The following is a 72089-nucleotide window of genomic DNA, read 5'->3' on the forward strand; positions in this document are numbered from 1 at the left end:
CTGTTAATATTTTAAACCCACTTAATTTTAAAAATTCTTGTCCAAAGTTACAAACCATACCAGAAAAATTAGGTAAATTCATCTATATTCAACTTAAGAACTTCTGTTCACCAAGGCAAAGATTTTTGTTTTGTTTTGTTTTTTAGACAGAGCAAGACTCTGTTGCCAGGCTGGAGTGCAGTGGAGTGATCTCGGCTCACTGCCACCTCTGTCTCGCGGGTTCAAGCGATTCTCCTGCCTCAGCCTCCCGAGTAGCTGGGACTACAGGCACGTGCCACCACACCCAGCTAATTTTTGTATTTTTAGTAGAGACGGGGTTTCACCATGTTGGCCAGGATGGTCTCGATCTCTTGACCTCATGATCCACCCGCCTCGGCCTCCCACAGTTCTGGGATTACAGGCGTGAGCCACCGTGCCCGGCCCAAGCCAGAGATTTTAAAACTGTTATCTACATGTTGAAATTGAGAAGTGGCTTAATATAGGGCCAAAATCAAGGCAAGAAAACCGAAAATAAACCAAGACGTACATCTTAAATCATGCTTTTTTCCAGAGATGTTTATTATTTTTGATGTGGGTGTGATTTTAAAATTATAAAATAACTTCATCACTCTCTTTTTATTCTTATGCCGTATCCTTCTTCTCCAGTGCAATGTTTGGCCCAAGTATGCTACAAAATAAATCAATGTGGACAAAAAAAAAGAAGAAGAAGAAAATAAATAAATAAATGCTATTTCTCAGTGTTCATTTTTTTTTAAAGGACGCTGTATTTTTCCATGGAAGAACTACATGCTGCAATGTGTTCATCTTGCTCTTCTTGTGAAAGAGTCAGTTAAAATGGGAATGCTTGTTATTTAAATGGACTTGTATCAATGTTCTCTATGAAGTAAAAATGTCAGTATCCTGCACTGACACATCTTATCCTAGTAAAAATTCTTTCTTGTTTTAAAAATTTTGGCTTCTCCCAAAAGCAGATTTGATTTGTGAATACTTCTTAACTTGGATCCAACAGAGACTACTGAGCATATACATTCATTCTAAAGAAATTTCCATTGGACTTTGGTGCTATCACATGAAATACCAAATGGTTTGTAATCTACACACTGCTGGCCACCATTGCTCTCAAATAGATGTTTTTAATGTCATGTGACTTTGCTGCCCTCCTGTGGCTGCTTCTTGGGGTGCCTGGGTCTTGGTTTATGTCTATGGGTTCCAGTGACCCTTTAACTAGGTCACCCCACACTCTATACTGAGTTCTCCTGGCCACGCATGCATGATCCACCTCTTATCTTACACCAACCAATGAACTGCTTGCAGTCTGTCTCATGACTACTCACCCCTGCCATTGTAGCAGGACAGCAGCCATCGATAATATATAAATGAATGAGTATAGCTGTATTCCAATAAAACTTTATTTATAAACTTTCGTTTGCAAAAACAGGTGGGGAAGTGTAGGCACTGGGTTTGCTCCATGAGTTGTCATTTACCAACATCCATTCTATAGTTATTTCCTATTGTATCAATGTTGAACAAATTTTCTTGATAAATACATTTGAATGAATTGTCTATTTTAAATCACAAAATATTTCAAACTATTCCATTCATAATTGAATTTATGCAAATATTGACACTGTCCAGTCCAAACTTTATACTCCATCATTATGATATTTAAGTTGCAATATGACTTTTCCAAGTGACTTCTCCAAATAGCTAGCAAGCTATCCATTGCAATTTATCTATATATATATCGATTTCAGGAAAATGGTTCTCTGCAGAGCAGCATGTCTGTACTTACAAAAGAGTACCATGTACACTGTGTTTTTCCTTAAAATTACCAGTGTCCCACATTCAATAACCAGCTAAGTCCTGCTGATTTGTTTTCTACGTATCTTTCCAATCTGTCAGTCTTTAGTTCAGACTCTTAGAAAAGTTTCATCGTATTAAAAATATCTTCAAGTGTATTTTTCTGTTCCACCTCTAGTCTTACATTTCTACACCCTCATTCACATCATTGCTCAAAGGACCTTTCTAAACTGTAGCTCTCCCTTTATCTCTCCCCTGGTCCAGCAGCTTCTTGATCATCAAGTCCAAGCTCCTTAGCATGGCACAAAAAACCTCTCATGAACAGCTGCCTTCTGCTCTCATAAGCTTCACCTCTCAGGATCCTGTTAAGTCTCTTTCCATGGCACCTTGCTCTTATCACGCTTTCCAACTTTAACATGCCCTTTCATTAAGCTTTTCTTCAAACTGGTTTTCCTAGACTGCCTGTGCTCACTTTCCTGTCAGCTCGTTGTTCTCTTCATCCATTCATTCATCCATCCACTGGCCATTTACCAATATTCATTCAACAAATATTAATATTTGGTAAATGCATTCCCAGTACCACAAAAAGAAAGTCTCTCCCAACTCCCTTCCCTCTATCCCCAATGTGCTTTGTACATACCTCTATTAATCTTTATCATATTCTACGCAATTTTTTTTCCTGTTTCTGTGTTTCATCCATTAGACTCTAAACTCCTAAAAGGCAGAAGCAGTGTTTTAGTAATCTTCACATTCCTAGCACCACGCATTTTATGTAGTAGGCAATCAAGAAAGATTGAATGAATAAATGAGCAAATTAGTGAGTGAGTGAATAGACTAATGAATGGCTTCCACGCTCACTGATGAACAGAATGTGTTATACTCCATTTAATGTTATCCAAATAACAAGTTCTATGGCTGGCATTAGCTGAACATCAGAAGAGAGGCATGTAAAAATGTTACTGCTCCTCAGACTCTACTTCCCTTAACTGACTTGCAAGAACTACCTTCTCAGCTTGTCAAGTATTTTTTTAAAAAAGAGACACATTTGATGCTTTAGACTTCAATTAAGTAACAGCTCCCCCTGCTGATGGTGGGATAAGTAGGGACCTCAAAATCAACCACGATGCTGCATATCTGTAAGCCAACTTGGCAAGGTGTAAAGCAAGGTGATCCAAAGATCAGGCAGCCTGCTAGACTTAACGTGTCCAAGTGAGAGGTCAGGGGCAGGGTGCTGGCTACAATAACAAAGCAGCCCCATCCTCATCCAAGGACAAATGCAGCTGTAATTTTACAGCTCAGAAGCATTTGCAGCTCCCCCTTCCAACAAGTCTTTAAAAATGCTGATCTGGAAGACCGAAGCAACCCACTTGAGACTCGTTCTCAGTATGGCAAAAGTTCTGAAACCCAGACTGCAAAATCTCAGGAAGCAGCTGGGTTCCTAATTAAAACAAATCGTTAATAGATTTAGCAGTCCAAATTTATGCTTTTCAATTAAAAATGCTGTTGCAGTTGGTGTATCTGCGCAAGAGTATATGTGTTTGGGTGTGCGTGTGAATGTGTGTGAGTGCGTGAGTACATGTGCAAACAAACATGCCTACACTCCGGACTTGGGGTATTCCAGAGTTTAAGAGGCTATTATAAAGGCTGGGTCAATACTAAGATACAACGGTTAATTAAATCAATTCTTAGTTGTTTTGGTGACTTCCTTGAGTCACTGCACATGTTTTGGAAATAGTGGTATTTGAACAAATCAGGCTTTCCTACCACAACTCCTTTAAGGAAATATTTTTAGCTGTTTTGTAAATGTTAGCTACCTTTTGAGAAGGTATTATTTTCAATTTAAACAAAGAAGACAATTTAAGGTGCATAGCATTCTCTCAAGGCCATCCAGTAAGTCAGCAGGAAACACCCTAACCCCAGTGCCCAGTTATATATACATATAAACAAGATGGCATGTCTCTGGGTGAACAAGCCAAATTTTATCAATGAGATGGACACCCTTTCCTTGGCCACAGGTTTTTAGAAATTGTACTGAGTAAAAATTTATGGTGCCCATAAGCAGAGCAATTAACTCCCTCCTCACCCGGAGGATGAGTTCATTTGTCTTCATCCCATTCAACAATTGCTCTACTTACATTACTGGGGTGTTCTCAGAGTACCAAGTGCTCAGGATAGGAAATAAGTCCTGAAAACCGGCTTACACTGAAACACATTTCCCGTCCTGCTTTAAGACGGAGTTTCACTCTTTGTTGCCCAGGCTGGAGTGCAGTGGTGCAATCTCGGCTCACTGCAACCTCTGCCTCCTGGGTCCAGGCGATTCTTCTGCCCTAGCCCCCCGAATAGCTGGTGTTACAGGTGTGTGCCACCAAACCTGGCTAATTTTTGTATTTTTAGTAGAGATAGGGTTTCACTATGTTGGTCAGGCTGGTCTCGAACTCCTGACCTCAGGTGATCTGCTTGCCTTGGCCTCTCAAAGCACTGGGATTACAGGCGTGAGCCACTGCCCCTGGCCTACAATAACTTTTGTAAGTACCTGGTCAAATGCTAGCATCATGTATTGCCCATGGTAACGGGATGATAATTAGGTGTTATAAAAATACCTCGGTAAAGTAATTTTGGAGTAATTCTTAGTTTATATTTTCTTTCTCTTTCCTCTGACCCCAAGCCTTTTTTAGCCCGCATCTTCTGATGGCATTTCCATTATTTTGGTTTGTTTTTCAAGTTCTATCAATAAGCTTCTGCTTCAGATTCCATACTAATGCTAGCTGGATAAAACAGACTTTCTCCTATACAAAGAGTCCACAAAACTGGCCTCCAGGTGTATATAAATCTCCTGAAGTTATATGCAAAGTTCTTTCTGTGTATATGTATAACTGGAGATCCAGAGCCTTATTCTGCTTCTCAATGGTTCCATGACCCAGTTATGTTCTGCTGCACTATGGAATTTGTATATAACATTCTAGAAAAATATGTTTAAAAATAAAGCCAGGCCAAATGGTACTATGGTAAGATACTGACACTGTATATGAAGTAGCATAATGTGCTTCAAATGTAGTCCATAATTTATAGCTAATTATTATGATTGCTAGAACAAATACTAAAAAGAGAAAAATAGCTAAAAAGTAAACATAGACGCTAAAATAGAGTATTAAAAATTATAGGACCTACACAAAGAAGGTAGGAAGGGGCAAACCAAAGAACGAATACCAAATGGAATAAAAGAAAACAAAGAAGGGTGAGATAAAAAAACTATATTAGTTACTATAATGAATGCAAATGGATAAATTATTCCACTTAAAGGGCAAAGATTGTCAGAATGAATTTTTTTTTAGCAAGATCACCTATGGGGGTTCTCCTTACAAGAAACATACTTGAAATATATCAATACAGGCTGGTGGAAACTGAAAGTGCAAATAAAAGATATTCTATTCCATCAGCAGTTTCAAGAAACATAATGCAGCTATTAATATACCAATATCAGAAAAAAAAAAAGCTTCAAGACAAAGAGTAAAACTGGAGACAGAGAAATTTCATAGTGGTAAATGAATCAATTCATCAAGAAAACTTAATAATCCTAAATGCATATCTGACTAATAACAGCTTCATAATATGTGAAACAAAAATGAATACATCCTAAAGAAAAAAAAATAGATACACACCTGGAGATTTTAACATAATTATTAAATTAAATCCTTGCTACATAATTGACAGAACAAATTTTTAAAAAGACATGCTATCGTCTCATTTCCTGGTTGTATAATTTTCCATCATTTTTGTGTCTATGAGAGAAAGTTCACTTTTATAAATGAGTTATATTAAATAATTGCTCCTTCTTTATATGTTGTTTTAAGAAGATATTTTTAGAAGAGAGGAAAGGTACCTCTGTGTGAAACTGAGAAAAGGATGTGTGTAGGAGGGAGGGGGAAAGTTCTTATTTGAAGAGTTATTTATTTATTTATTTATTCATTTATTTTTATACAACATCAGTTTGTGCCTTTTTCTCTTCCCTGCTTATGACTCCTCTGTCCCTACTCTATGTTCTTCAGACTTGTGGGGTTTATTTTATTTTCTTGCCTCAGGAAAAACAATTATCAGTGTGTAAAACAATAGATCAGCAAGAAGAAAGCAGCCAGATCAGGTAGAACTTACGTGCTGCGGTTTCCCAGAGACCCATGGCCCATGCTTTGCTTTCTGGAACCTTTCCTTCCAAAGTGGTGTCTGGGGTCCCAATCCATCACGGCGGCTACTTCACGCAGCTGCTTCTGGCCACAGGCTTGAGACTCTATACAAGAGGCTGGTCAGCGTTTCGGGGGATCCTGATGGCAAAACAAAAGTACAAGACGAATAAAACTGTCGGCTGGATGAAAACCACCACCACCCAGGGAGGAATTAAAATAAATAATTTGAGAAGAGTCATATAATGTTGTTTTGGGGAATCATTGAATCTCAGATCTGCCAGTGGTCTTGAAGCTCAGTTAAATCAGCTCCTTCAGTTTACAGCTGAGGAAATACAATTCAAGATGGGGAGTGATGTGTTACAATTCTTGCTATGGGTTTAAACACGATCCCAGTGTAGAACCCAGGTAGGGTGATGCCAAGGCAGGGTTCTTGCAGTTGGGCCTCCATAGGTGGAACAGTGAACTGTGCTTCCTCTATGAGAACGGGGGTGGTAGGTTGGCGGGGTACAGAACATCTGAACTAGAAGTGTAGGTGATAGTCTAGGTCCTGAAGGACTGGATTTTCCTTGCCCAAGGTTTTCATCACATACCACAGCCCACCCTTCCCAAAAACAGTGCCAGCACACATCTTGCTCCTGTTTCCTATTCCCCAGACCAGAAAGCCAGCATAAATACAATAACCCTCCCAACAAGAGTGCTACATGGTCCTACCAACTGCTTCAATACTCCCTGTCACTTTTCTCTCAGAATCTCAAAATGCTGACCCATTTCTCTGGAAATCGTAATTAACAAAAGAATAAAACAGCAACAATAGCAGATCTTTGGGACATGAATTAATTATTATATGACCATTAATTTTAATATGAATTTAAGTTTCCACTATGGACACTACACAATATTTCACAGGAATTTTTGCTTACAATAGATTGATGGGATGTTTATATATGAACTGGCATGCTATTTCTAAGCAGTATGCCAGGATTATGCATTTTCATAACCAGAGAGAAAACCAAGCCACAGAGGCTTTTACTTGCCCAGGTTAGAATTTAGATTTCCTGGCTCTCTGCCTTGTACTCAGAATGGAGTTGTCAGAATTCATGAACTACTGTTCAGAGACACCTGGCACTATCTTGCTAAAGTCTAGGTGCTTGTGATGCACGTATTTAGGAGCTAATAAGGTCGCTTGCCCACCCACCCCCACCCCAGTCTCATTAAATCACCTTTAGTGCGGGCACAGGACAGAGATGATGTTGCCCTTTGTTTCCATAAGAAAGATGGCTTTCTGTTCATAAGAAAAATGGCTCTCTGCATGTGTGTGTGTGTGTGTGTGTGTGTATGTGGGGGGCTATTACAAATATTTGGGGGAGCTGCATTAAATAGATACAAATATTCCAATGCATAATATATTTTTGCCTATGTCTCAATAAAATGGATGGGAGCATGATCTAGCAGGAATGGACTCCAGAGTCAAACCTAGGTTCAAATCCTGGATCAACCACTTGAGAGCTCTGTCACTTTGGGAAATCTATACAGCCTCTTTCATCTATTTCTTCAGCAGTAAAGTGGAAATTTAAAAAGGTGTCCCTACCTTGAAGTTTGTTTTCTGTGGATTAGAGATAATAAATGTGGAGTGCTAAGTGTTTCACGGTATGTGTGCTCAACAAATAGAATCACACAGCATTACTCACAGCTCAAATTGTGGTGGAGAAATTGCTGAGCGTGCAAGACTACTGACCGTTCTTGCAAAGCTACTTGGCATAAGGTATATTTAACTTATTGCTCCAGAGGGATGTTGAGGATCATCTGCTTGAAATAAACAAATTCAATTATTCTGCAATGTAGTGGTCTAGAGCAATTCACTTGCTACCCAGAGGTGTGTAATGAACCCATTAGAACATTTTGCATATTCGGGGCAACTGTTGGGGTGTGGGATAAAGCATGCATAACTAATTCCATAGGGCTCTATCTAGAAATTCTGAGAACACCTTCAGACTGAGAGCAAACCACAGAACTGGCCTAGAAGTGAGGAGGGAGACTGGAGGGAGAGCCCTGAGATTCTTCTGCTGACTCTAGAGGTCACCTGACCCTGACACATAACTTTTACTGAGTTGACTATATCTCACTTCCTGTAAGTGCCTGTCCCTCATACTCACTTTCAAGGACTTGGCCAATCTCCTTTTGTAAATAGAACAATGCTTTATATTTCTCTATTACTCTAGAGTGACTATATCAATAATGCAGGAAACGCATCTGTCCAGCACAATGAGATTATTTTTCTGATTTCGGTTGACAGTTATGGTAATAGTTTGGCAAACAATCTACTCCACCATCAATGACCACAGATTACAGCTGTTTTTAAAAATCTCAGCTGCTTCTGGAAACTTGGAAGATGGATTGCACACTGAGAGAGAGATGGAAAGACATGCCATAAGCCGTAACGGTAGAAAAATCCTTAACTCTTTCTGTACATAAAAGGCTAAGAAAATATTAAGAAAAGCACAATGTGCTATCTCTGGGTACACTGTAATGAGAACAAGGTGAGGAATGACAGTACTGAGACACCGTTAGGACAGTCTAACATTGCCACGGGGGCCATAGTGCAACAGAGAGAGTCTGCAATATTTCAGAGCACTGCATTTTATGTTGATAAATTTTCCAAGTCACCCAGGAGTTATTGCAAATATTTACAGGAGAGAAAATTGAGAAAGAATATTATCTTCCCTATTGGTCTTGATGAATAGGGCCACTAGCTAGTCAATAATAATGACCCAAGCCCAAGATTGTCATACGTTTGTTGAAAAAATAAACAATAAAACATGGTTTACCTTTACTTCTGCAAAAGTGATGAATAAAAGTTGATTTTTAAAAATTGGAACTTCTTAAGTCTTAATAACATGAGCTTTTCTTAAAAGTTCATAACAACTCTTAGAAAGGTTTGATTTTTGACATTTATTTTCCCCCTGTGGAATTTTTCCCTTTACTTTCGTTTCATCAGAAGCAGAATGCTGATCTTGCTACTGGCCTGCAACCTTGGCATTTGGCCAGCCATTGTTATCCAGGGACCAGGAGACAGAATGCTGGCTGTGCAAGTCTCCCAAGGTGCGAGCTTTCTTTCTGTCTGAGTTAGGAGGCGAAACCATTTGGAAGAGCCATTGTAAAGGGGAGGGCTTTGGGCTATGCATACTCCTCATATCCAGGTGAGTTCATTTTTCTTGTGAACTTTTCACCTAGGCCCCAATTAGTATCCTATTAACCTCCTTAAATATGGAATTGCTAAGATCTTAGAATACTCCAAAATGGACTATTAGCCAGCCCATTTCCTGGCTCCATCAGATGAAAATGCCAAAGTAGGTCATACAACAGAATTATCTTGATTAATGTCAGCTCTCTTGCATGGGCCATGATGTCATGCAAGTTAAAGGAGATTCAAATTTAATGCATCATTTCGATGACTGATTAAACATGGGATTTTCTGAAAAACATTTACAATTCCAGGTTTATAAGGATTCTCCTTTTTTAATATGACAAACATTTCAAATATGCTAAATTGATCAATTATACAAATGATAAATTCCCTTGAATATAATTTTTCATGTTCATGTTCTCCAAGGCCTAATATGTAAAAAGGTTTATTATCCCCAGTAACTACTATGTTAGACAAAAAAGCTGTCAGCATTGTGCCCCTTTCCTATCCATGGATGCAGGCTATTGAAAAAAAACAAAAAAAAAAAACAAACAAAAAAAACTATGAAGATGCCACATCTACTCCAGAGCCTACTCAGAATGGCATTTCCAAATATAAATGGCTTTGCTAAGGCTAAAAAAAGCAACAAACTTTACATCCTTTATCATGCATTCCTAAAGGACTCCCTTGAAAAAAGTACTTAAAAACATTGTATCTTGGAACATCTCATATATTGGTGCAATTTATTTGCAATAGTTAGATTTAATTTGTTTTCACGTATAAAGCAGCTTTAGGGACTTATTAGCAATTTCAAATGTTACAGGAAAATATGTTGAATCTAAAGTTCATTATCACAAGTAAACTTATTTAAGTGAGATTATTTGTTTCTTAAAATGTATAACTAGTTCTTTAAAAGGCTTCTTGTCTTCTGTTGCATAATTTTACTTAGAAATAAAGCTTTTGGATGCAGCAGTTATGCTCTAAAGTCAGGATTGTGTCTCTTTTGTGTTTATAAGTAACATGGACACAGCCTGCTACTATAAACACTGAACCCAGCTTAACATGCCCTGTGTTTTCCAGATGAAAATGCAACTTACTTTCGTGATTTAGGTTATGAAATTTTAAAATGATGTCATACTTTAATATGCAGGGGTTCCTTCCTGTAATAACCTGCAATGTATATTCATGTTTGCAATTTCTAGCAAGAAGTAAAATAACAGATAGCTTTTATGAAGCATCTGTGAACTTTGAAAGTTCCACTTGTCTGAATCAGAGCTTCATAGACACCCACTTAGCACAGACTGGGTTGTGCCAGGGCTAGAGTAATTGCCTGCCAAAGGGATCCTGACCAACCCTCCTCTTCTTTCTGATCAGGCCACTGATCACTAAGAAACCAGTGGTGAGCTACTACCTTTTAGAACATGAATAAATAAAGGAGCTTGCCACGATCAAAGATAAACATCCAACTTCAGATGGATGTTTATGCTACTGAGCCAAATGTAATGTTCCTAAAAATTAGGGAGCTTCAGGACCCCATATCTCTACTCTCTGAAATTCAACTTTTCTCAGATTCAAAACAGGGATTCAGCTTTTCTAGAATCTATGTGTCAAGGTGCACGTATCTGTCATCAGAGGAATTCCATCCTCATATTCTAACATCAGATTATTCCAATACATGTTCTATTCATTGGTTGCCTTAGTTAGAAAATTAGGCAAAATTCTAAGGCATGTTTATGTGGTGACATAAAGAAATAATGTATTTTAGTAATAGTGGTTAGAAAAATATCATACTCAAGGACTTCAGTCATTTTTTTCTCCATCTGAGAATTTATATGAGTCCCTTTAACTCATTTATGTATATTCTAAGCATCTTTATCTATTCATGCACTTTTCAAGCAATGTGACTTATGTGTTGTATGATTAAAATGTAGAAATTAAAACTCAGGCCTGGCACAGTGGTTCATGCCTGTAATCTCAGCATTTTGGGAGGCCGAGGCAGGTGGATCACCTGAGGTCAGGAGTTTTGAGAGCAGCCTGGCCAAGATAGTGAAACCCCTTCTCTACTAAAAATACAAAAAAAAAAAAAAAAAAATTGCTGGGCGTACCTGTAATCCCAGCTACTCCAGAGGCTGAGGCAGGAGAATCACTTGAACTCGGGATGCGGAGCTTGCAGTGAGCTGACATAGGCCACTGCATTCCAGCCTGGGCGACAGAGCAAGACATTGTCGAAAGAGAGAGAGAGAGAGAGAGAGATAGAAAGAAACTTAAACTCAGAGATTTAAAAATCACACTGGGCCTTTCTGCCCACTCCTTTACTTTTGAATTTTATTTCATTTATTATTATTATTATTATTATTATTATTATTATTATTATTATCATTATTTGAGTCTTGCTCTGTCGCCCAGGCTGGAGTGCAGTGGCGTGATCTCAGCTCACTGCAAGCTCCGCCTCCCGGGTTCAAGTGATTCTCCTGCCTCAGCCTCCCGAGTAGCTGGGACCACAGGTGCCCGCCACCACACCTGGCTAATTTTTTGTAGTTTTAGTAGAGATGGGGTTTCACCATGTTAGCCAGGATGGTCTGGATCTCCTGACCTTATGATCTGCCTGCCTCGCCCTCCCCAAGTGCTGGGATTACAGGCTACTTTTTATTTTTATAAATTGTAAATAAAGTATAGTTTATTTGTTTATAAAGTACAAAATAAATATATGTTAGTTTTTAAAGAAATTAAAATTAAATAAAGTTGGAAACTCAGTTCCTCAGTCTTACTAGCCGCTTTTCGAATGACCTTTAGATTCAACAGATTCTTATTCTTCACTCCAACACCTTCCCTCTCGCAAGTTGCTAGCACACCGATGTCCCAAGGGAGTACCTAAAATACCAGTCCGCCCAGGTAAGTATGGACGCACTCCTTCAGCCTGGCACACAAAGTTTCAGGAGCTTCAGCATCAATTGGCACAGCCTCCTTCCCCATGCTATGCCTATTCCCTTGTGACTGCCTGACAGCAGCACTTACTCAGGCTGTTCCCTCTGCCTGAGCAAGCGGTGCTTAGAGGCTTGTGTCTTCAACCCATACCTAAGCATCATTATATGTCGCTTTCCACTTTCTCCTTCCCAAACCCTACTCTGCACAAAATCTAACACTATACTCAATTACAATATTTGGACATTGACTTCAATTCCCTTCCCTACTGGTCAGTAAACCCAAGAGTAGATTTTACAATGGATTTCTTGGCTTAATTCAGTGATTGCTACAAGGTAGATGTGACATGAATGGCTGCTAAATCAAATAAAAGAATGTCCTCTGCTCCCTGTTGACCATACAAGAAGTGGGCAGGTGTGAATGTCTGCATCCCTGGCAGCGCACAGTGTGAACTGTCTCTGTCTCACTATCACAGCTTCTTTCTTGTCTTTGGTGAATATGACAAGTAACTGAAAAAGTTGACTCCTCTGAGCCTAGTGGAGATCTTACACTGTTTGACTCAGTTACTTCCCTAAGTCTGCTCATGCATTTTTTCCTGGTTTACTCTAAGCGCCTCCTTTACAAAGTATCAGACATAGGTTAGGGCTGCCTCACCTTATTTTAACAACATTAAGAGAGATGAATTTTCAAAAATGAGACTAGCCAGTGAACTGTGATGGCAGAGTAATCCCATTACTTTCAGAGGACTTGAGTCTGTTAGAATCACTCAAGTGTTGCAGGGTTGTAGTTTAAAAGGGAAGGGATATGATAGTCGCTTGGGGAGGTTGTTTTCCTCAAAATAGAATTCCCAATCTTGGAAGGGTTGTGTATCAATAGAGGCAGGGTCTTTAGGGAGTTCACTAAGATCATTAAAACAATCCAAAAGTGTTTGCTAAAATGGGTCAAAGAAGTTGATACCAATTATGTCCAGTTGTCTTCTGTCTGGGATAAGTGGGCTTCTGTTTCTAAACAAATGAATTCTCTCGTTTTGATTCTTTCTAGAGTATCTCTGATGTGTTGGTATTCAGCCTTTTTAGAGTTAGGATTCATGGGGAAGGTTAAAGGGAAAATTAACAAATGTGAGAAAGAATGGCCCACTGAAAGAACCTTTCAGAAAAAAGGAGTAAGAAGAACCCTTAAATATTATTGATGCATCACTGGAATCCTTGTAACTATATTTCAGTGTTGATCTTAAATGTGGGTTACATAGAAATAGAGAGTAACACATATTTTGTTGGAATGATTAGGCTCTAAAGAAGTGTTTCTCACAGTTAAGTTTTCGGCCTTTTGGTGGGGCTGTAAAGGTCTTCTAGAAGGGCCAAGAACTTACCCCAAGTTTGATCTCCTTCTGTAAATGACATGAAATTCCACTGGAAGTTGGTAGCTATTAAAAGAGTTATGAAGAGTCACTAACATGTGATATTGATAAACTAAAATTAGCATGCTGAGGGAGTTTACTCTAGACCTTAATCTACTATGGTGCCAGGAAGTCTGGCTGCTACAAAAAGCTTAGCATTGCTGTGAAACTCCTACCATTTAGGGAGGCAAGCTGATTGTTGGAATTCCCATAGTTTCCAGAAAGCTTTGTTATCAGAGCATCATTAGTGCCTTATTGAGTTGTTCTTGATTTTCAATTGCTACTAAGTTTGTAATAACATTTTACTTTTGTTAGTTGTTAGGGTCTTTTGTACTTGCTCTACCTCACCTTTTGGGTTGCTATTAGTTGGGTGCTCTTTGCTCAAATGTCTTAGGAACCCCTCAGTGGCCTGGCAAAGCACATGACACACAGGTGTGGTATGGAAGTGCAAGCTAACATTTATCGAGGCTCACTAGTGCCTGAACATTTTCGAAGTCTGTTAGTTGTATGATTAATGTAATTGTCAATGCAACCTAAACTCCAGTTTCCTCAAACCCTTCTAACCTTCTAGATCAAGTCTCTGTTTAAAAACATCTCACTGTTTGAAAGAATTTACTTTTTCTCTCAATATTTATTTGTATGTGTGTGTGCATATGTGGTTTTTGTTTGATTGATTGATTGATTGATTGATTGAGGCAGGGTCTTACTTGCCCAGGATGGAGCACAGTGCCCAGGATGGAGCACAGCCCTCTTGTCACATTTCACTTTTTTGCTTTTTCCTGAATCATTTAAAAGCAAGAGATTTTAAAGAAGAGACTAACACTTCACTACTGAATAATTTCATATACATCTCCGACAAATAAGGGTATTCTCCTATAAAACCACAATGCTTTTATGACATCTAAGCATATACAAAATTGTACTATATTTAATTTCTAGTCTATATTCAAATTATCAAATTACCCAAAAATATCTTCCATAAATTAATTTTTCAGCTAAGGTCCAATTAATGTTGACAAATTACATTTGATGAGTTCTACCCTACCTTTTTATTTAAGACATGGACATTTTGAAAACTCCAGGCCAGTTGATTGTAGAATATGCCTCATTTTTTATTTATCTAATTAACTTTCTCAAAGTGTTGTTCATTTTTCTCTCCTATCCCTTGTATTCCCCATATAAACTCGAAATTAGATAGAAAGCGTTGATTAGATTTGTGCTCACTATTTTGGTGAAGTTAATCCATTGATAACGTGTACTTCATGTTGAATCACGTGAGAAACTACATAATGTCAAGCACTCTTTTTATTGATTAGGATGTTTGACTTGTTTATTTTGTTAATACAATAACTGTTGGATCTATCCATTATAACAGTAGATTTTTCCTTTTGTAATTTATAATTACTGTGTGGGGTGATTGTATTTGTTTTTCCATTCTTGCTGTAACAAATGACTTCAAATACAGCAGCATAAAACAAAACAAATTATCATTTTGCAGTTCTGTAGATTAGAAGTCCAAAACGGATCTCAGGAGGCTAAAGTCAATGTGTTGGCAGGACTACATTACCTTCTAAATGCTATAGGGGAGAATCAGTTTCTTTGGATTTTCCAGCCTCTAGAGGCCACTCACATTACTTCGCTCTTTCCTCTGTCTTCACAGCCAGTGGTGGTCAAGTCCTTTTCAAATCACATCACTCTAACCATCTCTCTGTCTCCTTCTTCCAATTTTAAGAACCCTTGTGGTTCAACTGGATCTATTTAAATAATCCAGTGTAATCTCTTTATTTTAAAATCAAATGACAAAGTATTATAATTCCATCTATGACATTAATCCCCTTCTGCCATGTCACCTAACATATTCACTGGTTCCAGGAATTAGGACACAAACATTTTTGGGGAGGCCATTATTCTACCTTCAACATGATATTTTGGTGTTGTGCAAATAACCTGTTTCCCAGCAACATATCACTTGATAGTTTTAACTTCCATTGATAATCCTTGGTTTTGTCAGTAATTGGGTGATGCAAGCATTGGTGATCTACTTATATTATTCCTCCTACAGTTATGAGCTAGTATTCTTCCTTAAAGAAATGTTCTATATTATCTCCTCTATCTATCTGTCTTCCTTTTTAATATCACTATAGGCTCTTGGGTTTTTAAATTATTATAATAAATTGATGTATTAATTTTGTTAATGTTATAACTGCTGGATTTGTTCATTGTAATAGAAGTTTTTTTTTATAATACATTATCACTGTTTTTGGTTTTGATCTACCAAATTTGGCCAGTGGGAGTCCTGTAAATCAAGATCCTATGTCCTTTTGAGATATGCCCTTATTTTCTGTTACAAGCACATGCTACAGCTCACCTTGCACTTTCTCTGAAGGAGACGTGAAATCAGCTGTTCCCTCATCCTTCTATTCAAAGACAGCAGTGGAACTTAGAACTCAAGATTTGAGTGTTAGGTGCATTACTGCTACTGGGATATTAAGGTTTTTAGGCTGGGAATGAATAGATGCAATAGATAGATAGATAGATAGATAGATAGATAGGTAGATAGATAGAGTCATGTATAAACCATGAGTTTATATGGATATTTCCAATTCAAATTTAATATTAATATTGTAGTGTGTTGCTCAATTTTTCCCAAATTTTGTACTTTTTTGTGACAGTGAAATTCTTAGTTTCTAATCCTACAATATGGAAAAAACATTCAAAATTACAATCAGCAATGATCTTTTCGTGTATATTTAAGATTGACTTTTGATTCTCTCTGTTCTCAGAATATACCTCATTAAAAACCTATAGTCAGAGTAGTGTCCAAAAATTACTTGGAAGAAGTATTTCTTCTGTGTTGTCATGTTATCAGTTTTATAAAAAGTTAGGTTTATTTTTCTATTTTATTCAATTTTATGGTGATTTTTTTCTTTTTGATTTAATATCATGCTGTGAATGTGTAAAATGTTTCTGTCATTCAGAAGTTAAACCTACAAGAAAGGTGTCCTCTGTCAAGTTTCTCCCTCATCACTACCACCTCCACCCTTTTCCCTTTCTTTTCTTCTTTTTCTTTTTCTCTTTCTTTCTTTCTTTCTTTCTTTCTTTCTTTCTTTCTTTTTTTTTTTTTTTTTTTTTTGAGACAGGATCTCACTCTGTCACCCAGGCTGGAGTGCAGTGGTGCAATCTCTGCTCACTGTAAACTCCGCCTCCCGGATTCAAGAGATTGTCATTCCTCAGCCTCCGGAGTAGCTGCGATTACAGGCACGTGCCCCTGTTTCCCTTTCTACTGAGAATTTTCTTGTGCATTTGCTAATAATCCTTCAAATATTTCTCTTTGGAAAAATAATGTACACATAAATAACCTTTTAGTTTTTACATTAAAGTAGCTCACTACTGTTATATACTTTGATTGTTTTACCTAAAAATATATCCTAGAAATCATAGAGTGGATTCTTTGTTCTTGTCCTGACACAGATGTCATAATTTTACGGGGTAGATACTATTACTATCAGCATTTTGCAGATGAAAAAACTGAGGCATAGAAAATGAGTAACTTGCTGAAAGTCATTCAGTTTGTAGGTAGGAAGGGTGTGGACCTAAGTAGTCTGCTTTCTGAATCTGTTCTTTTAACCACACCCTATAAGCATTCAGACACAAATGCACATCCTTTTATCTTGCTCTGTGGCAATGTTAATGAAGCTGGCAAAGTTTCTTCTTTTTTTTTTCCTTCTTTCCCTCCCTCCCTTCCTTCCTTCCTTCCTTCCTTCCTTCCTTCCTTCCTTCCTTCCTTCCTTCCTTCCTTCCTTCCTTCCTTCCTTCGTGTTGTTCTAACATCATTTAATTTTAAGAAAAATTGAGCCTCTACTGTCCAGTCATTATTAGAAGTTCATGAAAGTATCTCAGTTATTTTACTTCCTTAACACATATATTAGAGTGATAGTCATTGATTTTCGGAGCTAGAAGAGGTCTTTGAAATGATTTAATCCAGTATCTCCATTTTACAGGTTCAGGGTTCTGAGTATAGAGGTAAGAAGACTGATCTAAAGTCAACTAGTTAGAGGCAGAGTGACACCTGGAGCTCTGGTCTCCTAAGTACTAATCTAGAGTTGTTTTTCACTGTAATACAAGACTCAATGGGAAATACATCAAGAGACAGATATCTAATGTCTCCAGTAACACACAGCTCAAGAAAAATGGATACTATCACACTTTGTGCTATAGCCTTTGACTAATGAATCCAATAATCCAAAATCTTAGCTCAATCCTCTCTAAGTCCAACAGTAAACATTTGACAGACTTCCACTGAGTACAGTGAAATCTCCTCATGTAATATCTACTCATCACATATGAAGAGTTTAAGCACACTGAGTTGTTATAATAACATTGCACCAACTTAATAACATTGAAAGTAATGGCAAGAGTCACAATTACTTTTGCACCAACCTACCAGCACAGCACGAAGCTGAATGGCAGTTTAGCAGCTGCATATCAAAAACCGAGTCCAGCTAGAGATACATTCCCAGGAGCCTGCCTCTGAAGTGCTAACCTGCAGAGATTTGGAAAGAAACACATTTCTTCACTACTGTGGAATGTGTATGTTGTGTTGTCTGTGGATACATTAGTAGGTCTCTCTCCTAAGTACCTAAGGGGAAGTTTCTGAACATCAGCCTCACTCACCAATGTCCCAAGAGCAGAGTGTTAATAGTGCACTAACAACATCCTGGACAGCTGATATGGTATCTTACATCTCCAGAATGGTACCAAAGCAGTTACTGGGGGATTAAAAATGAGAATTTGACAGCTGTTGTAAGATTTCACTTTACCCTTACCACTGTGAGTTAAAAACGAGTATCAGGTCAAACATTACTGTGAGTTGAAACCGTCAACTCAGTTCTGGATTATTAACCCGGGAGGCAATTCTTTTTGGGGAGTCTTTCCTGCTTGGTAGAAAGTCTGAGTTCTAACAGGGCTTTGTTTGTTTGCACTTTTCCTATAACCAATTGTCTCTCTTTTCCCTCAATTTTTCATTAAAACAAAAACAAAAACAAAAAAACAATGGAGTAGACAGGTTCACAGTGGTTGACGTTTGAATGTGCCGTTGGCTTATTTTTTCAGTAGAGTCTGTTAATCCATTTTTCTAAATGTTTAAAATAGCATGACAATGTTCTGGGAGGGGGATCACATGCCTGCTCTAAAAAGTCCTAGATTCAGAAGATATTCTGATGGGCCACAGAGCAGTCTCAAGTATGGTAATGGAGTGTGTTTTCTCTGCCATTGTTCCTTTTGTTCCTCACTTCTGGCCTTTCCCCTAGCTTGTACCAACAAAGATTCTCCTAGTAGATGCTGCATCATACCAGGAGCCCCTAAGTTTCTCCTTGGTTCCATTTCTGGTATTAATGCAGAAGGAGTCATTGGTGCTGTTATAAAAATATAATTATGATAAGCAAGACTGAGAAGCAGCTGTTTAGGGCCACGGGAGAAATGTCCAAGAAAGAGGCGCCAAGGAAAGGAGTTGAGATTAGCCTTGATAGCTGGGTAATGGGTTGACTGATTTTTTTTTTTTTCTGATTAATTTCTTTATAAGAAATAAAACTAAAATTCCCATGTCATTTTGGGCTTCAGAAACTCCACAAATCCATCTTCTAAAGAAGGTAAAAAAGTAAAAAGAAAGATTAATCTCACTTTCTCACTTTCACTAATTAGACAGGAGCAATAACCAATCAGCTCACAGAACATAATAATACCAACAAATGCAGCATGCTTGCCTTTATATGGTAAGTCCACAGACACTAACGAACAGGAGTCATAACTGATCACTTCATGCCAGGAAATAAAGCAAGAGTGGCCTTCTATATAATAATAAAGGTTGTTAACCATCAAAGACAGTTAGACTTGAAAAGGCCTGGAGAGCTTCAAAGATAAAAAAAACTTAGTCCAGAGAGAGGACACACATTCTTAGAGTTCTAAAGAGAATTTTGGAAATGCTTATCAAATTTAGTGCATTGAAACATTTACATATTAATAAAACCCAAAATCAATCAAATTAAGGTTTAGATTTCTGGCTAAAATATTAACTCACTACTTTTGAAATGCATTTATCTTTGGTATGCATGTGTGTGTGTGTGTTCGTGTGTGTATGTGTGTGTATTTATATACAGTCATCCCTCAGTCATCATAAGAGATTTACCCCAGGAGATTTCTCAGGTACCAAACTCTGCAGATGCTCAATATGGCATGTCCTTTGCATGTAACCTATGCACATCCTCCCATATATTTTAAATAATCTCTAGATTACCTACAATACTGTTAGAGGGAAAACCTTTTACAAATCAAATTTAACAGACTTAAAATGAGCAAAGAATGATTTTCGAATCAGGCTGCCCTCGAACCAGAATAGGTTCAGAGAGAACTCAGAGCTGCCACATGGTTGAAGAAGATTTAGGGAGAGAAAAAGGAAAGTGGCAAGTAGAAAATGGAAGTAAGGTCCAGGAAAACCTGGATTGGTTCTAGCTCAGAATTTGCCTTACTTAAACAGCTATCTGATTTGAACAATTAGCTACATGTGGTTGGCCAAAACTCAGTAATTGGCACAAGAGTAGGTTATAGTCAGCTTGCACATTCAGCTGGGTTACAGCTCACCTATGTGTGGAGAAACTTTAGGCTAAACTTCGAATGTGTAAGAAGGCAGCTTTAGGCTAAAAACTATACATAATACAATGTAAATGTTTTATAAATAGTTGCCTATAACGTATTGTTTAGGGAATGATGATAAGAAGAAAAGGCTGCATGTGTTTGTTACAGATGTTGTTTTTATTCTGGAATTTAAAAATCTGTTTTTGGTTGAATCCATGGATGCAAAACCCACGGATATGGAGGGCCAACCAGGTATAAAAATTATGTGTATAATTTTGCAAGAAGAAAAGCAATGACATATAAAACAATTTTATTCTCCTATTTTATTCATTAATTTATCCCGTATTTAATAATGCTTGTATAGCTTTTGCCTTGTGCCAAGCATTGTTCTAAGTATTTTACAGAAATGGACTCATATAATCCTCTCAACAAATTAATAAATTAGGTACTATCATCCTTATTTTAGACATGAGAGAGTTGAATCACAAGGAGTTATATAGCATATCCAAGTTCACAGAGCTAGTAATAGTTTTACTTCAAGAAAGTTTTGTCAAAATTTGACATAGCAAAAAATTCCTGGCCTGGTGTGAAGGCTCGTGCCTATAATCCCAGAAATTTGGGAGGCTGAGGTGGGTGGATTGCTTGGACCCAGAAGTTTGAGACCAGCCTGGACAACATGGTCTCTACAAAAAATACAAAAAAGTTAGCTGGGCATGGTGGCCCACGCCTGTGATCCCAGCTGCTTGGGAGGTTGAGGTGGGAAGATCACTTGAGCCTGGGGAGATCAAGGCTGCAGTGACGTATGATCGCACCACAGCACTCCAGCCTAGGTGGCACAGTGTAACCCTGTCTCAGAAAAAAAAAAAAAAAAAGAAAAAAAGAAAGAGAGAAAAGAAACGTTCCTCAATTTTTTTCTCTTGACTTCATTGTGTCTCCCTACAAAATTTGTTGAGTGAGTTCCCTCCATTTAGGCCTGGGTAAGAAGGCAGCACTTCCTGTGCTTCTGAATGAAGTCCAGGCAGACTTCATTCTGGTGGATGGGTAGTTTCTACATACTCACACGTAGCCTCAGTCCCTCATTGTATATATTATCATGAGATTTTCAGGTTTGCTGAAATAAGAAATAAGAGAGGAGACTCACAGTAATAGAATATTCGAAAAAACTTGGTTGTGGCAGAAAGAGAAAAATGGTGGAGCTAATTGTAAGTAATGATCTCAGGGAGTAACAAGTTCAAAGAATGACTCATTCCCCTCTTTTTCTAACTCGTAAGTTTTATGGAATCACTGGGTGCAATAACGCATTGGCTTTTAACTCTAGAGGCTTCAGCCTTCTATCACAAGGGTCACTGAACCATGAAGAGTGCTGAACTCCCGTCTCAGGCCTGGCAAACGCACACACTTACGCGCTCACATAATTTTAAGTGTAGCGTTAAGTCTAGTTGGTCACCTCTACACAAGAAAACTCCATGTCATTCAATATGGACTATTTATTGAAGAATCAGAGGTTTCATGCCATAATAATGAGAATGATATCAGAATAGCAATAATATTGTCAATTTATTGAGTATTTACCATGTTCCAGGCACTGTGCTTTGCAGTCACATGGATTACCTTGTTTAATCCCTACCGTAATTATACCTCAAGTTTTACAACTGCATTTAACTGCCTTTATGATTTGAGGAAATCAAAGCTCAAAGAGTTAAATGAACTTTGCAAGTCATACGGCGATTAAGTGGTAGAACTATCTTCAGTTTTTCTTGGACATCAAGCTCTTAAGTGCTACATCAAGGTTCTCACACATTAGTTTCACTTGATATGTGTACCTCAAGGAATGTATCGACATTATCTGCAGATCCTACTTTACCAAACAGTGGGCCATCATTTGTTTATGCTCTGTAGGATATTCTCTGATTCTTACGTCATCTCAACAAACTACTACTCACCAGAATCTACACATCCAAAGGAAAGAAATCCTCCAATTTATGACTGATTTATTGTGTATACTCACCTCATTCTAACCAGGAGCCACATAGTAAAGCCAGTGATAAAAACAATTAAATTTGGTTTAGAAAAAAAATGTAAAATCTTTTCTCTTGAAAAGATTTTGTGTTCCACATCCTGGTTTGCCCAGGTCATTCATTGTTATGGACGAATAGTAGAATGATGCAAAAGAAGAATGTGATTATTACAGAATAACTACCCCCCTGGTGACTTGAGACACATAGGGGTCTGTTGTTCCTTCTGCTCTCCAAGGGATGATTGTATGTCTCTGATGGTGTTGGAAATACACTGAGATAGGGAGTCATTCTTCGTGGTATTCTAGCTGATCACCTGCCTGCCTGCATGGCGCAGAGATCATTTGGTGGAATAGGTGAAGCTGTAAAACTACACTGATCCACTCAGAGATAGAAAGGTCTGCAGAGCACAGACTTTAGATCTCCTAAAGAGAGCTCTTAGAAAATCAAAACATGCCCTTTGCTTTACCCACTTGGAGCTGATTTGAACAAGCAACAGGAAAACAACACAGAACGGTATCCAGTATACTTGGCAGAGTTTATTGCCAGTTGGAATTAACGGAACACTATCTGTTATCCTGTTATTCACGTCACCACCAACACCAGTAACATTTACCAAACACGAATCTTACCTGGCACTTGGTTGGTGTTACACAAATTAATCATCATCTTCTAAGAGCGTTTTTGCTTTCTTGTCCAAGGCTCAACCTAACAATGCCAGACTGTTTAATTTGTGAATGCAAAGTATTATTTATGTTCACAAGTGAGCTCATTTTATCTTGCAAATTTAAGTGTTGCAAAGATAGTGATGTGTGACAGCTGTTTTCTTAGAAACTCCTAGTTGGGAAAACTAAGCAGGTTGACTATATCCAGAGCCTTTGACTCTATGCTGACTCAGCACATTACATGATGTAGCATATTTAATATTCAGAAGCCACTATTCACTCCAGGAGATAGTGACAAAGCTCACCTTCAAAGAAGTTTAAATTCTGTGTCAACAGTTATAATACATACAGAATCAATACCAATCTATAAATTACACGTATAACACCATACTCTCGTATGTCTAAGGAAAGTCAAAAATTACAAGTCAGGGGCTAATAATGCCCAGTCAAAACCAGTAGTAGAGACATATGCAACTTTCATCTACATGGTAATTAAGAGGCTGCATGCTCTGCCAAAGAGATCTTCCTTCATTGCAAAATGGTGGCATTGATTAATTACAATGAGAAATTGTCAGTTCTAGGTATATTTGGTGTGATCAGTTTTACATCACAGAAACAATGGCCATAAATTCACAAGCCACTTCCTAATAATGAGGCAAATTTCTGGCCCTAAAGCCCAGGATCAATGCCGTCTGCCTGGTCACAGCCAAGTGTCTGGAACACTGGACTCATCATTCCTTATTCACCACCATGCTACAGAGGTTGCTGTCAGTTTTGGAAATAATTAAAGAGGGAGGATTATTTGCACGCTACTATTGGCAGAGAAAAAGAAAGCTTGCAATGATCTTCATTAAGAAGGTGGGACAGAAATATGGATGTGGGGTGCAAAGCGGGGTCAGAGTTGATTTTGGTTTTGCAGTACTCTGGGATGGAGTTACTAGATACAGAATTATAAGTATATAACCCCGTGTTCTGGGCAGAGTTTGAGAGAAAACCTTAGAATAGATGTAGGATTCTCCTTAATTATGCCTGCCTATTTATGCTCTTATTCTGTACTTGCTTTTTATTGCTATTATTTTCTTTATCTAAATCACTAAGAAGATTCTGTCTCGAGAGTCAGAACTCTTCATAAAGCAAGGCATTAACCATTGTCCCCATCCTCCCGTGATGCCATGGCCACCACCCTTGAGCCTCTGCAGAAAGGTGTTGGGACTTCCAGAGTAGTGGGGTTGAAATGGATGATCTGGATCTCGATCATTCTCTCTGCCTCAGGCTTTGGAATGATGCCAACTTACTGCCCACCTGGGCACAGTGCTTTGATCAGGACACAGACCCTGTCAGGGATGTTTATAATCCACACGGAGAGATTAAATGTCAGTACCTTTCCCCAATACAACATCCAAATAAAGATGATTTCATTGGGGGCCAAGCCTTAAGAACATCCAGAACTGCTCAGAGCCATCACTAATTGTTCCTATTTTTCATCTGAAGAGCTTGGCAGGTCCATGACATTATAGCAAAAGTCTTCCCACTAGGACCTTGCCAATTTCAGCTTTAATTCCATCAGTAAACAACTTTGACTGTGTTGGGAAAATTCTATTAATCATTCATGTTCTGCAAATAATGATACACAAAGGAGCTGTCAGCACTAGGCAGCAACTTTCCATTTGTTTGGTAATTAAGAACTCCAGGCCACCTAATGGTGCTGAGATGCAAATTCATTGCCTGGTTGGAGCCACTGGAATGGGCTGAAAAGGATTCACTTACACTTAAACCCCTAACGTCAGATGATTTGATGGATTTTTCCTGCTTTTCTTAGGTGAACAGCAAGAATATTGCTTCAAGCTGAAATGGTACACTTTGAAAAAACCTCGTGCTTCTTTCAAGGAGATACAAACTCTTTAGAACACATACTTTTTGTTATTATTTTACTTTAAGTTCTGGGATACATGTGCAGAACATGCAGATTTGTTACATAGGTTACAAGAACACATACTTTTCAAACCTGTTTCTGAATGATGTTTTGATGATACAAATATATAAATGTACATTTTTCCTGAGCTGAAATTTTTCATCACCTGAATACCATGAAATTTACTTTCATTAAAAACATGAGTGGGATTTTGTTTTCCTCCACAGAAACGCTATCATTTAGCAGAACCCAGAAAACTTTAGAACTGAAAATCTCCATGCAAAGGGTAAAGAGGTCATTAAAAAAAAAAAAAAAGAAAAAAAATCTGAGTTGTGCATAACTACATCTATATTGAAACTCAAAAAACAATTTGATACTTAGAGTTTACCAAGAATTCAGCCACGACATTAGGAAAGGCTGTGAAACTAATCATCTGGAAGGCCAGAGGTTGCTAGTGGATCTCTACTGGTTTCTTATATTAATCAGAAAATTTCACCACAATGTCACACTTAGGAATCCAGATGGCATTCAAATGCTCCAAGTCCCCTATCTCTATTTTCTTTCCGCCACTACCTTCTTCTTATCATAAAAATGTCCAGTTGAACATTCTATGTCTCATAGGAAGCTACTGGGAAACGGTCCAGTCAGGTGCAACTCGTGCATTTATGGAATTTTTAAAAAGGGACATTCTCAGTGTCACTTTCTGAACAACACGCTGTATTCTTTTTTTTTTTTTTTTTTTTTTTGGTGAGACAGAGTGTCACTCTGTTGCCCAGGCTGGAGTGCAATGGCACGATCTCGGCTCACTGCAACCTCTGCCTCCCTGGTTCAAGCAATTCTCTGCTCAGACTCCCGAGTAGCTGGGGTTACAGGGGTCTGCCACCAGGCAAAACCAAAATCCCCTCTGACCCAGCTTTGCACCCCACATCCATATTTCTGTCCCACCTTCTTAATGAAGATCATTGCAAGCTTTCTCTTTCTCTGTCAATAGTAGCGTGCAAAAAAAAAAAAAAAAAAAAAAAGAAAAATTTTGCATTTTTAGTAGACACAGGGTTTCACCATCTTGGCCAGGCTGGTCTTGAACTCCTGACCTCGTGATCCACCTGCCTCATTATAGCATCCCAAAGTGCTGGGATTATAAGCATGAGCCACCGTGTCCAGCCCAACACTCTGTATCCTTGCCTCTTGGTTACTTGTTCTTCAAGAAGTTTTCCCTCTAGCTGAGAAAAACGTGCTGCAGCAGAATTCCAGGACTTTTTATTAACAAACATGATTCAGATTTAATTATTCTTGGATATGTTTAGATTTCAAGTGGGGCTTCTATTTTTAAGTAAAATGTTTTTGTCTATAGCTGAATATGTACTGTAAAATGTAAACTTTAATTATGGCTTTATATGAGCAATCCTTTTTAAAAATGTAAAAGTGTAGGGAATTTATAGTTCCTTAATATTCATTTGTTTCTTATAGTTAGGTAGTAGTCTGCCTTGTATTTAATTCTCTTTCCAGAGACTTCTTCTCAGCATTTTCCTTCCCAGTAAATTTTATGGACTTAGACAATAAGAAAATATCCTAAAAGAATCATATTAGAAAAAGCTTTTACTCAATGACCCATTTGCTAGTTAGGGAGATTACTAGAAACTCAATACTAATCAATTATGCCTAAAACAAATTGAATACAAAACATAACCAGAGAAAATAACATTGCCCTATACTCTTTTCTTCCTTTCCACATGAAAGGTGTTTATATGAATGCATGATATTCCATTATGCTGTTTAAATTATTTAAAAGCATTTTTCTGTTTTCTTAAATACACAGGCTACATTGACTATGCACGTTTAAATTTCCATTTTGCCTCTATATACATATATATATGTCACACAAATAACAAATGGTTGCATTGATGTGTCTCCAATACCACATTTGTGATTTCTTTTTGGAAAAAAATGAAAATAAAAAAGTAATTCTGTGATGTTTTAGCTCCGGAGGAAGTTTTCACATGATCAACTCACACAAATTGATAATTTGGGTATGTATATTTTGAGAGCTGCATGAGACAGGTGGAAACAGTAATGTTATTTTATTTTATTTTTTTGAGACGGAGTCTCGCTCTGTTGCCCAGTCTGGAGTCCAATGGCACGATCTTGGCTCACTGCAACCTCCGCCCAGGTTCAGGTGATTCCTGCCTCAGCCTCCCAAGTAGCTGGGACTACAGGCATGTGCCACCACGCCTGGCTAGTTTGTTGTATTTTTAATAGAGACGGGGTTTCACCATGTTGGTCAGGATGGTCTCAATCTCCTGACCTAGTGATCCACCCGCCTCGGCCTCCCAAAGTGCTGGGATTACAGGCATGAGCCACTGTGCCCTGCCACAGTAATGTTATTAAAACACTGACTCCATTTGCCCCCGACTTTCTGCGGTGATCTGGGTGAGAGAGGTTTGTTGTGCAGGAGGAGAATGAGGAAGATGTGAAGAAGACCAGCCTCCGTGGATACCCATCTTCATGACAACTTCGCTACCCCCAACGCAGAATTATTTCCTTTTTATTCCACCTCAGTCTCCTTTACCACAGCTGCAAAAAGGTCAGACTCACATTTCAATCTTAGATCACTACTTCCTAGCTTTTTGGCCCTTTCTCACTCTATACACCATATTCCGCCTACTTTTCAACTTCACCAAGTGCCTGATCCCTGCACTTCTACTCTCAGGATATTCCTGGCTTCTTTTCCTTTCTGTGCTTAACCTAGAACTCTATGGATAATATCCCAAATATCATCAACCCAACATTATCTGTGGCCTCATGCTCTCTACCTTCAGCTTCTGCTGGGGCCAGCCTCAAAGGCATGAGACCATACACCCTCAGAGGGCCCATATCCTCAGAACGTGGCCCTCATCCGTGGTTTATGATTTTCTACTCATAATCTTAAAATTTTGTCTAACTACCTTTGCATTTGTATTTTGCTGGTGAAGTCCAATGGGTCAATGAACATGTGTCAGGGGCTGGGACCCTCTGTTCATGCACAGACCTACCTGCACCCCCTGTTCACCACCTTGGGATAAGTTTTTACCTGTATGCTCCCTCACCTCTACTAAAAATCACTGCTGCCCTTCACCTGCACTGAGTCCTGGAGAAACATACGAGAGGATCAGGGTTGGGCACCTGCACCTCAAGTCATGATCTACGGGTGTCTACACCAACCTCATGAGTACCCTGGAGCCATAGAGAACATCTCAGCAGTAAATAGCCAATAAAAAATACCTTCACAGGTGAAGAGAGAGATCATGGAAGAAAGGAAAATACCTTTCTTCTGCTTTATTTTTTTTTAGATGGAGTCCCACTCTGTCACCCAGGCTGAAGTGCAATGGCACAGTCTCGGCTCACTGCAACCTCTGCCTCCTGGGTTCAAGCAGCTCTCCAGCCTTAGCCTCCCATGTAGCTGGGATTACAAGCACCCACCATCATGCCTGGCTATTTTTGTAGAGATGGGGTTTTGCCATATTGGCTAGGCTGGTCTTAAATGCCTGACTTCAGGTGATCCATCCTCCTTGGCCTCTCAAAGTGCTGGGATTATAGGCATAAGCCACCACACTCAGTCTTCTCTGCTTTTTGAACAAGGGTCCCCTATATTCATTTTTCACTAGGTGCCACAAATGAGGAAATCATCCCTGGCCTTGGCCTTCCAGCAGGGTCTCACAAAGCTGTGGGCTGGCTGTGCTTCTAATCTCATCTCTGCATCATCTTCCAAGCTCACTGGTTGTTGGCAGAATTCATCTCTTTGTGGCTGTAGACCTGAGGTCCTGTTTCTTGACCAAAGACTGCTCTCAACCCCCATAGGCAGTTCTTAACTTCATGTGATAAAGATGCTTCCATATTCAAAACCAGCCCCTCCATGACTCCTGTGAAATTTCTCTCACTTCAGAAAGGCCCTGCCCTTTTTCGGGGCTTGGTGAGGAGGTCAGGCTCAGCAGATAATTTGCCTACTGATTAACTCAAAGCCAACTGATTAATGACATTAATTATATTTGCTATATATCCCCTTTGCCATGTAAGATTACATAATCTCAGTGAAGTCCCATGTAATCCAGAGGTTTCACCCACACTTACAAGGAGGAACTAAGACAAGGCATGCATAGGAAGGGGTGGGGATCTTGGGGACCATTTTAGAATACTGCCCACCACATTAGCTGTTCAAGGAAAGAGGGACATCTCTAGATAAGGTGTCATTTCAAAATGGTAAGCGCTGGGAGCTGCATGCTCCAGGTGCCATGAGGCACGGAGGAGGAGCTCTTGACCAGAGTCGACGATGTGAGAAATCCTGGCCTACATGAGGACACTGGAGTCTTAGAAGAACTAACAAGTGACACTGAGGCCCAGCTTAAGTTGAAGACTACGAGGTATGATGTGTTTGCTGCAGACATCGGCAGCTGAGGAGAGTCCATGCAGAGACTGTGATGCTGGAAAGCAGAGGCCAGGGCTGACTACCTCATTTGTGTTGTTTTAAACTGCTACATTCATGGTGATTTAGTACACAGCAACAGAACATTAATACACATGGGAAGTTCTTCAATGTCAGAAACTGAAAGTTTTTTTTTCATTTCTGTTCCCCACTCACGTTCACAATTCCCAATTCTTAACAAGGGTTCAATGCTTCCATGGTTGCATGCTCTTTGAATTTTTAATTTATTCAAGGAAGTCAATAATGAGTTATCATGTTTAAATCCCATTATAAGTAGCATAATTATTATTATATTATTTTTATAAACCTCACCTCAAGAGGCCGAAGGGGGACCTTCCTTTCCTCTGTTTTTCTCTCACACCTCACACTCCACAACCCGCACCTACACACAGATAAAGTTTCTTTTCAACGTTCCCCTACACTTTTCAAGATAAAGCTCATGCTCTCTTCTCGGAAACAAACAAAAAAAAAATTTAGCTTCCAGAAGCTTACATCTCAGGAAATTGTTATTCACAAAGCGCTTTGAAATCTCCAGCACAAAAAATACAAAGAATAAAGTGTCTGCTGATGTACACATATTAAAAACATATGCCATAATATAAGCCCAAGGATCTCAGACCCACAAATAATACAGAAGGCAGCATTTAATTTCCTGGTGGAGAGGCTTCCCATTATTTTCTTTCTCTAACTCCCATTTCCATCAAAGTGAAGAACAAACGCAATTGTCCTACACAAGCAAAATATAGGGAGCTAAAGCCATTATTCGAGACCATTTGGAATCTAAATGTAGATAAACGTATAAACTTACAGGACCTTTGCAATCATGATCAACTGTGGTTAAGAATTGGTGTTTCTGAATGTTAGAAAAGTGCTGTCCTGCAAAGGGCCATGCTCACAGCAGATCCCTACTGTAAATCTGGTCAATTTGTTTTTAAATTTAAGTAACATATATATGACATAACATTTACATTTTAAGTGTACAGTTCAGTTATATTAAATATGTTCACATTGTAGTGCAATCTCCAGAACATTTTCACCTGGAAAAATGAAACTCTATACTCCTCATAACAATAACCTCCCATTTCCATTTTCTTCCAGCCTCTGGGATCACCCATTCTTCTTTCTGTCTCTATAAATTTTACTACTCCAGATACTTCATATAAGTGGAACCATATGATATTGGTCTTTTTGTGATTGGTGTATTTCACTTAGCATAATGCCTTCAGGTTCATCCATGTGATAACATGTGTCAGAAGTTCCTTCCTTTTTAAGGCTGAATAATATTTCAGCTGTAGGTATGCGACACCTTTTTGTTTATCCACTCATTTGTCCATGGACACTAGGGTGGTTCCTACCTTTGGTCTATCATAAATACTACTTCCATGAACATGGGTGTGCAAATATCTCTCTGGGACCCTGCTTTCAATTCTTTTGGGCATATACCAACAAGGAGAATTGCTGGATTATATGGTATTTCTATTTTTAATTATTTGAGGAACTGCTGAACTGCTTTCCATAGTGACTATACTACTAGGAATCTGGCCAGTTTTTCAAATGATAATTTCCTATTCTTTCATTATTAAAATAATATTTATACATATATGTATATATACATTTATAGACACTAATTGTTCTTTTTGTTAATTATGTACAATTGACATTTGGTGATCCAGACAAAACTGCTAACTTTAAAACTATAGATTAATTTTATGTCGTTTATTGAAAAAAAGGGGGAGAGGGGATACTTATGAACATGATGGGCAAGTTCAAATTCTTAAAGAATGAAGATATCTTAAAATATGTTAGATTTTAAATTCCTATTCTATCAGTCAGGTCAGGCTGCCATAACAAATACTAGAGAGACTGGGTGGATTAAACAACAGAAATTTATCTTCTCACTGTTCTAGAGGCTGAAGGGTCTAAGATTAATGTGTTCACCTGTTCCCTTTATGGTGAGGGCTCTCTTCCTGGCTTGCAGACAGTCATCTTCTCACTATGTCCTTATATGATGCAGTGAGAAAGAGAAAGAGACTCATTTTCTTCTTTTATAGCCACAAATTCTATATAGAATTAGGGCCCCGTCCATACAACCGCATTTAAATTTACTATCTCCTGATAGTCCTACGTGCAAATACAGTCACATTGGGGGTTAGAGATTAAATGTACAAATTTGGAGAAATATAATTCAGTCCATGGCACCCACCAACAGTACACAAGGATTTCAATTTCTCCACATCCATACAGGCAATTGTGTTTTTTTTGCTTTTTCTGGTAGTAGCCATTCTAATGAGTGTGAGGAATCTGGTCAGTTTTTTTTTTTAAAAAAACGAACTCAATAATTTCCTATTAAAAAAATGTTTCATTTAAAAATAATATTTATATATATGTGTGTATATATACATTTATAGACACTAATTGTTCCTTTGTGAATGATGTACAATTGATATTAGGTGCCCCAGATGAAACTCCTAACTTTAAAACTATAGATTAATTTTATGTAGTTTACTGAAAAAAAAACTGAAGAGGGGAGGCTTATGAACATGATGGGCAGTAAGTTCAAACTCTTAAGGAATGAAGATGATTTTTTTAAATGTTTTGGACTTGTGTACTTTTTTCATATTCCTTACCATGTAAGACTCTTTAATCTCAGAGTCAAGGATCTTTGCAGTTCTCAATGTTTTGGTGATAAAGTATAAGCCACAGGAGTGATAGGTGCCAGGGCTAATTTCAATTATAATTTGCTGTATAGAGAGCAGCAAGTCATTCAGTTTCTCCCACCCCCAATTTCTCCAATCGTAGTAGAGGAATACTTAACTTATTCAATCTATGACATAAGATTTTTGAAAGGATTAACTGAGGCCAAAGATGACAATATTTCATCCATGCTAATGAAACTTTAAATATGTTGAAGAGATCTTTGCAAAAAGTATTATTATGTTCAGTGGCTGCAGAGCAAATCATTGTCTCTGCTTCTTTGGCTATAACACAGATTTTGTGCAATTCCCCATTGCACAGAGTGCTAGGAGATAGCTGTACAAAGATGGGGAAGGACACCAATGGTGATTTTGGTGCTCATGTCATGTAGTGGGTATTTAGCAATTTCCACAAGCCTTATTATGTAAAATAAAACACATGGTAACCTACACAAAGTGAAATAAATAGTCTCAAAGCTGTGGAAAATATTCTATTATCTAAACTACAGCTGGCTCAACTATCGTATGTTTGCTTATCACTTTATTTCCTTTTTCTTTTTACTGAATTGGAAAATATTTTAAGTCACAATTATAGATTATCAGTAATGGCAGCAACTGTTTGGTGGCATCTGTCAGATAATTCCAGATATTTGGATCTAATATGTGCCCTGAATTATGAAGATGTTTCTCCCAGAAGACTACTTTTAGCACATCATCAGATGCCATGTTCAATCTCACCTGACATTCAAAAACTGGAACGGGAGATGGCTGCACTAGATTCTCAATCCTCTCTTGGTTGGACTCAGCCCTGAATAATATTTCTTCATGTGTAGTACAGTATTTGAAGTATTTTTAATAGCCTCAATAATATATTATCAGTTCATTTTTGTCAAAATGAAAAATATTGAGCCCCCTTAAAATGCTAATTTTTCTTTTCAAAAATAGTAATCATGATATGAATACCCTATAATTAGGTTCAGGTAATTCAAAATAATGAATAACTAAGATGTTTCACTTGAAGTCATAAAAAGAGTCTTCTGGCTTTATCCATCTCATGAAAAAAGCATTTGTATATAATTTTACAGTTGACAAACCCAAGTGATAAAGTTTCATTAGCATGGAGGAAATATTGTTTTCTTTGGAAAATCAGATTCTTGGCTTCACTAATAATTTCTTCCTCCAGGATGCTGAAGAGGCTGGCCTCAATATTATCACAGTAACAACTTTCTATAGAACTTCTTAATACTGAGTGTAGATTGGGGTAAACTTGTTGGCCAACTATTCTCTGTTGTTCTCCTACAACCTGTTTTATTCTTATAGCAATGGTGTTTATTGCTGCACACTTGGAGGCTGTTCTGTTGTTCCTGGTTCCAATGTGACTTTTCTAATCTCACTTCACCTTATGCCCAATGATCAATAATTAATTAAATACTCACATCTTCTGGAGCACAGGTTTTCAACAGTAAACACAACTTCATCAAACACTCTTCTTTCATATATGCACTATATACAACAGAATATTAAAATCAGGGTTTTTGTCTCAATTTTTGCTGAGTCACCCCTTACCCATCCCTAAAAATAACATCAATCAAATCCATATTCCCTAAAAAAGATATTAGGCAATATTTTCAGGATTTGTAAAGACTATATATAAAAACTTGTTTTGCAACCTTCTCCTATCACCTACCTCCAGACTACAAAATCTAAGTTAGAGATTGGAGGATTTCTTTGAGAATTTTTAAAAATCCTACAGCCTGTTTTTTTCACTCCTCTTCCTAAAGGGCAGAAGAATGAAATACTTCTCCTTATCTTAAATCTGTTGAGGTAGGCTTCCTAGAGATTACTTAGATTATTTTAGTATATAATTCTTGAAGTTTGGAAGGATAAGGTGGGACATGGTGGGCAAAATTTAAAAATAGGAGGCTAAGTACATATTAACCAATAGAAAATCTAGGTAGGAATGCCTGTCACTACTGGCCAAAGGAGAAAGAAGGGGAAATAAATGGCCCGTGTTAGAAGCCTGTTGCATTTACACTCATGAAGCCACCAGAATCAGTGAGGGTTTTCTTACAGACTAGATAGGGAAAAGGTCAAGGAGAGGGAACAGCCTGGAGACATATTAATTTTTCCCAGATTAACTGCCTGGAGGAAATATTGAACCAACATAGGATGAAGCACAGTATAGCTGATAGATACCTGAGTGACTTTTAGGAAGAAACTAAATTGTTCTCATTATGAGAAGTAGACTCTAAGATCTAGTGGGGGCTAATAATAGTATCCTTACTAGGCCCTAAACAAGGAGGAGAATTTATCTACCATTAGAGACCAAACAAAGTTAGCTCAAGATATCCACCATGGCCAGAGGAAATCAATCCAACATGGCCAGAGGAAAGCAAATCATACTGATCCCAGCCAAGAGAAAAACACAGCCTCGGCTCACAATGATGAGAGAAAGGAAGAAAAACTCATCAAGGGAATAAAGGTGGCGGCCACTTATCACAGGTTCTATGTGAAACTATCAAAGCTGGCTCAAACCAAGGGGAGAGAAGGAGCTTTCTTGAAATGTGTTTTTGCTTATTGCCTAGGCATTTAATTCCTGAACAAAGACTATTTAAATCTTAAAGATTAAAGGATGTTTTTCAAGTCTGAAAATCATAGGACTCAAATTAGCTTTCAATTCAGGGGCCAGGAAATGGCAAGCCCCGCTGTTTGAGTTTGGAGGGGTGAAGAATAGTGGAGGGAAGGTGTGAGAGAATAAAAGTTTTTTCTTTTGGCTCCATGTAAGTTATGTATACCCACGCCAGAACTGCAAGAACATCCATGGCATAGACTGCAGCTCCCACCTTATGAAAAGTGTTATCTATATAAGAACAATATTGCATGATAAAATAATTTTATTTACCAGGTGCAGTGGCTCATGCCTGTAATTTCAGCACTCTGGGAGGCCTAGGGGGGGTGGATCACCTGAGGTCAGGAGTTTAAGACCAACCTGACCAACAAGGTGAAACCCCATCTCTACCAAAAGTACTAATATTAGTGGGGCGTGATGGCGGGCGCCTGTAGTCCCAGCTACTCAGGAGGCTGAGGCAGGAGAATTGCTTGCACCAGGGAGGCAGAAGTTGCAGTGAGCCGAGATTGTGCCATTGCACTCCAGCCTGGGTGACAAGAGCAAAACTCCATTAAAAAAAAAAAAAATCAATTGATAGTTTTGTTTTTCTTCCATGAATAATACACTTTTTTTACATGTGACTAATTTCACAAGTCTCCTGTGTAACTCGTAGCTATTCAAGGCAAAAGTTGTGTAACTTTGAAAGACCCCTGAGTAATTCCAGTTTGTTCTTTATTTTTACTAAAAAGCGTGACAGGTATTTTACGCTCATTTTAGGGAGGAAAAAAAAACAGAACTCAATTGGCTTATCATAAAGGTGATAGATTATGTTTTATAAGAACACAAAGCACCTGTTTCTTGTTAGTCTTTGACTGAACTTCACACTAGTTAACACTCTGGGAACCAGTGAAAGGTTAATTTGTACTATAAAATTCAATTCTCAGATATTCATTGTCATGCTTCTAATCACATTTCTTTTTGGCCACCAGGCCAAATTCAATTGTAACAATACATGCAGGTTTGCAATATGTATTCACACTGGAGACCTGGGCATTGTTTCTATTTATGCTGATATTCTAGGTTATAATAGTGCATTACTTTTTACATCTCAATGAACTAGCCGAATATCTATTTTGGGCAGTTGAAGATACAAAGCAATATAGTCATTGATACAGTTTGGATGTTTACCCTTGTCCAAATTTCATGTTGAAATGTAATCCCCAGTGTTGAAGGTGGGGCCTGGTAAGAGGTGATGGAATCATGGGGACAGATTCCTTATGACCTGATGCTGTCCTCGTGATAGTGAGTTCTTGCAAGATTTGTTTAAGTATATAGTGCTCACTTGCTCCTGCTTTTGCCATGTGACATTCCTGCTCTATTCCTGCTTCTGCTTGGCCTTCTGCCATGAGTAAAATCTCCCTGAGGCCCCCGAAGGCTTAGCAAAGCTGGCACCATGCTTGTACAGCCTGCAGAACTGTGAGCTAATTAAGCCTCTTTTCTTTATAAATTATACGGTCCCGGTCTTTATAGCAATGCAAGAACAACTTAATACAGTCGTGATGGCAAAAATTAAAAACTATGTAGTTAATGAAACATAGAAGATACAATTTCAAATGATTTGTAAAATGTTAGCAGGGATGAGTTGTACCTTGGTAAATTGATACAAATAAACATTGTCTGAAGAATTCACTCTTTGTTTGATAAAAAACTATCTTTAAGAAACTGATAATAATGAGGCAAGAAAATTTCTATAAAAATAATAATAGGCAGGGCCCCATGGCTCACGTCTGTAATCCCAGCACTTTGGGAGGCCAAGGCGGGCAGATCACAGGGTCAGGAGATCAAGACCATCCTGGCTAACACGGTGAAACCCTGTCTCTACTAAAAATACAAAAATTAGCTGGGCTTGGCAGTGTGCACCTGTAGTCGCAGCTGCTGGGGAGGCTGAGGCAGGAGAATGGTGTGAACCTGGGAGGCGGAGATTGCAGTGAGCCGAGATTGCACCACTGCACTCCAGCCTGGGAAAGAGAGTGAGAGTCCATCTCAAAAAATAAAAATAAAAAATAAAAAAATTAAAAAGTAAAAAAAAAAAAAAAAAAAAACCAATAAAGTTTACATTTTAAACTTAAAATGTATGTGAACTAAATTTTTTTAATTTTTTTCCTTTGAAACTTCCAAACTTCTCACAGATCACTCCCAAGCACTGGTGCCACAGCACCATGTCATCCTCATCCTCTGCAGAATAGCATGATACATCACTGGATGTCTTCTTGTTGATTGCCTTCTCTAAGGCAGACATTGACTTAGGCATTTGGAACACAGTGTTGAAGAACACAATTATGTAGCCTACCCTCCAAAAGCTTACACTCTAGCAAAGAAGTCATATAAAAACTCATCATTAGGCCAGGCGTGGTGGTTCACTCCTTTAATCCCAGCACTTTGGGAGGTGAGGAGGGCGGATCACCTGAGGTCAGGAGTTCGAGACCAGCCTGACCAACATGATGAAACCCTGTCTCTACTAATACAAAAATTAGCTGGGCGTGGTAATGCATGCCTGTAATCCCAGCTACTTGGGAGGCTGAGGCAGGAGAATCACTTGAACCCAGGAGGCAGATGTTGCAGTGAGCCAAGGTAGTGCCATTGCACTCTAGCCTGGGCGACAAAAGCAAAACTCCGTCTCAAAAATAAATAAGTATAAATAAAATAAAAAATAAAAATCCATAATTAAAATAGCATCAGGAACACTTGACCTGATAAAGAGGTGGATCTTGTGAAGTCATATAACCTGAGCCCTGAGGTATGAGTAAAGGATAGGCACTTGAAGCGGGGTTGGCAGTATGTGGTGTGTGTGTGTGTGTGCACATTTGTGCATGTGTGTGTTGGTTGGGAATGTTGGGTGGGGTAGTAAGTAGAGCAAATGAAGCAGGGGAGCACAATGCCATAGATAATCAAAAGGAATTACCAAAGATAAGATAATTACAGAGCATGCCTAGGAGTTGAAGTCCTGCCAGAAAAATGGGAAATGGATTCACCAGAGACAAGTGGGGGACCCACAGCAGCAAGTATAAAGTCAATTGTTGAATGTGCATAAACAGAGAAATTCCTAAGCATGATGATGAGACATTGTATTATTTGCTTTCTTAATCCTGATAATCAATTATATATAGTAATAATAATACTCCCATTTTCAAAATTTACACTGCACCAGCCATAATAGCATTTCTATTAATACATTTCTGATAACATTCACGAAAGATCATACACTTAAAAGCTGTGAGATCAATCAGTTGTAATACATCAAGCTCCACCTCAGAGCAGCAGATTGCCACCTCCGGCTACCACTCACAGGTAGCAAGAGCAATTTCATTTGGATCCGTTGTGCTTTCTAGTTTACAGCATGTGCATTGTACTGGTGCTTAGATGTGAAGCATTTTATCAGCATTATTAAGCTTATCATATGGGAGACATGCAAAAGCACTGAGAGTAATGGAACTATTGGTAAAAAAATACATACTCTTACAACGAAAACATCAACAATTTTATTTTTTTACTAAACGTTTTAAAAAGTTTGAGATACAGAGAAATCTCTTTCACCCTTTATCCAGTTTCCCCCCATGGTAACATATTGGAAACATATTGGAAATATAATGTAATATTATAACCAGGATAATGGCATTGATACAGTCAAAATAGAGAACGTTTTCATCGCTGCAAGGGTTTACAATGGCACCCTCTTATAGTCACATTTAGCTACCTTCTCTCAGCCTCTTCTTTAACCCCAATCCCCCTTATCCGTTCTGCATTTCTATAATATTGTCGTTTTGAGCATCTTATGTAAAGGAAATTATATGCTATGTAACTTTTTGAGATTGAAGTTTTTTTTAATTATTCAACATAATTCTCTGGGGATTCATCTAGGTTGAGTGTGTCAATAATTCATTCCTTTTCATCGCTTAGTAACACTTGTTTGTATCAATGAACCACAGTTAGCTTAACCATTCACTCATTGTAGAACATTCTGGGTTATTTTCAGTTTAGGTCTATTATAAATAAAACTGCCACAAACATTCATGTACAGGGTTTTGTGTGAACATAAGCCTTCTCATCTCTGGTGTAAATCCAGCACTTGTTAATAGAACATGTCCACATATTAATAGCATGTTTAGTTTTTTAAGAAATTGCCAAACTGTTTTCCAGAATGGCTGTGACATCTACCTTTCTCACTGGCAATGTATGAGTGATCCAGGTTCTCTGCAGCATTGCCAGTATTTGCTTTTGACTCTCTCTCTCTTTCTCTTTATCTATATAGTCAAAATACATACATATATTTGCTTTTGACTACATATATATATTTGCCTTTCACTATTTTTTGCTTTTGAATATATATGTATACATAATTCATTGTGTATATATGTATATTGTGTGTACATATGTATATTATGTGTGTGTCTACATATATATGTATACACACATATATATATACAGTTTTTAAATTTTAGCCATACTGTTAAGTGTGCAGTGGCTATCTTGTGATTTTAATTTATATTCCCCCAAAGACTAATCAAATTGAACATTTTATCATACACGTATATGCCATCTGTGTATTCTCTTGGGGAAAATGTCTCTTCATGTTTTCTCCCCACATTTTGTGAATGGGTTATCATTATTATTTACTGTTGAGTTTTGAGAGTACTTAATATATTTTTAGATACCAGTCTTTTGTCAGTTTGCAAATATTTTCTCCCAGTTGGAAGCTTGTTTTTTCATCCTCTTAACAAGATGTTCCACAGAAAAAATGTTTTTAATTTTGGGGAAGTCCAATTTATCAATTTTTTCTTTTATAAAACTTGTTTTTAGTGACTAGTTTCAGAACTCTTTGCCTAGTCCTAGATTCCAAAGGTCTCCTATTTTTTTTTTTCTCTAAAAGTTTTATGGTTTTACATTCTACATTTAAATCCTTGAGCCATTTCAGTTAATTTTTGTACAAGATGTAAGAATTAGATAAAAGTTCATTTTTCTGTTTTGCCTCTGTATGCTAATTTCCTTAGCACCATTCCTTGAAAAGGCTATCTTTCCTCCATTGAATTGCCTTGGCACCTTTGTCAAAAATTACTCTGGCATATTTGTGTGGGTCTGAGTTCTCTGCCCTTTCTTATTGATCACGAAGTACAATGTTAGCTGTAGATTTTTCCTGGTAGCTCAAATTGAGAAATTTTCCCTCTATTCCTACTAATCTGAAAGTTGTCTGTTTGATTCCTTTAATCATGAGAGGGTGTTGAATTTCATAAAATGCTTTTTCCTGCACGGGCTGATATAGTCATGCAATATGTTTTTCTTTAGATTGTTAATATGATGGCTTACATGGATTGATGTCAGAATATTGAACCATTCTGCATCCTTAGAATAAACCTCACTTCGTCATTGATCCATGCCTAGCTATTTCTTTTCTGAGAGTTAATTCATTATGAAGTTAATTTTCTTAATATTTATACAAATATTCAAATTATCTATGACATATTGAGTACATTCTGGAAGTTTGTGTTTTTATAGTAACTGGTCCATTTCACTAAATTGTCAAAGTTATGTGTGTAAAATTATGGAAAATATTTCCTTATTCTTTAGATAGTTGCAGGATCTGCAGTAATATTTCCTGTTCCACCCCTAATATTGGTAATTTGTGTCTTCTCTCTTCTATCATTGTCAATCATGCTAGAGTTTTGTCAATTATATTGACTTTTTATGAAGAACCAGCTACGTTTAATTGATTTTCTCTATTGTCTTTCTTTTTCCCAGTTTCATTTTGTTTTATGTTTATTATTTTCTTCCTTCTGTTTTCTTTGTGTTTATTTTGCTCTTTTTATTTTCAAATCCTTGAGGTGAGAGACTAGATTATTTTGAGACTTTTCTTCTTTCTTAATGTATGCATTTAGACTTACAAATTTTCCTATCAATACTGCTTTAGCTGCATCCCACTAGTTTGATTTCTTGTTTTTCATTTTAATTTGGTTCAATTTAGTTTTTTTTAATTTCTTTTGAGACTTTCTCTTTGACCTTCTATCTAGAAATGCATTATTTAGTTTTTCAGTGTTTGAAGATTTTACTGCCATCTTTCTTGTCAATTTCTGTCTAGGTTTTATCGTAATCATGTCACATTATGTATGATTTTATTATTTTTGAATTTGTTTAGGTTTGTTTTATGGTTAAGGATATGCTTTATCTTGGTATATGTTCTGTGAGTACTTGAAAAGAATGTATATCATGCTGTTTCATGAAGGGTTCTATAAATGTCAATTGAATTCTGTTGGTTGATGGTGTTGGGTTATTCTATATCATTGCTGATTTCCTGTCGAGGTATTCTATCAGTTGTTGAAAGAGGGAAATTGAGCTTTTTAACTACAATTGTGACTTTGTCTTTGTCTTTTCAGTTCTGTCATTTTTTGCTTCACGTATCTTGCAGCTTTGTTATTTGCTATACATACATTTAGTATTGTTATATCTTCTTGTATTGAATCTTAAAGAGTATTGTATAACTTTTTTATTATTAATGTCCCTTTCTATATCTGGTAATTTTCCTTGCTCTAAAATTAACATTATCTGATATTAATATAACCACTACTGCTTTAATTAATGTTTGCATGATCTCTTTTTTCTTCCTTTTACTATCACTCTACCAGTACTTTAACTGGTGCATTTAGACCATTTATAGTTAGTGTAATTATTTGTATGTTAGGATGAAGTCTGACATGTTATTGTTTTGCATTCTTTTTATTCATTCTGTTTTTTGTTTCTGTTATATCTTTCCTATCTTCCTGTGGGTTACTTGAATATATTTTGGAATTCTCTTTTGATATAATGTTTTCAGTGTGTCTCCTTTACAGCTATTTTAGTGTTTTCTCTAAGTATTACATTAAATATACATGACTAATAGTAGTCTACTAGTGTAGTGATCTTACAACTTTGATTATAGAAATCTTGCCTACCTTTATATTTCTTTACTTTCCCCCAATTAGAATATAATTATCCTAAATATTTTATTTGCATACATTTAGAATCACACAAGGAGGAAGGGGAAATAATAGAGGAAACTGAAAAAAGGGCATTCTGTAGAACTTACTCATATTTTGGGTTACCATATACTTTCTTCTTTCCTTATATTTAATGTTCCTTCTTTATTGTTTTTTCTGATTAAATGAGTTATTTTGGCTATTCTTTTAGAATACATCTACTGGCAACAAATTATCTTAGATTCTCTTTATCTGAAAGTATCTTGATTTTATTTTCATTACTGAAGGAAATTTTGTTGGATATATAATTCTGGGATGGCTGTTCTTTGCTTTCAGCACTTGAAAAATATAGTGCTACATTTTTCGGGTCTCCATGGTTTCTGAGGATGAATTCCCTATCATTTGAATTTTTTCCCTATAGGTAAGGTTTTCTTATTCTTTCTCACCACTTTGATTTTTTTTGTTTTTATGTACTTTTGGAATTGTAATTGTGATCCATCTTGGCATGTATTTCTTTGGACTTCTTCTGTTTGAGGTTTTGTCAGTTTCTTGAATCGGTAGATTTATATCTTATGATTTGAAAAATTTGGACTTCTTTTTCAACATTTAATGCTGTTCTTATTTTTTTAATTGACAAAAAAGTCTATATTTTTATCATTATTTCTCTGAGTATTTTTTTCATCTGTGCTCTCTCTCCTCCATTCTCTCAGACCCCAAAGACATAAATGCTACAACTTTGGTTATGGTCCCTCAGGTCCCTGAGGCTTTGTTCAATTTTTTAAGTCTATTTCTTATCTTCTGTTCAAATGTGGCAATTTTTATTATTCTGCTTTCCAGTTCACTAATTTCTTGCTCTGACCCTTCCATTCTGCTGTTTAGCTCATTCACAAATTTTTCTGTTTTGTTTTGTTTTAATTTGGTCATTGTATTTTTTGGTTTTATAATTTCAAATGTCTAAAATTTACAAAATGTGTTCTTTATATTTTCTACTTCTTTGCTGAGATTTCCTGTTTCTCTGCTGAGGCCATCTATTTTTTTTTTTTTAATTAGTTTCAAGAAGGTTTGTATACCTGATTGTTGAAGCATTTTAATTATAGCTGGTTTAGAATTTTGTTAGATAGTTCTAATATTTCTGTGATCTCAATGGTGGCATCTATTTATTGTCTTTTTTAATATAGTTTGAGATCTCTTGGTTTTCAGCAGGTTGAAAAGTTTAGGAGACCTCCCAAATCACCCTCAAGTCAGTAATTCACTAGACGCATTCACAGAACTTAGAATTCAACAAAGATCATTTTATGTCTTCAAGCAACTTATAGTTGTCATTTATTGCAGAGAAAAGATAGAGATTAAAAGCAGCAACCAGAAAAGGCATATAGGGCAGGGTCCAAGGGATATAAGTTTTTGATGTCTTCTCTCATTGGAGGTGGAGTATTCAACTGGAGTTTCCCTTCCCTTCCCTTCCCTTCCCTTCCCTTCCCTTCCCTTCCCTTCCCTTCCCTTCCCTGCCCTGCCCTGCCCTGCCCTGCCCTGCCCTGCCCTTCCCTGCCCTGCCCTGCCCTGCCCTGCCCTGCCCTGCCCTGCCCTTTCGTTCCCTTCCCTGCCCTTCCCTGCCCTTCCCTTCCCTTTCTTTCTTTCTGTTTTTTTTTTTTTTTTTTTTTTTTTTTTTTTTTTTTTTTTTTAGTGCAGTGGCATGACCTCGGTTCACTACAACCTCCGCCTCCCAAGTTCAAGAGATTCTCCTGCCTCAGCCTCCTGAGTAGCTGGGATTACAGGTGCCCACCACTATGCCCAGCTAATTTTTGTATTTTTAGTAGAGATGGGGTTTCACCATGTTGACCAGGCTGGCCTTGAACTCCTGATCTCAGGTGATCCACCCACCTTGGCTTCCTAAAGTGATGGGATTACATTGGAGTTTTCAATTGTCTTCTCCCATTGGAGGTGGGAAGGCAGTGCTCATTTGTCTTAGCAGTGATGGGTGACAATACATGGAGTTTCACCAATCAGGGAAACTCCACCAAGCCTTGGTGTCTACAGTTTTCTTTGGGTGTTGGTTACATAGACGTGGTTGACTGCTCATGTTGTTGACCTTAGTTTTTCGCCCCTTTAGAGATGAAGTCACATGGCCCAAAGGCCCACCATAAATCACACTGTTATCACAGACTATGCTGCATAGCACAAGGCTCCTGTGTAAACAAAGGTACCCTTATTAAGCAGGACATTCTGAGAACTTGTAGGTTAGCACCCAGGATCCAGGGGGAAAAGCTAAATCTTTCTTCAGGCAAGGTTAATCCTTTGCTTCACAGTATGAAGCCTTGACATATGGTATCATGTTATGAGAGTCTGGATCTTATTTAAAGTTCTGCTTCAGGTGGCTTTCTCTGCCACTGCTCCAGCAACAGAAGGAGAGACACTGTGTTTTTTATTTTTGGTTTCCAACTTTTATTTAAGTTCAGGGGTACACATGCAGGATGTGCAGGTTTGTTACAAAGGTAAATGTGTGCCCCGGTGGTTTGCTGCACAGATCATCCCACCACCCAGATATTAAGCCAAGCCTCCATTAGCTATTCTTTCTTTTTCCTTCTCTTCACCCTCTCCTCTGACAGGCCCCAGTGTGTATTATTTCCCTCCCTGTGTCATTTAGTTCCCACTTGTAAGTGAGAATATGTGGCATTTGGTATTCTGCTCCTTTGTTAGTTATAACAAAGGATATGTGGTCTACAGCTCCATCTATGTCCCTGCAAAGGATATAATCTCATTCCTTTTAAAGGCTGCATATTATTCCATGGTGTATATGTACCACATTTCCTGTATCCAGTCTATCATTGATGGGCATTTAGGTTGATTGCTTGTCTTTGCTGTTATGAGTAGTGCTGCAGTGAATGTACTCATGCATGTGTCTTCATAATAGAATGATTTATATTCCTTAGGTTATATAACCAGAAATGGGGTTGCTGGGTCAAATGGTATTTCTAAGTCTTTAAGGAATAGCTACGCTGTCTTCCACAATGGTTGAACTAATTTACACTCCTACCAACAATGTCAAAGTCTTCCTTTTACTCCACAACCTTGCCAGCATCTATTGCTTTTTGACTTTTTAATAATACTCATTCTGACTGGTGTGAGACAGTATCTCACTGTGGTTTTGATTTGCATTTCTTTCATGATCAGTGATGTTAAGCTTTTCTTCATAGGTTCATTGGCTGCATGTATGTCTTCTTTTGAAAAGTGTCTGTTCATGTCCTTTGCCCACTTTTTAATTTTCTTTTTGGTGTAAATTTGTTTAAGTTTCTTGTAAATGCTTGATATTAAACCTTTGTTAGATGGATACATTGCAAAACTTTTCTGCCCTTCTGTAGGCTGTCTATTTACTCTGTTGATAGTTTCTTTTGCTGTGCAGAGGCTCTTTAGTTGAATCAGATGCCATTTGTCAATTTTTGCTTTTGTTGCAACTGCTTTTGGCATCTTTGTCATAAAATCTTTGCCTGGAAAGGCAATGTCTTATTACTGCCAGGTGGAAACAGAAGTCCAGGTTTACCTCTCAGCTTCCATTGGCATGCTACAGGAGTCATTCTTTTTACTCTTTGGTAGGAGTAGGAGGCCTTGCTTCCCCACATGGTCTTCGCTGACACAGAGTGATGGTGGCCTCATTATTGTGGGTGATTCTGAAAATCCTCACCCTCCAGTAGGCCTCCTCTGATATCACTTGGTAAAGGAGAGGAAGAAGTGCCTCATTATTGCCAAGTTAGGGAGGAATTTCAGGCCCTATGTGTTCCCACTGACACCACATGAGGAAGCATCATTACCACCTCATGGAGATGAAAGTCCCAGATTTTTGCTCAACTTCTTTGACATCACTTCAACGAGTGCTGGACTCTTTTCAGAGCCTCATGAAGGAGGAATGTAGGGTGCCCAGCTGGGCTTTGTTGGCTTGGGAGGAAAGGAAGTTACAATTGTACTGTGGCGTTGGGCTGAAGTAGTATAGTTATTGTCTACGATTTGTATGTCTTGCTAAGTTGCCCTTTTTTTGATCCTATAGCTACAGAGATGAGGTCTTTTTTGGAGCATTTATTTTCTGGGTCTTTGGCATTTCTGGGTTGCTGGTTTCTTTAGCTCCTGGTTTGTGATAATGAAGCAAAAAGAAAACTCACGGAGCTCCCCAATGTGCTATTCCATAAGTTCTGAGGTTCCTAGACTGTCTACCTTCCACTCTGACATTTCAGGGTCTTATTTTATTTGTTCTCTACATAATGCTCAGGGCTTTTCAGTTGTATATAGTGAGATACTTTTTTAAAAAAAGTCCATTCTATATTTTCTTAAGTGGAAATCCTCCAGGACATATTTTGAAGCTGAAAAACGATGACAAATATTTTGAAGGACACAAAACAAATCATAAAACATGTAAAATGTGTTAATCTGTGCAACAGGTGATAATAAAAAAATACATAAACAAGGGATTGTCAAAAAGGAAAAAGAAAACTTTCCAAGGGTGTGACTAGAAGGTCAGTTTCAACACTGGATGTCTGGTTTTCTGATGATAATTCTGGAGAAATCTGGGAATTTATTTGAGAACTTAAAGATTAACAGTGAAAGTTTTCCAGGTTCAAAGCCCTTTTAAATGTAAAACTGCTGTAGCTGTTAAGGCATTCCTGATAAAGTTTGTGGAATTCACAAAAGAAGAGGAATGCATGCTTCTATTGATTTCCAGTGTTAATAAAACTGGTCTGTTTGGTAAAATGCAGGCTGATGGAAATGTACCAGCAACAGGAGAAAAGCATGCTCCATGTACCACTTGAAGTTTTTTCAGAAACAGAGAGTTCCCTAGACGGTCCAGGCAGGAACATATTAAATAGATGAAAATACAGTCGTGCATCACTTAAGGATGGGGATATGTTCCTGGAAATGCATCGTTAGGCAGCTTCATCATTGTGCATACATTATAGAGTGTGCTTACATATACAAATGTAGATGGTATAGTCTACTACACACTATTGCACATAGGCTCCAAACCTATACAACATGTAACTGTGCTGAATACTGTAGGCAATTGTAACACAGTGGAAAATATTTGTGTATCTCAACATACGTAAATGTACAAAAGGCACAATAAAAATATGGTGTTATAATCTTATGAGACCTGAGCCATCTATACTGTTGTTGACTGAAACATCGTTATGCTATGCATGACTGTAGTCACTTACAAAACCTTTAGAAGATTCGAGGAAACAAATCTTAGGGGAAACACTATTTGATTTTAGGTTTCAGAGGCAGTGGGAACTATAGGAGACAGACACCAATGATCTCAGCACCCTTCTGCACTAAAGTGGTTGATTAGCAGAATTCCTGTAAGCCATCAGCAGTTCCTAACCCCTGATTGTTTCTACCAAAGCTCCTTACCTTCCAGCTGCTGTTGAAGAGCTCTGTTGCTGCTTTACTTCCTCTTTTCAAATATTCTATGTGGCATTTTCATTACTTTTTCTGACAGACTCTAAAACCAGATTTGCTTTCAATGATTCTGGGAGGTGTGGTTCCCATGTTTTCAGTCCCACAATACAGGAGAGAAGATAGAAGGTATAGAATAGTATAAACTTGCCAATACAAAGCCGGGCATACCTGGTGTTAATGTGATGCACTTATGAACAGTTAGATGAAAATAACAGTACATTCTTTTTTACCCAGGAAATAATCATATAGATTTTATTAATAGAAAATGATTGCTCTCTTCTTATAGATTAAATAGAGACAAATAAAATTTAAGCAACGAATTCTGGCAACCAAGGTTGCCAAAAAAAAAGTGTTGGAACTGGGATTTGAGGTGGAATTCAATTGTCCTCTTAGGTATCGAATTTTACTTCTCCTTTAAAAAGCTTTGAGGGATAAAGTATTAAGCTTAAGGTCATAGCTAAGCACATTCGTGTATAATTAGAGAGCATGATATAGTCAGAAAACTGCAAATATGATACAATGGGTTGTGTATGTGAGGAAACAAGTAGAAAATAGATGTGTACAGAAAAAAAGAAAAAATGCATATATTAAACATATATAAATGATTACTGTGCTTTGATGAGCATCAACACTTGAAAGGAATTGTGTAAGGAATGGCAGAGGCAAGAAAAAACCTGGAGAGAAACGATTCCACTAAACTCAAAGAGCAAAGAGAGATTATCTTCTTTTTAGGAGGCATAGTTCTTGAACTCCCCCAAATGCCTTCATAACAAACAGAGCACCTGGAGAGCCAAAGCAAAAACTTACAAGAACTTTTGTGAGAAAGCTTTTGAGAAACCGCCAAACTGTATTCCACAGCGGTGACATCTTCTGCATTCTCACCAGCAATGTAAGAGCGTTCCAGTTTCTCACATTCTGGCCTATATGCAGTACTTTCTATTTCTTGTTGTTGTAACAAATCTAATGGGTCTAAAAGAGATATCCCATGGCAGTTTTGATTTGCATTTCCCTAACGACTAATGATCTTGAACATTTTTTTCATGCGCTTATTGGCCATTTGTGTATCTTCTTTGGAAAAATGTCTATTCAATTAATTTGCACAGTTTTATTTTAGTTTTAGCTTTTTAAAGAATTTTCCAACTTTTAAATTTAAGGGGTACATGTGCATGTGTGTTATATAGGTAAATTGCATGTAATGGGGGTTTGGTGTACAGATTATTTCATCATCTAGGTAATAAGCATAGTACCAAATAGATAATTTTGTGATCCTCACTCTCCTGCAAGCCTCCTCCCTCAAGTAGGCCCCAGTGACTATTGTTCCCTTCTTTGTGTCCACAAGTATTCAATATTTAGTTCCCACTTATAAATGAGAACATGTGGTATTTGGTTTTCTGGTTCTGCCTTAATTCATTTAGGATAATGTCCTCCAGCTGCATCCATGTTCTAGCAAAAGACATGATCTCCTTTTTTATGGCTGTGTAGGATTCCATGGGGCATATGTACCACATTTTCTTTTTTTTTTTTTTTTTTTTTTTTTTTTTTGAGACGAAGTCTTGCTCTGTCACCCAGGCTGGAGTGCAGTGGCCGGATCTCAGCTCACTGCAAGCTCTGCCTCCCGGGTTTACGCCTATTCTCCTGCCTCAGCCTCCCCAGTAGCTAGGACTACAGGCGCCCACCACCTCGCCCGGCTAGTTTTTTGTATTTTTTAGTAGAGACGGGGTTTCACCGTGTTAGCTAGGATGGTCTTGATCTCCTGACCTCGTGATCCACCCGTCTCGGCCTCCCAAAGTGCTGGGATTACAGGCTTGAGCCACCGCACCCGGTTCTTTATCCAATTCACCATTGACGGGCATTTAGGTTGATGCCATGTCTTTTCTATTATGAACAGGGCTGCAGTGAACATATGTGTGCATGTGTCTTTATGGAAGAACGATTTATATTCCTTTGGGTATATACCTAATAATGGGATTGCTGGGTCAAATGGTGATTCTGTTTTAAGTTCTCTGCGAAGTCTCTAAGCCACTCTACACAGTGGCTGAATTAGTTTACAGTCCCACCAGCAGTGTATGAGTGTTCCCTTTTCTCTGCAGCCTTTCCAGCACCTGTTATTTTTTTACTTTCCAATAATAGCTATTCTGACTGATGTGAGATAGTATCTCATTGTGATTTTGATTTACATTTCTCTGATGATTAGTGATGATGAGCATATATGTTTGTTGGCATTCGTATATCTTTTGAGAAGTGTCTGTCCATATCTTCTGCCTGTTTTTTTTAATGGGGTTATTTGTTTATTGCTTGTTTGTTTAACTTCCTTATCGATTCTGGATATTAGACCAGTGTTAGATGCATATTTGTGAATTTTTTTTCTCCCATTCTGTAGGTTGTCAGTTTACTCTGTCAATAGTTTCTTTTGACATGCAGTAGCTCTTTTTTGAATTAGGTACAACTAGTCAATTTTTGTTTCCATTGCAATTGTTTTGGAGTCTTTGTCATGAAATCTTTGCCAGGGATGATATCCAAAATGGTATTTCCCAGGTTTTCTCCTTTTTCTTTATTTCCTTTTGTAGTTTCAGGTTTTATATTTAAATCTTTAATCCATCTTGGATTGATTTTTTTATACGGTGTAAGGTAAGGGCCCAGTTTGAATCTTCTGCATAGGGCTATCCAGTTATCTCAGTAACATTTATTGACTCGGGAGTTTTTGCCCCATGGTTTGTTTTTGTCTTCTTTGTAGATCAGATGGTTATCAGTTTGCAGCTTTATTTCTGGATTCTCTAACCTGTTCCATTGGTCTATGTGTCTGTTTTTGTACCAGCATCACGCTGTCATGCTGCTTTGGTTACTTTAGGATTGTAGTAGGGTTTGAAGTCACATTTGCTCTTTTTTTTTTTCCTTTGAGATGGAGTCTTGCTCTGTCTTCCAGGCTGGAGTGCAGTGGCACCATCTCGGCTCACTGCAAGCTCTGCCTCCCGGGTTCACCTAATTCTCCTGCCTCAGCTTCCCAAGTAGCTGGGACTACAGGCACCCGCCACTACACCTGGCTAATTTTTTGTATTTTTAGTAGAGATAGGGTTTCACCGTGTTAGCCAGGATGATCTCGATCTCCTGACTTCGTGATCCGCCTGCCTCAGCCTCCCAAAGTGCTGGGATTATAGGCGTGAGCCACCACGCCCAGTCCATTTGCCCGTTTTTAAAGAAGGTTGTTTGTCTTTTTTGTTACTGAGTTTTAAGTGTTCTTTATATATTTTGGATACTGAACTCTTAGCAGATATATACTGCACCTCCTTCTGAATGTTCATAAAATCAATGTCACATAAAATAAATAATACAAAATTATCTAGTCCAAAGATCATGCAATGTGGAGAGGAAAAAAGTTAACAAGAAAGATAATAGCATTCCTATAGATAATTAAAGTATATCAGAAAGATGTGCTCATGAAAGAAATCCCATTTATATTCTACTATTTCAAAAGAAGTTTAACATATTTTAAAAATAACATGAAATATAGAATAGAGAAATCAAATTAAAAACTAAAATACTGCAACTCACTTACATAAGAAATAAAACTAGATTATCATTTTTAAATCAATGCTTATTTCAGAGGAAAATGGGGTGAATTATTCAAAAGATGAAAAGTTTCCAGAGAAATTACCTTTTAAATACATATAATAGTTATAAATTACCTTTTATCAACATGCAAGAACTCAGAAAAATTTTTATAAAATCTTCCTGATGAATATACTAGAAACTAATTTTGAAATATCTAAAGTGACTAGAGAGGTGCTGATGTAAGACTGGCTGTGAGCATTAAATATGCAGTTATTTGATAACCATGACTACATGAGAGTTAAAAAGCAGACAGTATAGTATGTAATGAAAATATGCTGCAATATTATAAAAGCAGTACCACCATAAAAATAAAATCTGGGGAAAATGAGAACATAAGCAAAAATATTTACTGTTTTCAGTAATCATATGAGTGTTGGTAATATTTGCATTATTATATTGAGAGAAATATGTGCATAATGTAGTAAATCTAGGGAATTTCACCTTTGTCTCTTTTTTTTTTTTTTTTTTTTTTTGAGACAGGGTCTCACTCTGCTGCCCAGGCTGAAGTACAGTGGCACAATCACGGCTCACTGAAGCCTCAAACTCCTGGGCTCAAGCCTCAGCCTCCTTAGTAGTTGGAACTAAAGACATAAGCTACCACTCCTGGCTATTGTGTGTGTGTGTTTGTAGAAATGACATTTTGCCATGTCACCCACATTGGTCTTGAACTTCTGGGCTCAAGCAATCTGCTCATCTGACCTCAAAAACTGCTGGGATTACAGGCATGAGCTACCGCACCTAGCTCACTTCTATCATTTCTTATACCCTTAGGAGCCAGAATTTTTGTTCTATTAAAAAGGTGGCATGATGTAATAGCAAAGATCAGTTAAGTAAAATCTTGTAGTGCTGAATTTTAATTGGAATTATCAATAGGAATTGATACATTTTCTATCTATCTATCTATCTATCTATCTATCTATCTATCTATCTATCTACATATCTATCCAGCTTGCCTAACTCTGTCCACTGAATAGTGTTTGAAACAGCAACCATCCCAGGAGCAGTAATTATCTTGAATACACTGATCCTGTACTGAAACGCCTTTTCCCACTGTGGTTGTCTGTGAGGGTTCCTATAATAAAGTCCCACAAACTGAGGGTCTTAAACAACAGAAATATATTTTTACCATGGTTCTGGAGGCTGGAAGTCTCAGATCAAGGTTTCAGCAGACTTGGTTTCTGGTGAGGGCTCTCTTCCTGGCTTGTGGATGGCCACATTTTCACTGCATCCTTATGTGGCCTTACAGAAAGGGAAAGATCTCTGGTGTCTCTTCCTCTGCTTGTAAGGACTCTAATCTTGTTTTGTCAGGATCCCACTTTTATGACCTCATCTAACCTGAATTACCTCTTTTTGGCCCTATCACTAAATACAGCCACATTGGGATTAGGACTTTACATGAATTTTAGGTGGAAACAATTAAATTCATAACACCCACTGAAGGAGAAATGGCTGATTCCAGATTTGGGGCAAGAAATATATAATATAAGCCTTAAACGTTTTGCCTTACCAAATAGCATGAAAGTTATCAAAGTTCACTAAATATTACCAACATTGTGTCAAAGAGAGTAAAGAGCCAATTTTTAAAAACTCACACTGCAAAAGATGTGAAAATGTGAGCATCAGCAAAGATAGTAATTACAATGGATTAAAACTCATCAAATAGTTTTAAATGCATTAGTTCATAGGGATATTAAAAACACAGTAATTGGTTGTTTCAAAAGAATGATAAGAACATATTCATTTTATACAAAGTGATGAAGAGAAAGAATCAAGCATTCATCCTGCCTTACTACATGAATGATCCCATTACATGACCAAATGAAAAATACCTCTTTATAGAGAATATTTTAGATAACACATAATAAAAAAATAAATGAAAGAGCTGGGTGTGATGGCTCATGCCTATAATCCCAGCACTTTGGGAGGTCAAGGTGGGCAGATCACCTGAGGTCAGGAGTTTGAGACCAGCCTGACCAACATGGAGAAACCCCGTCTCTACTAAAAATACAAAATTAGCCAGGAGTGATGGCACACACCTGTAATCCCAGCTACTCGGGAGGCTGAGGCAGGAGAATGGCTTGAACAGGAAGGCGGAGGTTGCGGTGAGCTGAGATCGTGCCATTGCACTCCAGCCTGGGCAACAAGAGCGCAACTCCATCTCAAAGTAAATAAATAAATAAATAAATAAATAAATAAATAAGAATAGCTCTTGTAATCTCCAGTGAATGAATGGATCTAGACATTGAGCATCAATGATTGGTAACACCACAAAAACACACAAGAAGAGCTAGAAGCCTTTTGTCAGAAGAGCAGAGTACCACTTTCTTTCTTGCCAAGGGAATCAATCCTGACTCTCGTCAAGTCTGTGGCTTCACTTGACAATTTTCAAAAAATTCAGAGGACATGGGAGCCTGAAATACCATACTGTGAATATGCAATCCACAACGTGTAGACTGTGGGAAACTGTAAGTCTTCAACAGTTTACCGTAAGAATAAGAGATAGAAAGAAAATCATTAGGCTAAAAGAAGTTTAAAAGACATCAAATTTTAAAAGAAATTAAACTATAGTATGTAAGGATGTCCACTTGGATGATAAAACTACACAGAAATGCAAAGAAGTGATCCTTATCATTCAGAAGGTGTTGTAATGATGTGGTGGCATGGGAGAGAGACTGTGATTGGGACTGGATACACAGAAGGGATTTCTGGCGTGCCTGACCAATATTCAATTTCTTGACAAGGATAATAAATAGAAGACTGTTCAACTTACAACAGTTTATTAAACTATAAGTTTACTTTATGTGGTTTCCCCTATTTGTATTTTTTAATTACCATAATGGCAATTATTACTATTATTATTTTATTTTACAATAAAATGGAAACAATGTCATAATCACATATGCTATGTAACAGAATAGAATTTTCCAAGTGTGTATATGGTCACAAGATCATGGTGCCACTCAGGCTAAGTTTTGACACTTTGGGCATGTCATTTAACTCCTCTAAAGTCTCTATTTTCTCATCTTCACGATAAACATAGTTTGCTGGGCTGCAATGATGATTAAATAAGATAAATTATGCCAAATACCTCACATGGTGTTTGTCATTGGAGAAATGCTTATTGAGTGATAACTATAACTGTCAACTAAATGGTGGAACTTAAGGGTTGGGTAGAGAATCTAGATTCAGAAGGAAGTGAATAATATGAGAGAATATGAGAATTGAGGGCAATCAAAAAATTGCACAAGAAAGTGAAGGATCACTGAGAAAAAAGGAACATCAAAAAAAAGGTCCTGGCCAGGTGCAGTGGCTCATGCATGTAATCCCAGCACTTTGGGAGGCCAAGGCCAGCGGATCACGACATCAGGAGCTTGAGACCAGCCTGGCCAACACAGTGAAACCCCGTCTTTACTGATAATACAAAAAAATTAGTCAGGTGTGTTGGTGGGCGCCTGTAGTCCCAGCTACTCGGGAGGCTGAGGCAGGAGAATTGCTTGAATCTCTGAGGCGGAGGTTGCAGTGAGCTGAGATCGCGCCATTACACTCCAGCCCAGGCGACAGTGTGAGACTCAGTCTCCAAAAAAAAAAAAAAAAAAAAAAAAAAAAGTGCTGGGGACAGAACAGGGGAAGGAGTGAAGAGGCCTGCAGTGTTGGAGTCTGGTATCAAGCATGAGGCTGCATTATAAGATATTCTTTAGAATATTCATGGGAGTGTTGCAAAAGGATACACTTTGAGTGTGCCCAACAGAGACTTTGTCTACATAACCATGCCACTGAAGGCTGGCCCTCATCCGTATTCTTTAGGTCCCTAACGTTGCACTGGTGGCAGCCACAAAGTGAAGTTGAGATCTGATGTTTTCCAAGTGAAGAGATGTTACCTGTCACCAACTCTTGCTCAAATTAATCTTTGCCCTTCCCTAGGCATATGCAGTGGCACTTTGCAGTACCACTATTTTCTGTTTGAGATGAGTGTCCTTCGATTAGTTGAATTAACTATGCATTTAAATATAAAAAGTATGCATTTCAGGGAAGGTAAACAGAGTCACCACTTCTCTCACACTTGTGAATATTAGTCATCTTGTTATAACTTAATCATTCATTATTTTAGGGTTTTTACTTGGTCTTGCTGCTACAAATATATATGTCTAAGAACTTCTGTGATTATCGTAGAATGTGAACACTTTCCGGAAGTAAAATATAAGTAAATCTTAGCCTTTCCTTAGGAACTTTGGCTTGTGGATTTGTCTAGAAAAATAGTTGAATTATGTGCCTCAAATACCCTTTTCTCAAAAGCACGAAGCTCAAGGTCAAATAAGCCATTTGCTCTAGTTTAACATGGGTGACTGTGGAGATGAACAGATTTGACATATTTAAATAAAACATTCTAATAGCATGTTCTGGTCTTGGGGGCCTCAGGCAGCATGAGATGTATTTGTTAGACACCACGGCTTAATTACTCTCATAAATGAATTATACCAATTTCAGTTTAAAACCTAAGTGTTACAGTTGAACTAGGGTCAAATTAAACTTCCTGTCAATTATGCAGATTACTTAAGCAATTATGTAAATTGTTAATAAATTCTTAAGTGATGTGGAATTTTTCTTGAGAAAATAATCTGTTTTATGCTATCGACTAAAAGACTTGGAGAGCATGGGTATTTCGGAAAAATGAAACCTCTCACTAAATATCTATCTTCAGAGTTCTCTTGGGAGCATTTGTTATGACAAAGTTAGACCTTCTGATTTCTTGAGGCTGAAAAGTCACAAATTTTCTACTCAAGAACTCCGTTTTATGCTGTGAAGACTCACATTCTTCACTGTGCAAAATAGCAATAGAGTTCTGAGGGTTGAGGATGGGGGGGAATGATGGTGTTAATAAAAAGATCTACTTTAGTCAGTTTTATGATTATTTTAAGATTCTTTGCAGACAACGCACCCCCTTTTTGCCTGTCTCTTGGGCAGAGGGCACTCCTTGCTCGCCCATCCTTCATACGATATTAAGCCATGAGAATATGTTGGCCAATGAGATCCAGGACTGAAAATGCCAAGGGATCTCCCTCTTATATCAGTGTTCACTGCAATTTTAATGAACCTGCTTTTATTGTCTTTTACCTCCTGGGTCTCCCAATTTTTTTTTTTTTTTTTTTTTTTTTCTGACAGAGTCTTGCTCTGTCGCCCAGGCTGGAGTGCAGTGGCGTGATCTCGGCTCAATGCAACCTCCGCCTTCCGAGTTCAAGCCATTCTCCTGCCTCAGCCTCCCGAGTAGCTGGGGCTACAGGCACCCACCACCACACCCGGCTAATTTTTTGTATTTTTAGTAGAGACCAGGTTTCAACTTGTTAGCCAGGGTGGTCTCCATCTCCTGACCTCATGATCCTTCAGCCTCGGCCTCCCAAAGTGCTGGGATTACAGGCATGAGCCACCGCACCCGGCAGGGTTTCTCATCTTAACTTGTATCTTAAGCCTCCATTGAGTACATATTTACTCTCTTCTTTAAAATGCTTTGAAGACAAGTATCAGTCTGTCCCCCTTTTATTTCTGGGTTGTTTTTAATGTAAAGTTCAAAAATACTCTTTAGTAGAATGAGGCCTCTTTTAAAATATGAACATATGCTCTTTTATTAGGTCAGTTCACTCAGGCTGCAAAGAGAAAACAGATCAGGACTTTACAGGTGATGGAGTTTTATAATTCCCAGGGAGGTCAGAATGAGCGGTTAATTAGTGAGGTCCCGAGGAGTCCCGGAATGTGCTCTGATGCCATAACTTTTTTGGTGCAGGACAACAATCTCAGTAGTCTCTGCCTTCCTATGATTCAGCATTTTCCTGTCTCTACTTTTCTCTCTGCCTGCTTATGTTAACTGCCAGCTCCTTGTATGTGTCTCATATGCCTATTTCTTTAAGAGAGTGGACTTTATTGAGTGGTTTTGTTGTTGCACAAAGTAGTTTCCCATTTGGGGGAATATTCTTAGAGCAAGGCAATTCATGGGCTTTGGGTCAGTTGGGACCAGAATGGAGAGATTGCATGCTGCAAAGCGTAGTGACCATGGCAAGCAAAATCAATATCCATGGCCAACGTTCTTCAGAATGGGACTAGAAAGCTACCTGATAGGCATACATCTTCATGAGGAAAAGGGAAAGAAATGTCATATTAGTGTCTACAGGTGAAAAATTCAGTTCTCTCCTTCTCTCTTCATAACTATCTATGAGCCTCACATTTGCTATAACTGAAAAATTGAGCTTATAGCCTTTTACATATGTTTCCTCTTTCTAGGTATGTTAACGGGGGAAATCTACAAGTCCCAGAAAAGGAATGATAAAGTATACCTGGATTTGGAAGGGAATGCTCCACTGTTGTAAGATTCAACCAGTTGTTTGAATCCAGTTGAGGCTTTCCAAAGTTCACCTATGACTAATTGAAGCCCTAATAAAGGCAAAAACTCTAACCTTGGTCCTCTGTGTTCCCTATCTTGTGTAAATTAACAGCTGAACATGAGTTATGAAATGCGTGACATATCAAAAAGGAAAGCACCTGATACTGGGAAATATGCATATTGATGAGAGGAATGAAAGAATTCCATGAATGCTAAATTATGGGTCTACAGAGGGCTGCTTTTGTTAAAATCGACATGTCCCTATCTGTAAACCCCAGAGTATTCGATGGAAAGCATAAGGGGTAAGTGTACCTGGGAAACCTCCCTTAAAAAAAAAAAAAAAAAAAGAAACATCTTTGTGATACAGAGGAAAGACTTTATAAAATATTAGATGAAAAAAGCCCTTTCAAAACGTGTTTGCTTTGTAGTGCTTCCCTTTCTAGCTTCTCCGCATACTTAAAAGTCATCACCACCTTGAGTAGATTGCTTACTTTTAAAAAGACATTGCACCTTTCCTAGTTCTGACACAGAGCTACCAGACCTGCATTTTGAAATGTCTTACTGTCATCACCATAAGCATTTCTGTGAAGGCAAGAAAAGCCAAACAAAGCTCTCTCTCTCTCTCTCTCTATATATATATATATATATATATATATTTTTTTTTTTTTTTCTAATCTACTCAATGACAATGCATCCAGGACACCCTCTATGGCCCGGGTTTCAGGGCTACATATGACTGCAGACAGAAAGCTATTTTGAGCATTGAAAACAGCCTTATTACCCTGCCATTTTTGTACAGGTTTTTTTTTTTTTTTTTTCCCTTCCCCATGACATTAGAGAGTCCGAAGTGACATACATTTTTTATAGCTTCATAAAGTCGTCTCCTGACCGGGTCACCCTTCTCATAACTAGGGAGCAGAACGCTTGAAAAAACCCATTCATCAACGTGAAAGCAGCCTCTGTCTGCGGGTTCCAATATGCACAGTCTGGCAAGATCCAGCTCAGTGCAAATGCGAACTTACTCCTTTGCTAATGCCAAATGACCCACTCACTTCTATCAGCACACTGAGGAGGACACGGAGGGCACAGTGGCTGTCCGCATCTGCAGAAGTGTTTCTTGACAGAGCTCAGCACCAAGTCTTCTTGCTAAATGTACTGAACACATTCAAAAATTAGTTTTATATTTATACTAATTAAATATTCAATTAAACAAAGATAAAATTATGGAGGGAAATTTATTCTTGCCTAATGAACTATAGCCCATTTATTACTTTTCCACAGATACACCATTAAAGTTCCAATGACAAATTGCTGGAATGGTTACCCTCCCTTTTATTTCTTTAAATGTTTTTCCTCTATGCTTTGTTTAGACATTCGAACAAAGAATGGCCTATCCAGGCATGACAGGTAGGTTAAAGAAGGTAGGGAAAGTGGAACCAGGAGAAAATGGTTGTTCCTTAAACTTCTTGTGATCGGCAGAAATTTCCTCCATTAAAGCAGAAGACCATTCAAAGGGATCTCTCCTGTGGAATTTAATGGTGTGATTCAGGAACGTGCAGGCTTTGGGATTTGAAAGCAACATACTAGTCATGGACGTTAGCTCTGTTAAAATTGAGGTCTTCTGACAGGTGCAACCAGCCCTCAGGTCAGAATGAACAGAACATTTCACCCCCACCCCTGCACATGATACCCTGAGTTTCTGTACTGAATCTTTTGGTTTTAGAAACCTGAATTCATATTTGAGTTACAATGACAAATGAATAAAGAATGACAAGTCACACTTCGGGAATGTGTTTTCATTTGGGATTATTGCTTTCACGGTATTGAATTGCTTGTACGCACGTGTGTATGCGTACATATACATACACATATGTAATACCAAGATTATATATGGTATGTATATATGTCCATAAATTTTAGGTAGCCATAAATAAAAATATCTATATGCACACATGTTTGCATAACTTGATAAACAGCTCAGAAATAATTACAGCATAATTCAGAGGACAAAATAAAATGATTGCTCTAAAACTATTTGGTGTATGTTAAAGAAAATCAAAACAAGGTAGAAAACATCCTTGCCTCTATCTTCCCATGTTTTGGCCCAATGTCATATTGGTAGATCTAGAAAATGAGACAATATAATTTTTCCAGACATCCTGCCAACCACACCATGCATATATGATGTGGATATGTCACCACTAACGTCTCTAAAGGGGCTGCCCCTGGGAACAAAGTGGCACCCACTCTCTGCCATTCTGTTGACTTCTAGGCTGGGCCTGAGCATGGAAGACTGCAGTCCTTCCATCATCTAAGAACTAAAATCATTGTGAGCATCACAGTGGGGTGGTGAGTGAGTGAGGAAGAGCACTACGAAATAAAACATATCTTGCCACTTATTTATTCTGAGCAGTAGATGCAAGGCTGTTGGGAATGTTTCCACTTACCTTCATAATTTTTCTTTCTATTAAATTGAAGACTTTTCCGAAAATATTTCAAAAACAGCTTTAGAAAATGAGAAGAATGCATCTGTTTAAAGTGGCCGTTGACAACATCTGAGTGTGCCTCTTATTTTTGAAACAACAGATGGTGATGCAATGACATCTCATTTGATTTTAAGACTCAATTATAAATTCAGGTATAAAATAAAATATTGGGATTAATAAAGATCACATCTGTGGGCTTCCCCAGAACCTTCAACTATAAATATGAACCATGTAGTCCCTAAGGCCCAGCTCCCTCTCCTTATCCCGTCCCAGAACTGATGATTTAATACACATTGTCATTTGCTCACCCAGAGGACCCTACTTCAGTTAAGTTGTCTAATTGTTTATTGTTAACAAACTTAACCATTTTAATTTATTTTCAAGAAAGTTTAGTGTCTTTCTTTTTTAAAAAATCATATTAAGAAAATGAATGATGAATGTTTTTAGAGGGAAAAATCAAGATTTGGAGTCATTGTTATTCAACTTAATACAATGAAGTGCAGGTCAGTAATTTCCTGATAAGATACATTTTGATCATTAAAAAGTAGCTTTTACCATCTCCATTTTCAAAACTTATGGTGTATTTGGCATAAGAAATTGGGTGAAAACAAAATATTTCATAAGGTACTTGAATACAGCCATGTTCATAAGAGCAAGTAGAGTATACAGAATAAAGTTGTTTTTGACATTTCATTAATATTTATTCAATTTCATGTTTGCTTAAATTGATGTAGAATATCATACCAGTTTTGGATTATAACCCTACACTTAAGAAACCCTTTACTTGAAAGCATCCTTATAAAATGAACACTCTCAGCAATACTATATGTAGAAATACCATGCCAACCTATATTTGCTTTTTCTACTCAACTTTTAATCTTACAAAAACTAAGATTTAATTTTGTCTGTTGTCTAAGTGCTTTAATAAAGTCATGTCACAACAGTGAATAAATATCTGCAAGGTATGTTATGACCTTAAGTTAATATTCTCTGTTCAATCCTATTCTAAATATAATCTGTGATTACGTTTGATTTCCCTAAAATTCCCCTGCAGTTTTCAGGACAGATGGTACATGCAGCTTTCCTCCCCTTTCCTGACTACTGATCATTCAACTATGTCAATTACAAAATGAACTGCACTTTCAGACTCGCTGGGAGGGCTGGACTGGAAATTTCATGGGGGCGGAGGCAGGGGGCCACATCATTCTCTATTGTCATTACATCCTCAGCACCAGCCCAGCAGCCTGTTAGCACTTAGTAGGTAGTCAATAAATATTGGTTGAATAAATGAGTTAATACAACTATACAAATAAATAGAAACTTTATTGATAGTACAAGCTTGTTAAAAAGTGTTAGAATGGAGAGGAAGTGACACTTTTCCCAATTACTTTACAAGTGAATGAGATCAAAAAGAAAAATGTAAGGAGAAAAATGTTGGGGAAAAGAGGATATAAGAGTTTTAAATAAATAACCAAGGGCCCCTGGAGACTACTGCCCTAATATCTGATGTAAATTACTTGAACTGATAAATTGAGAGCTTCACTCCATCTCTAAATTGAAGAAAAACCTGTGGAAATATGCATGCTCCAGGATCCGGTTATAGATCTTTTTCGTTTGAATAATTGCCCTTTATATCTTACAGAATAAAATACACTTACGGTACCTTCGTGACCCTCAAGAAAAATTAAGTCAAATTCAGATAGAATAACCAAACTGCATCTACCTGAAAATGGCAGACAGTTGGAGTCAATAGTCAAATACGCAACTTGGATTTGACTTTATAAGTAATAATATGGATTTCCTCTTTGACTTCGTACTAGAAGTGCAGATTCTGAAGATGCAAACAATCTGCCAGCCCTAAATCCAAGTGCAGCTGGAAAGTTAATGGCTTAAGCAAATTTTGCTTTAGTTTCTTTTTTTTCTGAATAAAAAACATGAGGTCTAGAAATGAAAATGGACAGTCTTTAGTTCATTTCACCAATGAGAAATCTGAATCCTGGAGAAATTTATTTCCTCATGGTCATTTATCCTGTAGGTAAAAGTTTATTTGAATTTGGCCTTGTTACTCTAAACCTTCTGCTTATCCCGCCAAAACAGACTATTGCACCATAAAGAACTATCAGCAGAATAATTCTTTGTGAATCTCTACTCTGTCTCTGTATTCCCAAAGAAGAATCTATCCATAGCCAAATACGAGAAACAAAAATAGAAATTTCCAGCATGTGTTTATACTCAAGTACCTTTTTTATCCAGGACAGACCAAACTTTGTGCTTCCAGAATCCTATATTCAAGGGTTTCAGGGACCTTCTGTGTTTAATATACATCCCAAATTTAAAATAACCCTAATTAGTTGATCACCTCTTCAATTTCCCAACATTCTCATTCATAATCTGTATTAATGAAGATCACCCAGGACACAATTCTCCATTCCTTCTCTGTCCCACTCCCTTGACCACCAACTCGAGAGAGATGAAGTAACTAAAGCTGATGTGAATTTGTTCCCTCTTCTGCATCCTTTTTAAAGGTTACTGTGTTTAAAGGTTATTGTGGTCCACACTCCCATAATATCTCACCTGCATTAGTGCAAGTGTGAACTTCTATTCTTGTCCTGCAGTTAAATGGCTTATTTTCACATTTGTTCTCTCACTTAGATGGGAAATTTATTCAATGCAAATACTGTCTTTATATGACAGCACAGGTTGGTTCTCACAGCAGCTGGAAATGTGTAGTTGATGCAGAGAGCCTAACATGTAGTTGGCACTCAACAAATATTTGCTAGGTTATCAAGTGAATGAACCTAGCACAGTGTCTGTAAACATCGTGATCATCTGGTAAATCTTAACTAATACATTTTTCTATCATTGGCATCTTAATATTAGAAATAAATGAAAAAATGGAAAAAATGATAGTGTTCAACTCCAAACTTCTTTTGAGAATAATTTAAACGAAACAATAAAAAAGCTTCTTTGTTTTAATTCTGTGTGAGTAGAAAAAAATTGCTTCAGGCCAGGTGCGGAGGCTCATGCCTGTAATCCCAGCACTTTGGGAGGCTGAGACAGGTGGATCACGAGGTCAGGAGTTCAAGACTAGCCTGGACAAGATGCTGAAACTCTGTCTCTGCTAAAAATACAAAAATCAGCTGGGCGTGGTGGTGCATGCCTGTAATCCCAGCTACTCAGGAGGCTGAGGCAGGAGAATCGCTTGAACCCAGGTGGCAGAGATTGCATTGAGCCAAGATCATACCACAGAGCAAGACCCCATCTCAAAAAAAAAAAAAAAAAAAAAAAAAAAAAGAGAGAAAGAAAAGAAAAAATTGCTTCAAAAATTGAATCTATTTAAAATACTTATTTTAGGTCAAATCTGCATTTACTAAAAACCTCCAGATTTTCTAGAGGTTTGTCCTTGTCCAAAAGCACTACCACTCCATTTGTGAATAATTATTTTCCTAATGTCAAACTTAATTGTTTCTTGTTTCTGGAGCTTATTCATTTGTATTTGTTACTATTATATAAACTTCTTTTCTTTGCTCGAATTTAGTCTCCAAATCAAGCTTTTGTTATGTGTCCCATTTTTTGAAGAGGGAAGACAGGCAGAAACAGTGGTCAAATGATTCATTCAAGGTCACACAGGATGTCAACAACTCCACCAAGATTAGCCTCTCTGCCTGGGTACAGGATGTTCTGCCACAACTTGTCTTTATGGCCACCATACACATATTTATTTATATGCTATCAGTAAATGGAAGTAGCAGGCAATTCAGCTGAAGCTAGTTGACAAAAAAAAAAAAAAAAAAAAAAAAAAAAAAACCACAAAAAAACAAAAACTTAGCTTTAATGATTTAAAAAATAGTATCTGGATTCCAGTATTTACTAAGCAGAAACGAAAAATAAAATATTACATAGGTTTCCAGGATTGAGGGTTATTTGTACTGCCCCTTCTGCCAAAACTTTTCCGAGAACTTGTAATGTAAGAAAATGCCATGGGTCAGATGTGCCAATGAATGACCAGTATAGACTGTGTTTGCTGTGATCTGCAGTGCAAAACTACTGTGATGAGTATACTTGGTATACTAGTTCAGTAATTTGTCTTTATTATTATAAAAATTTATATATTATAATTTTTTACTATAGAAAAATTATAAAACACCAACAAAAATAAAAAGAAAGAAAGAAAACATAATTTCACCTACTCACTGACAGCCACTTTTAACCATTTCAAACTCTCTTAACCTTGCCTCTGCCACACACAGATAAATGGAATCATATGGTATATATTTTCTAACCTGCCTTTCAGTGGGACAATGTGCCAAGAATACATTTTCATATCAATCAATATATGTATCATGAAAAGTAAACTCTATCATTCTGTGACAGCAACCAAAATCAAACTATTAGAATGAAAACCAGTAAAACTTGATTTCTGGTTCACACTTCGTGATCATAATGGAAGAGAAAATTCATTGTAGCTATTCAAATACTCAAGGTTGTATCAGATGGAAAACAGAGCTCTACAGGTTCTTTTTTAATTTACACATCATAATTCTACACAGTACAGTTTTACATTTTGATACATATATATGTTGTGTAATGATCAAAACAAGGTGGTTAGTATATTCATCACCTCATTCATTTATGATTTCTGTGTTGTGAGAACATTCAAAAGTATCACTTCTAGCTATTTGGTAACATTACAATATCTTACTGTTAACCTTCATCACTCCACTTTGCAATAAAGCAACAGAACTTATTCCTCTTACCTAATGGTAACTTTGTATGCATTGACCAACCTGTCCCAATTCTTGCCTCTCCCCTTGCCTCTCCAGTCTCCGGAAACCACTGTTCTACTCTCTACTTCAATATATCAACTTTTTTTTTTTATAGATTCTACATATGACTGAGATCATATAGTATTTGTCTTTCAGTGTCTGGCTTATTTTACCTAATATATTCTCCAGGTTCAGCCATGTTGTCACAATGACACAATTCTATTCTTTTTTATGGATGTATAGTTTTCCATTGTGCATATATACCACGTTTTAAAAATGCATTAATTTGTTTTTGGACACATAGGTTGATTCCATATCTTGCTATTCTGAATATGTTGCAATAAACTCATGGGAATGCAGATATCTTTTCAAAATATTGATTTCATTTCCTTTGTATATATACCCAACAGTGGGATTGCTAGATCATATGATGTTTCTGTTTTTAATTTTTTAAGGACACAGGAGCCTATGTGAAGGGGCTTCCGCTGGCCAAATCTGGGGCAATCTGAGTATCAAAACAATTAACTATTAATGGAATACACTACAGCCCTTTATAGGGAACTACATGCTCACACCGATACATATGAATTGATCTGGAAGTTTCCTAAGGAATGGGATATTTACAGATTTGGAGAGTGCCCCACAAAACACCGTTCAGTTAGAAAGGGAAAGTCACACTGGAGAAGCCCAGCAGACACCATCTTCACCAAGTGATCAAAATGCACATCAGTAATGGGCACCTTGAAAGTATGTGCACCCAAGAATGTCACTGCTGTCACACTCCTGCCGAAGATGCTTAACCTGAATTCAATCATGAGAAAACACCAGCCAAACAAACTGAGGAACATTCTATAAATTCAGAACACTTCAAAAGTGTCCATGTCCTGAAAGTCAAAAAGCATCTAGGCAGAAGGAGACCAAAGAGATGACAACCAAATGCAACTCATGAACCCGAACTGGATCCTTCTTTTTTTTTTTTTTTAATTATACTTTAAGTTCTAGGGTACATGTGCACAACATGCAGGTTTGTTACATATGTATACATGTGCCATGTTGGTGTGCTGCACCCATTAACTCGTCATTTACATTACGTGTGTCTCCTATTGCCATCCCTCCCCCCGCCCCCACCCCACAACAGGCCCTGGTGTGTGATGTTCCCCATCCTGTGTCCAAGCGTTCTCACTGTTCAATTCCCACCTATGAGTGAGAACATGCGGTGTTTGGTTTTCTGTCCTTGTGATAGTTTGCTCAGAATGATGATTTCCAGCTTCATCCATGTTGCTACAAAGGACATGAACTCATCCTTTTTTATGGCTGCATGGTATTCCATGGTGTATATGTGCCATATTTTCTTAATCCAGTCTATCATTGATGGACGTTTGAGTTCGTTCCAAGTCTTTGCTGTTGTGAATAGTGCCACAATGAACATACGTGTGCATGTGCTTTTATAGCAGTATGATTTATAATGTTTTGGGTATATCCCCAGTAATGGGATGGCTGGGTCAAATGGTATTTCTAGTTCTAGATCCTTGAGGAATCGCCACACTGCCTTCCACCATGGTTGGACTAGTTTACAGTCCCACCAACAGTGTAAAAGTGTTCCTATTTCTCCACATCCTCTCCAGCACCTGTTGTTTCCTGACTTTTTAATGATCGCCATTCTAACTGCTGTGAGATGGTATCATATTGTGGTTTTGATTTGCATTTTTTTGATGACCAGTGATGATGAGCATTTTTTCATGTGTCTGTTGGCTGCATAAATGTCTTCTTTTGAGACGCGTCTATTCATATCCTTTGCCCACTTTTTGATGGGGTTGTTTGACTTTTTCTCATAAATTTAAGTTCTTTGTAGATTCTGAATATTAGCCCTTTGTCAGATGGGTAGATAGGAAAAATTTTCTCCCATTCTGTAGGTTGCCTGTTCACTCTGATGGTAGTTTCTTTTGCTGTGCAGAAGCTCTTTAGTTTAATTAGATCCCATTTGTCAATTTCGGCTTTTGTTGCCATTGCTTTCCTTGTTTTAGACATGAAGTCCTTGCCCATGCCTATGTCCTGAATGGTATTGCCTAGGTTTTCTTCTAGGGTGTTTATTGTTTTAGGTCTAACATTTAAGTCTTTAATCCATCTTGAATTAAGTTTTGTATAAGGTGTAAGGAAGGGATCCAGCCAAACTGGATCCTTTACCTAGAGGATATGACACAAGCCTGAGGACCAGCTGGGAGTACTATGTCCATGCTGACTTCTTGTTCAGTGTCTGTATCATGGGCGGGCAGGAGACGATCAGCAACTGACTCTCACATGGTTCAGGAAGGAAAATTCTTTGTAACCTAATTGAACCTTTTCCATAAGTTTGAGATTGAAAACAAACAAACAAACAAACGAAAAAACCAGCAAATAAAAGGAAACTCCATACTGTTTTATTTCATGGATGTACTAGTTTACAATCCCACCAACACTGTGTAAGTGTTCTCTTTTCTTCACATTCTCACAAACACTTGTTTTCTTTTCTTTTTTATCATAGCCATTCTAATTAGAGTGAGATAGTGTCTCATTGTGGCTTTGATTTATATTTCTTTGCTGATTAGTTGAGTATTTTTCATATGCCTGTTGGGCATTTATATATTTTCTTTTCAGATATGTCTACGAGCATCTTTTGCCCATTTTAAAATCAGGTTATTTGAGGGTTTTTGTTTTTGTTGTTATAGAGTTCTTTAAGTTTCTTTTGTATTCTGAATATTAACCACTTGTCAGACGTATACAAATAGCTTCTCTCATTCTGTAGATTGTCCCTTCACTCTGTTAATTATATCTTTTGCTGTGAAGAAGATTTTTAGTTTAATGTAATCTCATTTGCCTACTAATGCTTTTGTTACCTGTGCTTCTTTTAAAAATTCTTGCCCAGCCCAATGTCATGAAGCATTTCCCTATGTGTTCTTCTAGTAGTTTCAAGAGTTTCAGTTTTTCCATTAAAGTTTTTCATCAATTTTAAGTTGTTGTTGTTGTTGTTGTTGTTGTTTAATACGGTGAGCAGTAGGGATCTATTCTCATCCTTCTGTGTGTGGATATCCAATTTTCCCAGCACCACTTATTGAAGGGACTGCCTTTTCCCCCATATGTGTTATTAAAACCTTTGTCAAAAATCAGTTGACTGTAGGTATGTGAATTTATATCTGGGCTCTCTGCTGTAGTGGTCAATGTGTCTGTTTTTATGCCTATACCATGGTATTTTGATCATTATAGTTTTATACTATATTTTGAAATCAGGTAGCATTATATCCCCAGTTTTGTTCTTTTTGCTCAGGATTGCTTTGGCGATTTAAGGTCTTTTGTGGTACCATATGAATTTTATAATTTTTTTCTGTGAATGTCATTGGCATTTTGATGGGATTGCATTAAATTTATCATTGCGTGTTGTACAGTCATTTTAGCAATAAATTTTCCAATCCATGAATATGGACTGTTTTTTCCATTTATTTGTGCCCTCTTTAATTTCTTTTACCAATGTTATGTAGTTTTCAGTGTAGAGATATTTTTCCTCCTTAGTCAAGTGTATTCCTAGATATCTTATGTTTTGTAGCTGTTATAAATAAAGTTTTTCTTGATTTATCTTTCAGGTATTTTACTATTAGTGTATAAAAATGCTACTGATTTTTGTATGTTGTCTTTGTATACTGCAACTTTACAAAATTTGTTACTTCTAGTAGTATTTTGGTAGTCATATTTTTTCCATATAAGATCATGTTATCTGCAAACAGATACTTGACTTCCTCCTTTCCAATTTGAATTATTTTTATTTATTTCTCTTGCCTAATTGATCTGGCTAGAACTTCCAGTACTACATTGAAAAAAATTAATAAAGCTGGGCATCCTTATATTATTCCCGATAAGGAATACGCTTTTCCTTGTTCAGTATATTAGATCCCGTCTGTAGCTAATTTGCCGAGAGTTTTAAATTTTGTGAAATAATTTTTCTGTGTCTATTTAAATGATCATATGGGTTTGCCTTTTTTTTCTGTTAATATGGTATGTTATATTTATTTATTTACATGTGTCAAACTACCCTTGCTTTTCTTGGATGAATTCCACTTGATCATAGTAAATGATCTCTTTAATCTGCTATGAAATTTGGTTTGCTAATATCTTGTTGAGAATTTTGCATCTATGTTCATCAGGGCTTGTAGTTTTGTTGTTGTGGTGGTGATGTTTTTGTCTGATTTGATATTGGGGTAATGCTGGCCTCATTAAATGAGTTCAGAAGTATTCTCCCATCTTCAATTTTCTGGAATAGTTTGAGAATAATTGGTATTAGTTCTCTTTAAATGTTGGTAGAATTCAGCACTAAAGTCCTGGGCTTGCTTTTGATGAAAGAATTTTTATTACTGATTTAATTTTCTCACTTGTTATTGTTATGTTCAGATTTTACCATTTCTTCACAATTTAATCTTGGTCGATTTTAGTGTCCAGGCATTTATCTATTATTTTATGTTATGTAATTTGCTGGTATATGGTGGTTAATAATAGTCTCTTATACTTTTGTATTTCTGTGGTATCAGCTTTAATGTCTCTGTTTTTATCTCTGATTTTATTTTTTGAGTCCTCTCTTTTTTCCCTCCTTAACCTAGGTAAGGGTTTGTAGATTTTGTTTATCTGTCCAATACCCAAGTCTTCATTGTGTTGATCTTTTGAGTTGTTTTTATAGTGTCTATTTTGCTTATTTCTGCTCTAAACTTTATTATTTCCTTTCTTTTACCAGTTTTGGGTTTAGGTTGTTCTTGTTTTGCTACTTTCTTGAGGCGCATTATTAGGTATTTATTAAAAATCTTTCCCCTTTTTTGACATTGGCATTTATTGCTATAAACCACTCTGTTAGAACTATTTTTGCTGTGTTCCATAGGCTTTAGAATGATGCGCTTCAATTTTAATTTATCTCAGAATTTTTAATTTCTGTTTCAACTTATTCATTGGCTCATTGATTATTCAGGAGTATGTTGTTTAATGTCCATGTATTTGTAATGTTTCCAAAATTTTTCTTATTGCTCATAGCTAATTTTATATATTGTGTTCAGAAAATATACTTCATATGAGCTACTTAAATTTGTTAAAGACTTGTTTTGTGCCCTAACATATAATCTATCTCACATGGAGAGAAGGCTCCATATGTGGCTGAGAAGAATCTGTTTTCTCTAGCTGTTGGATGGAATAATCTGTAAATGTCTGTTTGATTCATTTGCTCTATAGTGCAGGTTAAATCTAATGTTTATCTGTCAATTTTCTGTTTAGATAATCTATCCATTGTAGAAAGTGAGGTGTTGAAGCTCTCTACTATTGTTGTTTTGCAGTCTATCTCTTTCTTTAGATATAATAATTCTTGCTTTATATATTTGGGTGCTCTTGTGTTGGTTAGATACACATTTATAATTGTTACATACTCTTGTTTAATTGATCCTGTTATCATTACACCATGACCTTCTTAATCTCTTTTTACAGTATTTGACTTAAAGTCTATTTTGTGTGATCGAAGAATGGCTCCTCCTCCTTGCTTTTGGTTTTCATTTGCTTGGAATATCTTGTTATATCCTTTCGGTTTCCATCTATGCTTGCCTACAAAGATGAACTGAGTTTCTTGTAGACAGCATATAGCTGAGTCTTACTTTTTTTCCCCCTAAATAATTAATTTAGAGACAGAATCTTGCTCTGTAGCTCAGGCTGGAGTGCAGTGACACGATTATAGTTCACTGCAGATTTAAACTCCGGGGGTCAAGTGATCCTCCCACCTGAGCCTATTACAGCCAATTGCATTGGGAACTCATGAATGGAGAGTCAGTGGTCACTGATCCCCAGGGCAGGACACAGTCTAGCTGTGGATTTAGTTTTAAAATAGTACTATGTTGTAGTAGCTTAGGGTACAGGAGTGGAGAGTACAAGACGGGCTCCTACTCTGAGGCAGCATAACTGTGTGAATTTCCAGTAACTCTCCAAACAGGATTCAAAGAGTAAGAGGACTGAGAGCTCTGAAGTACCTAGGACTAGGTGAGTTCCACCACAACTGGCTAATTTTTAAATATTTTCGTAGAGATGGGGGTCTCCCTTTGTTGCCCATGCTGTTCTTGAACTCTTGGCCTCAAGCAGTCCTGCCTCAGCCTCCCAAAATACTGGAACTGCAGGCATGAGTCACTGCGCCTAGCCCTTTTTTTTTTTTTTTTTTTTGGTGGTGGTGGTGGTGTTTTGAAGTCATTCAGCCATTCTATTTCTTTAAATTGGGAAATTTAATCCATTGACATTCAAGGTTATTATTGATAGGAAAGGTCTTACTTCTGCCATTTTGTTAATTCCTTCCTGGTTGCTTTGTAGATCTTTGTTTCTTTCTTCCTCTCTTGTTGACTTCTATGGTTTGTTGTTTTGCTGTCATGCTTAGCTTTATCTTCTTTTTCTTTCTTATTTGTGTATCTGCTGTGATTTCTGTATTTGTGTTTATCATGAATCTATAATAAAGTCTTGTAGTTACACTAGAGTATTTCAAGCTGGTAACACCTAATTTTGTTTTCATGGAAATATACTAGACTTTTTCCTTCTCCCCCCAGAATTTATTTTTGTTGCCTTAATTTACATCTTTATCTATTATGTGTTCCCTGGCAACTAATTGTAGCTATTGTAAGTTTTGGCTATTCTGACTTTAGACCTTCATATCAGAGGACTGAAATATTTATATAGCGCCATTTTGGCACTAGGATATTCTGAGTTTGATTGTGAATTTATTTCTAGTGGTTAGTTTTATATTTTTATGTGTTATAATAGCAGTAATTATCAACCTTTTATTCCCAGTTAAACACTCTCATGCATTTACTGTAAGGCTGTTGTAGTGTTAATGAATTATTTCAGATTTTCCTTGTATAAGAAAGTATTTCTCATTCATTGCTGAAGAAGAGTATTGCTGAATATATTCTTGGCTCACAGGATTTTATTTTTAATTTTAGCATTTTGAACATATCATCCCATTTTCTCCTGGCCTGCAAGATTTATACTGAAAACTCTGCTGATAGTCTGATGGAGATTCTCTTATATGTGACTTGGTATTTTTATTTTGCACTTCTTAGAATTCTCTCTTTATTGTTGCCTTTTAAGAATTTGTAATGTGCCTCAGAGGAGATTATTTTGTGTTGAATCTAATTGGGAATTCTTCACCTTCCTAGATCTGGATGTTTATGTATCTCTCATGATTGTGGATATTTTCAGTTATCACTTCATTGCATACGTTTTCTGTGCTTTTCTCTAGAGCTTCTCCCTCTGGTAATTCTATTATGCAAAAATCGGTTCACCTAATGGTGTCTCATAAGTCTCGTAGTCTTTCTTCGTTCTTTTTTATTTTGTTATTTTTTCCTTTTGCTAGATTATGTCAAAAGAACTGTCTTCAAATTCAGAAGTTATTTCTTCTGCTTTATTTAGTCTATTGTTGAATCTTTCGATTGCATTTTTAATTTATTCATTGAATTGGAAAACTCCACAACTTATGCTTGGTTCTATTTTATGACATCTATCACTTTGTTGAATTCCTCATTCAGATTATGAATCACTTTCATGATTTCATTGAATTGTTTGTCTGTATGTTTTATACCTCACTTAGTTTCCCTAAGGTCATTATTTTGAATTGCTTCTTAGGCCGTTTATAAATATCCTTTTATTTGGAATCTGTTATTGAAGACTTATTGTGTTTCTTTGGGGAAGTCATGTTTCCTTGCTTTTTATATTTCTTATGTCTCTGTTTGATATCTGCACACCTAATGGAACAGTCCCTTTTTCCAATTTTTGCAGTAGTTTTTGTAGGAAGAGACATTTTTCTGTACATGGGTCTTAGGATTGGGTATAGTGTATTGACTTTGATTTTTGATGGATTAAGAATTGTGGTCTATGTGCAGTTTCTTAAACTGTAATCCTCATCAGTGATGTCTGTGATCT

At 37.3% G+C, this 72089-nt stretch overlaps 2 long non-coding RNA genes across 2 annotated transcripts; one reads left to right on the forward strand and one right to left on the reverse strand.

Moving 5' to 3' along the window:
- Positions 1-561: 561 nt before the first annotated feature.
- On the reverse strand, positions 562-6110 carry LOC139364119 (uncharacterized). Its single transcript, XR_011625401.1, has 3 exons — positions 5950-6110; positions 2441-2514; positions 562-667 (listed from the first exon to the last, which is right to left on the reverse strand). It is a non-coding gene; the product is annotated as an uncharacterized lncRNA (long non-coding RNA).
- A 2958-nt stretch (positions 6111-9068) lies between these two features.
- Positions 9069-57480, forward strand: LOC139364369 (uncharacterized). The gene is made up of 3 exons (XR_011626108.1): positions 9069-9175; positions 11956-12054; positions 56785-57480. It is a non-coding gene; the product is annotated as an uncharacterized lncRNA (long non-coding RNA).
- Positions 57481-72089: the final 14609 nt, after the last annotated feature.

The sequence above is a fragment of the Macaca nemestrina genome, chromosome 7 (assembly GCF_043159975.1).
Source record: "Macaca nemestrina isolate mMacNem1 chromosome 7, mMacNem.hap1, whole genome shotgun sequence".
NCBI lineage: Eukaryota > Metazoa > Chordata > Mammalia > Primates > Cercopithecidae > Macaca > Macaca nemestrina.